The sequence below is a fragment of the Cheilinus undulatus genome, linkage group 10, assembly GCF_018320785.1.
Source record: "Cheilinus undulatus linkage group 10, ASM1832078v1, whole genome shotgun sequence".
NCBI lineage: Eukaryota > Metazoa > Chordata > Actinopteri > Labriformes > Labridae > Cheilinus > Cheilinus undulatus.
The window spans coordinates 17,714,710-17,786,798 of NC_054874.1; the positions used below are offsets into that span (position 1 = coordinate 17,714,710).

At 37.7% G+C, this 72,089-nt stretch overlaps 3 protein-coding genes across 5 annotated transcripts in view; 2 read left to right on the top strand and 1 right to left on the bottom strand.

The window, feature by feature from the left end:
* faf2 (Fas associated factor family member 2) overlaps positions 1–5,215 on the top strand; it is a 7,027-nt gene extending 1,812 nt beyond the window's left edge. Inside the window, exons 5-11 of the mRNA XM_041798061.1 lie at positions 1–66; positions 186–271; positions 470–561; positions 1,033–1,210; positions 1,774–1,945; positions 2,087–2,230; positions 4,798–5,215. The exon at positions 1–66 is cut by the window's left edge and continues 73 nt beyond it. Of these exons, the coding sequence (XP_041653995.1) occupies positions 1–66; positions 186–271; positions 470–561; positions 1,033–1,210; positions 1,774–1,945; positions 2,087–2,230; positions 4,798–4,980 (921 nt within the window). The 3' untranslated portion in view covers positions 4,981–5,215. The remainder of the gene's footprint in view (positions 67–185; positions 272–469; positions 562–1,032; positions 1,211–1,773; positions 1,946–2,086; positions 2,231–4,797) is intronic.
* Positions 5,216–9,535: 4,320 nt separating this feature from the next.
* On the bottom strand, positions 9,536–27,318 carry rnf44 (ring finger protein 44). 3 transcript variants are annotated; one of them, XM_041797535.1, is made up of 11 exons: positions 26,971–27,318; positions 22,722–22,914; positions 20,049–20,271; positions 19,797–19,964; positions 19,185–19,358; positions 18,896–19,057; positions 18,394–18,509; positions 16,991–17,078; positions 11,865–11,986; positions 11,680–11,779; positions 9,536–11,590 (listed from the first exon to the last, which is right to left on the bottom strand). In XM_041797535.1, exons 2-11 carry the CDS (start codon positions 22,826–22,828, stop codon positions 11,528–11,530), a joined length of 1,323 nt encoding a protein of 440 aa, XP_041653469.1. In that variant the 5' UTR covers positions 22,829–22,914; positions 26,971–27,318; the 3' UTR covers positions 9,536–11,527. The 3 variants fall into 3 exon arrangements, with proteins under 3 accessions (XP_041653469.1, XP_041653468.1, XP_041653470.1); XM_041797534.1 differs by lacking the exon at positions 26,971–27,318 and adding an exon at positions 24,038–24,700; XM_041797536.1 differs by lacking the exon at positions 26,971–27,318 and adding an exon at positions 24,038–24,694 and having other exon boundaries at positions 19,845–19,964.
* A 6,654-nt stretch (positions 27,319–33,972) lies between these two features.
* On the top strand, positions 33,973–54,636 carry cdhr2 (cadherin related family member 2). Its single transcript, XM_041796841.1, has 31 exons — positions 33,973–34,021; positions 37,710–37,775; positions 37,854–37,913; positions 38,010–38,149; positions 38,229–38,276; positions 38,356–38,445; positions 38,573–38,662; positions 38,772–38,894; positions 40,735–40,881; positions 42,381–42,456; positions 42,550–42,659; positions 42,912–43,118; positions 43,211–43,360; positions 43,475–43,636; positions 44,390–44,451; positions 44,554–44,797; positions 45,808–46,047; positions 46,133–46,202; positions 46,285–46,869; positions 48,598–48,669; positions 48,950–48,999; positions 49,105–49,256; positions 49,926–50,022; positions 50,107–50,195; positions 50,308–50,376; positions 50,871–51,006; positions 51,396–51,514; positions 51,609–51,722; positions 51,802–51,885; positions 53,568–53,631; positions 53,709–54,636. Exons 1-31 carry the CDS (start codon positions 34,012–34,014, stop codon positions 53,868–53,870), a joined length of 3,888 nt encoding a protein of 1,295 aa, XP_041652775.1. The 5' UTR covers positions 33,973–34,011; the 3' UTR covers positions 53,871–54,636.
* The last annotated feature ends 17,453 nt before the right edge of the window (positions 54,637–72,089 follow it).

Sequence of the window (72,089 nt, forward strand, 5' to 3'; positions counted from 1 at the left end):
ATTCATAATTTTGAGGAGAAATATGGTCGGTCACACCCAGTATTTTACCAGGGAACATACAGCCAGGTAAGTTTAGAAATATGAAGTCCTAAATACCAAAAGAAACTCACAATTGTATGCTCTAAGTCCATTCAGGTAAAGGTAAAAATGTATAATATTGTTTTTGTTGTCCCTGTAAAATGCAGGCACTGAATGATGCCAAACGGGAGCTCCGCTTCTTATTAGTGTACCTCCATGGGGATGATCATCAAGACACAGATGAGTTTTGCCGGTAATGTACTGTACCTAATTGCCTACTTTACTGGATCATCAGCAATTGTTCTAAGGCATACAGTTGCACAATTTTGTTTCATTTATTCTGTAAATATCTACCTATAACACACTGTTGTAAATTCATTTGCACCTGTAAAATGCGTTCCCTGCTAAGAGGTTTCTTTTGTGTTTCTGGTTCTGATTTTGTCACTTTTAGCTCCACGTTATGTACAGAAGAGGTCATAACCTTCCTCAATACACGAATGCTCTTCTGGGCATGCTCAACCAGCAAGCCTGAGGGATACAGAGGTATGGAAATGCCTTGTCATCTGGAGTTGAACCGAGAATTTGAATTTGATACGATACTGGTAAAAATCTAGCAATACTGATAGTTTTTTCCTTACCACAGAAACAAAAAAATGACTTCTTGGGTGCCACAAACTTATTATATTGGTAGTTTTTGATTTCCAGCCTGCTCATTACAAAGGGTCACTTAACATTTGCCAAATTAAACATATTATTAATAGTAATAAAAATGGAAACAAATAGGATTTTTATAAAAATGTAGACCCAATTTAATCTAAATTTTGATCGATTGCTAAGCCTTAGTTTAATTCAAAGATCAATAAAGGTGTTTGCATTTTGTAAAAACACAGATGGAAACTGTTAGGAATGCAACAAACAAACTTTCTTTTTCATGTCAACCTTGGATTAATGAAAAAGTGAAGAAGCCCCACTTTAGAAAGACTGAGCTTTGACTGGCTAATGATTGTGTTTCAGTGTCCCAAGCACTGCGGGAGAACACCTACCCATTCCTGGCCATGATAATGCTAAAAGATCGCAAGATGACAGTGGTGGGCCGGCTCGAGGGTCTCATTCAGCCGGAGGACCTCATCAATCAGCTCACCTTCATCATGGATGCCAACCAAACACATCTGATGTCAGAGCGCCTTGAACGGTAGAAACATCAGTCATTTCATTGGAGATTGCTTGACATGGTGCAACGTTGCCTTATCACTTTTATATCGGCACATGAGATCAGCAAAGAGTTGATGATTAAACAGCTGTTAAGCAGTGACTGACTGGATTAGCATTTTCCAGTTGGATAATAAATCTATAACAAGTGTTTCCATTTCTGTCCACCATTTTACAAGTAAAACACATTCAAAATCTTTAAATTTGATTGAAAATGCATCAGTTTATACTTTTAACATCTTCTGTTTGACTGTTTATAACACTATTAAAAAAGAAAGTGAAACAAGAGGAGGGACATCAAGGTTAATGATCTGTAATACATATATCTCCTTTAGTCTTGTAACAGAAGTAACACTGGCTCTTTGGTAAGCCTTTCTGTTTTTTTTATCAGCTCTGGATCACATCCTTGCTTTGATAATTTTTTGTTCTACATTATTTGTGTGTGTTTTTTTTAGAGATTTATGCCTAGTATGCATAAACACTTGTAAGTGTAGTTGGCTCAAGTTCATAACCATCAATTTTATTTTCAAACAAAATTGGTTTCAGTGAGGAGAGGAACCAGACCCAAGTGCTAAGGCAGCAACAGGACGAGGCGTATCTTGCCTCCCTCCGTGCCGACCAAGAGAAGGACCGAAAGAAGAGGGAGGAGCAGGAGCAGCGGAGGCAAGAGGAGGAGAAGGTCCGACAGAGTGCTCTTGCTGAGGAGAGGAGACGGCAGGTGAGACTTACTTTCCCTTGAATTTATGTCTCCAGAAAGAAATAAAAAAAACTGAGGCCTTATTTTATTTACTTTCTCTGAAATTCATGAAATCCTTTTTTTTTTTTAAAAGTCATGTATATTTTTGTTGTTTGACTCCAGACGCTGGAAGAGGAGAAGGAGAGGAAGTCAGAATGTCTTCCCCCAGAGCCGCCTGCAGATGATCCAGAAAGTGTCAAAATAGTGTTTAAGCTGCCTAATGATACACGAGTAGAGAGACGATTCCTCTTTGGGCAGTCTCTGACAGTGAGTACCACCTTTTTTTATCAACCTGTGAATTGATGAGTATCTTCAGCAGTGGTCTAGTGTGTGGTAGACAGTACAGTCTGTTTTTGACTAACTCACTAACGACTTGCATTGATTACAAGCGGCATCCCCTTGTGTTGAAAAATGAAACTATTGCAGAAGTGCGAAAAACAGCAGTTTCTCCAGTTTCCACTACAGTGTAGCTGTAGAGACACCCCTGTGTTAAAATAACAGACTTTAGAGCAGAAATAAACAAGTTTACAGCCTGGTTCAAACACAGTTTTGGTCAGAATAGTCCCTTTAGGCACACGTTGCAAGGAGGGTTTGGGTTGGGCAGTATCATATTTATAATGCTGTTAAACTCTCCCCAAATTTCCCTGCCATATATGATATCAACACTACATATTTAAAAAACTGCAGAATGATAATGATAATTTTATTCAGGAGGCACTTTACTCTGTAACTGTCTGGGGACAAACCACCCAATCAGCAATGAAACCAATGTGCAAGCAAACCCTAAAAGCACTGGATCAGAAGCTGATAAAATGTCACCAACGTAAAATACGACAAAAGTCTAATTTATTAAGCTTTGAAAACTAAATAAACTTCTCGTTTATTAAACTAACTTTTAAGTGTGTGAATGGTCATGCCCCATGGCTGGTTGGTCAGATGAATAAAAAGAACTACAGTAAAAGAGCTGCTACAAAAGGAACTGCAAAGTAACATTTGGCCAGTCCTCTTACTCAGTAAAAGGCCCACAAATGTGGAATATTCTAGCATCAAAAATAAAAACATTTACTGACTCCAGAGGGTTCAATAACAAGGTAATAAAATGGCTGAAACAAAGGCAAATCTGTGATCACTAAGCTTTGTTTTGTTTTATTTCGCTCACCATACTTACCTCCCTTTTTCTCTGTTTTTTCTTATCTTTTTCACTCACTGCTCTTTCTTGTAATTTTGTCATGTTCATTAGTCTGCATGTTTATGTCTGCTTTACAGTTGGCTTTTATGCATGTATGTTGTGTGTTTATGTCTGTCTTGCTGCTGCTGTTTTTCTGCATCTGTATGGCTGCTCATGTATGTCTGCTGTAATAGTCATTCTTTTATGTCTTTTATTTTGCCCAATCTTATCCTGAAAAGTCTAAATGGGACAAGGACAGTAGTTGCACTAGAATTGAACAATCCCTATGTATCTTCTCTGGCAAATAAACCTATAAATGAATAAAAAATAAATTGATAAATACATTTGCTACAATATTAAAGATATGAACAAATTTAAAGCATGTACAAAGTATGAGGAATTATCAAAACTAAAATCTTACAATTAAATCAGAAATGTCAGTTAATCACAAGCCAGACAGTCAGGTGACAAAAGGATTTCCAACCAAGCACCTTCTATTGTGCACACCGTAGCCCAGCAAGCAGAGCTCGCCTCCACTCGTATTTAATTCAGTCCTTTAACAAAAAATAATATAAATGAGGGCATTTATAACAGGGGGGCTCAAAGTGATTTATAGTTGCAGCGCTGTTCTCGCACTTGACTGGTAAATTGAGTTAGACTAGAACAGATGATAAAATGTAGTTTCATCTCTTTTCCCATTTGAACACACCGGTGCATGTGCTCTTCACTTCTCCCTTGCTCGTAATTAACAATGATCAGGCATAATCTATGAATGTGGAAAAAAATGTTCCATCTGCTCTTAAACAGATAAAGACAGGCCACAAATATTTATTTTTACAAGAACAACAGTGGTGAGCTCCATCCAGCAGCAAGTTCACAATGCAGGAAACTTATAAAAAGTTACAAACTACTTCAGTGCCCAAAATAACTAACAAGTACCAATTAACTTTATCTACATATCTTGTAAAATGGAGTTAACATTAGCTTAAACATTTATTAAAACACTCAATGGTTTTAATTGTGCCTAATGTTGCTGCTCTAGCACCCAGCACGTATGGTTTCTTATCACTTATTTACCTCCAGCAATAAGAATTTAAGGGTTACTAAACTCACAGTTCTGTGGATAAAAAAAACAGTAAAGCATATGTAATAGTTTGAGTTTGGAGAAGTCAAACTACGCTGAGGTGCCATCCTGTGAAGCATGAGTATAAGCTTGTCTGAAAAGTACAGATCCTCAAGGCATTTATTACATATATCAATCATGACACAGCAGCTTTTTCATGATGAAGCAACACTGTGGCTGTTTTTAAGTAGCCTGGCATACAGTTTTACCGTGTTACTGCCCAGCGTTATGGATGTTGAATGTTTTATAACTCATCCATTTTGGTTTAATAAGGATATTGAGCTGTGCATATTTAGGGGCGTGGCTGTGACTGCAAGACAGTATGATGTAGCTGTTAGTAAGGAGGCTTACATCCTGCCTCAGCTCAATCTCTTGGTCTGTGTTTTGATTAAATTAAGGTTAGTTTGAGATAACGTTTTCAATATGATGACTGCCTTGGGTTGGCTTCAGTAACCAAATGGGTGACATCATTCAGACATCATCCAACACTTTATACACTTTATGGTTAATTTGCCATTTCTGCTGTTTTCTTCTTATCCACAGGTAATATACGACTTCCTCTTCTCTTTGAAAGAATCTCCAGAGAAGTTTCAGATAGTCACAAACTTCCCTCGCCGAGTCCTGCCCTGCCTTCCGACTGAAGAGCAGCCTAACCCTCCCACGCTGAAAGAGGCGGGGCTCAGCCGCTCCGAGGTCCTTTTCGTTCAGGACCTTACGGACGATTAAAAGATGACATACCTCCTCTACATGGAAACACATTTTCCTCCAATGCCCACCCACTCCTCGTTTTCTTTTTCTCCTTCTGTTAAATGGCCATTATGCACAAAGGATCATTTGAGATGAAATCCTAACCTGGAAAAAATTAATCACCCTGCATCCAGTCCTTGTTTGGTTGTGTTTACAGGGTTCCCAATAACCTGGAAAGTCTTGAATTTTATCAAATAAATATTTCTTGAAGTCCTCCCTTGAACTCATCTTTGTTACCATGTGGACAAAGAAGTGTGCTCCATGATCTGTACCAGTTAAGTCTTGTCCTTCCTCAAGTGTTGCAGCGAACTATTAACCATCTACTGAAATGTACCTAAACAGTAGCATAGCTTTCTGCACAACCAGAACCATATCCCCAATCAGTTATTTTTGGTCATCTGAGGAAGGCAGGTAGTATTAATTCTTACTAATACACCAGTCTGGATTTCTTCAATGGTCTGAATGCCTTGGCTATATTTTTTCAGAGACTTGATGTTCCATCCATGTGTCTTAATTCAACATCCTTTCACAAAAACAGTTTTAACTGCTTCTCCCACAGTGACTGACGAGCACAGAACAGGTCAAAGTTGTTTGGTTCTGCTGTGATTGTTACTGACTGACTGACTGAAAAAGCAGATGTACTCATTAAGGGGAAACCTGTGTTTTAAGACCTTATTAGATTAACATTAGTGTCTTATGTATATGTGTTGTACAAACAAAGACACTCATTTTATTATTTTGAGAAAAAAAAATGATGGGGGCAGCCATTGTTGTGCAATGCACTCTGGGTAGTGATGTGAAATGGTTGCATTACTCTTCTTTCAGCATCGTTTATTATGGAGTGACATCCTTAAAGCCTTTTCAATTTTTAGCTGAGCACAATATTGGCAAAGAGGACCATAAGAAAAGTCATTTTTATGTAGACTGAGGTGAGTACAATCAGAAAAATGTGAGGACACTGCAACTATTTGACATCACTACCCAAAGTGCATTGCACAACAGCGGCTGCCTACTTAAGAATCTTTCAAAATTTCAAAATGTACAAATTGAGTGTTTATTTGCATATCACACATAGAAAACACTAATTTTGATCAAATAAATAAAGTCTTGATAGGCGGGTTCCCTTTAAAGGAGTTGGCTGGTTGATTCAGACATGCAAGGAATTATTGGAACCCTGTTTTATATGAGCCATGACCTGTACATAAGTTAGATATTTAAATACTTTTTACCCATCATACTTTTTTTGGCTCATCTGTGTCATACAATGACCAAATGCAGGTTGGTTACTATGTAAAGCAGACTGCCTAATGACGTTTAAAATGACAATATTTAACAGAGGCCACAGCTTTTACATGTGGCTTTATCTAGTATAGTACGAGTCTGCCCATAGTGTGCCTGTGGTTACTCATAGATGCCTGTTTTGCCTGTAACATCTAAATGGGCTCATGTAAAGATGTAATTTTCCAACTATAAATTAAAAAAGTTTTAAAAATATGGGTTTACTGAACATGTATGACACTTGGTGCTGTTACATCACATGATCTTGTTTTTACTCAGTGAGTGAACCATTTCTTCTTGGACAGTAATGAGGCCCTCAAAGTTGCAGCAACTCCTGTTGTTGAAAACTATTGTGGAAAAACTGCAGTTTCTCCAGTTTCCACTTCAGGCTAGCTGTAGAGGCAACCCCATGTTAAAATGCCAGATTTTAGAGCAGAAATAAACAAGTTTACAGCCTGGTTATAACATGATTGTGGTCAGAATAGTCCTTATAGGCACATTGCAAGGGGGGTTAGGGTTGGATTGGGCATTATCAAATTTTTAATACTCCAGTTTCCACTACAGGCTAGCTGATTATTCAATCGAGGAAATTTGTGAAGGGAATAAAATAACAACATTGTGTTTTTTTTTAAGATATATTTTTGGGCCTTTTATGCCTTCATTGATAGAGGATGGTGGATAGAGTTGATAACAGGAATGAGAGTGTGTGAGAGTCACATGGGAAAGGAGCCGCAGGCGCCACAACACATGTGGCACGACCTAACCACTGGGCTACCTGTACCCCAGCATGCCGTTGTTTGAATTTTTTTCAGTTTAAATGAAACCTAAAACCTAGTGACTTAGCAAACAAAAAACACACAAGTACAGTTTAAGTTGGCAAATGCATACGTAACGATCTTACCCTGATTAAAAAAATTTTTGCTTCAAATTTCTTCATAAGTCTCTTTGAGGGCACAATTTCCCTTTCTTAGAATCTCCACAGAAGATCTGTTTCCTGCATGTGTTTTTTGACCAATCATGACAGCGTATTAGGAGAGCTCCAGAAATATGTAGCTGAAATATTTCATTCATCCTCCTGTGGCTGACTGCAGTAAAGCTGATAGGGTCTGATCTCAAAAGGCTATAAGTTCCATTAATTTTTAAAGGAAATAATTTTTTACATGTTAGACCAAAATATCAATTTTATTGTAGTGTATTTTATTGTCAGGCCCCTTAAGTGATTTTTTAGATAAAGCTGGCCCTTGTGCAAATGGAGTTGATGACCCCTGTTTTAAGATGTCATTTTGAGTACTGGTTTATGGTATAGTAACGGTATATTAATCATAAAATACCTTGTTTTAGTCTTTCAAATGCTTAAAATGACACAATAGTGATATTGGTATACATCATACATTTATTAGTGAACAACCCTTTCAAATCAGCCACAACAATTAAAAAAAAATATGATTGCACTACTTGGTAAAGCATAACTAGCAACTTTCATTTAAAAAAAGTACAAATCTTAAAAATTTCAAACAGTATACAGATGTATATATCATACACTAACTAGTTATGTTAAATGCTACAAACAATATGATTCCAATGGAATGAAAAATTATAACATTAATAAGAACCGTTTCCTATATATAATATATATTAGTTGTTTTCTCCCCCCGCCCTCCAATACAAACATGGAAAAAATGAGGTAACTGTAAATGTGCAAGTACCAAAGCAAAATATCTGCCTAACACAGAACACATGCCCCTGGCTCTGTTGGCGGGTGGGTAGTCTGGTGTTCAGGCAAAGACCTCTAGAGGCCAGGGAGAGTAAGAACAGTAAACCACTATCCCACCACAGCAAAAAGTCATTGGTAAACAATAAATGGCGTCTACAGAGCAATCAATCACAAATCCTAAATAAATTTTAGCTGCTTATTGGAACACATTTTTGCACCACACAAGCTGTGAGATTATTCAATAACTCGTAACAGAAAGACTACAAGACTCTATTCTCAGTTGTCATTCAAAATTACCTCATTAGCTAGGCCTTAATGGGAGCTTCTCTTTTTATTTCATAGGGTAGCTGGATATTGTCAGTTAATAGTTACTCCAAAAATAACAGTGTTAACATTAACATGAATTAAGGTATCTATATGTGAACAATACATTTTAAGATACTGATACACTGAGAGCAAGAGTCTGATAGGCAGGTACAGTACTACACTGAAATAAGTATGACAACACTTTATTTTTTAATCCCTTAAACTATATTGATTTTCACTGACATTGTTTAGGGGTATTAGTATAACATGCTTAAGAATACATGGGATCCATGACAAACTATTGCATTCACGCAAGTGAGTTTTCATACCTAAAAGCAGAACATCTAGCACCTTTTCACTATGGCTTTTGATTAACTACAGTAGTCTCAGAGCATGTAATTTTCAGTCGTTAGGGCAATAACAGTAACACAATGTATGTAAGAAGATCTGGATTCAAGACCAGTTTTTTTCCTATAAAATGAAGTTAGCGCAATAAAATCTTGTAGTCATTCAGTTCTATTACAAATGTGTGCAGTACAATGCATGGCAGTTATCAGCTGAGCGTTAAGATCCAAACCCCCAGAACCCCAAGCCAACTAGAGCTAAAAATCAGTTGGGATCTGGTTGACAAGCATGCATATTGTGCACCGTTAAATAGGTCCCAACCAGATTTTGAGATATCCTCCACTATAACACACTTGTTTTACTTTTTTTTAAGTCATGCAAAAACCTCTGAAGTAGATTTGGGAGTGAATTAGGTAGGATAGAGTGTGCACCATGGCACGTTAAAAAATGGGATCACAACCGCTATGTTAAACATATGGTTTGAGTAAGAGAACAAAAGTAAAACAGTTTGAATAATACACTTGTTATGAGTTGCAGTGTACATTGCCTCTTTTCAGTGAATACTAATAACATATTTACTGATCTTTTTTTCTTGCATGCCTGTCTTTAAATGATGTAATATCTACTATTTCTGACATAACAGAATATTATAATTGATTACATTAAATTATTTATAGTCTGAGGAAAATGACCAAACTAAATTCAGATATACCCTTCCCATGGCAACCTTTCCATTTGAAATGAACTGTTCTCCTTATTTTCATATACCGAGAGGCCCTGAGTGATTTTTTTTTAACTTACAATATATGCCAGCAAATAGATATGTACACATAGGTTAATTCTCAAAGCTGTGGGTTTAACTCATTAAATGGCTTCTTTTTTTCTCTTGAAGGTGGCACACACATCAAAGACTCACATTCACTTAAGAAACAAAAGTAAAGAAAAAGGCAAGATCCCTTTACACATAAAAGCAAAGGTAACAACTGCCTGTTAGTGCTTACTGGGGCAGTTAAGAGACAAGAGTGACTCCAAAGCAAAAGTTCATTTGTTGCCCTCTTCCCTACCAGCCCAAATGTTTCCTGTTTTTTTTCCTTTTGTGAACACAAGCAGGGAACTAGAAGTCTAACAGTGTTTCTACACTACTGAACTTCCGCTGTCATTTGAACCCCATCCTGATCACTGTGGGACACTGACAGCTGGCTTAAAGTGGAGTGTCACCAGTGACTTCTACAAAGGTTTTCAACATTCTTCTGTCTTCAAACGTTTATCTAAAAGCATTCACACTGAAGCTATACATACAGTTGCTCTTTTACAACACCATTACCATGGCCTAAGACAATGACCCAGCCAAGTTACCAGGATATAACACATACCATACACAAACATAGTTAGTGCTCCAACTGTTTCCTTCAATGAATTTTCTCTAGAAGTTAAAACCAATAAATAAACCCCCTTTTTTTAAAAACAAAAACGGCATACTTTATAACAAGTGGAAATGACAAAGTGTTTTCAGGATTAGTAATAGGTTTGTGCTTGTCAAGGTCATAAGAAGGCAGATCTGAAATCTTGAACAGTATAGGCTATAGCTGTATATTGGATTTGGCTCACAAACAAAGAAATAAAAAGCCCCATCTTCCTAAAGGGGAAGAAAGTTCATTTGAAACTCGCCACTTAATGCACATATTGCTTTCTGCACAGGCCTCCAGAGCTCTATGGCGTCAGCACAGCCTTCGGACAAGGACTCCCGTCCTCAAACACAGTCGGGGTGGAACCACATGCAAATCTTTCCTCATGGCGCTTTCTGAATAAGCAAGCAGTTCTTTTAATATGTTTCTTTGACTCTTCTTTTTTCTGTAAATTTGATAAATTTGGTGGCAATGCTTGATTAAAATATTGCTAGTCTGAATCAACAGTTCATGCAAATCCTAGCATGCTGCCCTGTATCCAGTGGTTACACAATGCATTGGCTCTGTGAACAGGACAAACATACACACACACAATATGCACACGCACGTACACACTTGCCAGAGGAACAATGCTGACATGGAGGGTGGGTGTAGCACTTGTGCAGTTATGCCAAATGACCTCAAAATACGCAGTCCAATAATCCATGACTGCTTCTGAACAGATCTGTTTTCCAAAGAGGATAATTTGGGGCTGGAGTTACCCCACAGTTGCATGTCCCATCACTTGCAGTCCATAACCTCAGGCTTACAGAATCTGCATTTAACCACAGCAAGTCACGCTTTCACAATAGCATTGGCAAATCTAAAACAAATAAGGGGTAAAACTGTTGAAATGATCAATACATTATTGCAGAACATACATTATTAACAAGTCACTTTGCCCAACACCTACACAAACATGCATCTATGATGGTCAGGCGTCGCCTCCAAACACAGATACTCATGGTGAAGTAATCCTAGTATTTTTCTGCTAATTGCACAAGGTGTCCAGCCCATCATCCTCCAGACTCCCGACTCGCCTCCTCCAATGCAGGACTCCTGCTAGTCATGAACACCACAACCAAATCCACCAAATAAAAACGAAACCCTGTAAACAAAAGCAGCAAAAGATGCATCGTAGGGTAAATCTTTGGAATCTGCAACGAGGGGGCAGAGAAAGAAGTGGCTGGCAATCCCAGACCTCTGGCTTTAAGCTGCAATAGGCAGTGGGTTTCATGAGACTCGGACAGTGAAGCACAGCAGAGGTACAACAGCCTCCAGAGACGATCCTGGATTTGCTTATTATTTAGGAAGGGGCAGGAGGAGTGGGGTGGTAAGCTATATTTACTGGAGGACGCGGGTTAGGTGGCAGATGCCCCCAGTTTCTGGACAGACTCTGGAGTGTGCAGCGTTCAAGTTCAGCACTCAGAGACAGTTCTCACTCCACCTCCCGGTGAACGTCCGAGGCATCGGCTCGGCAGATTGGACAAGTGCGATTGGTCTGAAGGTCAAGCAAATGAAAACAGGAATTAATCTTCATGTATCAAGATACACATTAGAAACAATAAATTATGTATAAAAACAACTCACCTTTAACCATTTATCCACACACTTCGCATGGAATTCATGGTTACAAGGTAATACCCGAAGTAGCTGCCTACACTCAAAGTCACTAAAGCACACAACACACCTGAGGGGAGCAAAAAAGAAAACAGGGTGAGGATAATTTAAACAGAGTATGACTGGTTATACTGAAGGGGTGAAAAACAACTTACAGCGTTTGTTCAGATAGATGATTCTCTGAGTTGAACCTGTAGGACGGAAGTTGTTCTATGTCTGCTTTAGTGAGTCCGCGTGGTTTAGCCTCACCCAGCCTCTCTGCCAGATTCAGTAATGCCTACACAGAGAAAAAGAGAAAGCAACACAGGGGATTACAGGTCTATTATATTTATTTACATAGCAAGCACATTTAAACTGTGATGTGATCCATACAGACATAAATGAATCTATTTTATAACCAAGGACATAATGAGATGACAGCAGGAGAGAAATGTGTTTGTATATCTGAATTTCTGCAAATTCTTACACGAAATCTGAAGGGTTTCGATGGAAATATACCCAGTAATGTAGTACTGTTATAACTTTAAGGTATTCAAAATATTCTGATCCCAATTTACAGATTCTTAAAGAAAAATAAAATCTGTAGAAAGCACTCAAGATTTTCAGCATGTTAAGCGTTCTGGTTTCTGTTCTGCCTTCATAGTCTGAGCTTTACTGGCCAATCATCTGCAGACTTTGGTGCATACTGGTAAAAAGTTCCATGTTGACAATAATAGACAGAGAACTTAGTGAAGATTTTTCTTGTCTCTGCAAACAGATACAGTGGCTCTAAAAGTCTACACACCCCTGTTAAATGCCAGATTTTTGTCATGTCAAAAATTATGCCAAGACATATAATTTCAGAACTTTTTTCCACCTTTCATGCAATCTATAATCTGACCAGGATCATTTGGATAGAATATATTAAACATTAAGGTGAGATAAACCTGGTAACATGAATATAGACACCCCTACTGCAAAGTTTGTTAAAGCACCTCTCATTGCAACGTCTTTTTGGGTTTCAGCATAGTCCATGCTGGCTTTGCAAAATTTGCCACTTCTTGCAACAGCGCTCAAAATCTGTCAGACCTCAAGAGTTACCCCACTGTTTTTTTGTGTTGGGTTAAGGTCTGGGATTGCATCCTCTATCATCTATAGGTATGATGCTGCCACCACCATTCTACCCCCTCTGCTCTTTTTCCCCTTGTATTCTCATATTTTGGCCATGTGGTGGCAAGGTGGAAGTCTTTTTTTCTAAAAACGCATACAAGTTGGTTAAATTTAGCAAACATGTATGTCAGGTTTCACAGCAGCATATGTACCTCACCGTGCCCTTGTCTGATGAAACTCGTGATAAACTTCTTGACCATCATTCTGAAAGGTATGTTTGACACAACACTTCACATTAACAAAAAGAACACCAAACCCACAGTGAAGCACGGTTGGAAAGCATCTTGCTTTGGGGATTTTTTTGTTAAGCTGGACTGGGCTTTTAGTTCCCGTAGAAGGAATCGTGAACAGCTCCCAATGAAAGTCAGTTTCCGCACAAAAACCTTCGGGTATCTTCTAGAAAGCTGAATATAAAGATGAATTCCACCTCATAGCGTGATAATGTCTGAAAGCATTCATCAGTATCTACAAAAGAATGACCTCACCAGAGGAAGGCAAATGTTTTGGGATGGCCCCAGCCAGAGCCCAGAACTGAATCCTGCTAAAAAATCAGTGGGTTGACCTACAGACCTTGTTCTCAGTCATTACCTCCACCAAGGAGGTTTTGTGGGTTTGTTTGTTTGTTAGCAACATTACTCAAAAAGTTGTGGACGGATTTTGATGAAATTTTCAGTAAATGTCAGAAATGGCATAAGGAAGAACTGATTAGATTTTGGGAGTGATCCGGATCAACGTCTGGATCCAGAAATTTTTTTAAGGATTCTGTACAATTGGGATAGGGCTAATGGCGTAGGTCTGCACTCTCTGAGTGCTTTTCTAGTTTCTCATGCAATCTGACAAATTTTGCAAGGCCGAGATAGGTTACGCCGTTAGACTCCTACCTAAAAAGACTGACTGCTGCAATAAGAGAAAAAAGTGCATTTAACAGTTGTGCAATGAGTGTCTTTATTTATGCAACCAGGTCCTATCTTATTTTCTTATTAACTCCTCCTAAAAGATTCTGGTTGGTTTTCAGTTGAATTGTATGTTAAGGGCTACATAAAAGATGGAAAAAGTTCTGAAATTTAATATCCCGACCAAGACTTTTTTACATTACAGAAATGTGGCATTTTAATGGGGTTGTCTGGACTTTTTTCTTTTATAGAACAACTCTGCCTGCATAATAGTAGAGCCAACAATCCATGTATAATCCAACATTCAAATTTGAGCCACTTATTTACTTGACACTGTAAAAAGCTAATCAGCTGTTAGATTCCCTCAATGCCTGAAACATCAGAAAGGACTGAACCAAAATCCATTCAAAAAACAAATTGAGAAAAGTTGTTTTCCTTTACTCTTAGTGACAGACATGACAAGATCAGATTTTTAATGATCTGCAATGTGATCTAATTTTGGCCAGATTCATTTCCCTAAACTGCGAAGAAATCTCATTAAAATTTAGGAATGCCAGCTGTGGACCAGGCCCTTAATTCTACAATCAATGGGAGATGTATTCTTTTTCCAAATATAGACAATCTGTAATGTAAAAACAAAGAAACTATTTGGATCACATGTACATTAAATGGTAAATATATCTTAACAGTTAGAATTACATTTCTTTTTTTTTTACTTTTTAGGGAGTTGCAAATAGCCGTTACATGGCTGCAGTAAGCACTAAATCAGAATGTGACCTCTTTTAATAAAGGAGCTTATACTTTGAAAATATATTTTTTCTTCAACTTCAACAACAGCTTGTTCTTGAAATCATGCAAAAGTCAAATTCTTCTCATTTCAAGAAAACTAAACTAGCTGTAGTTCAGACCTTAAACTGTAGCCCTTACAACACACTCTAAAGTTTAATTATTGATAATGAATACAAAATTCCAACTGAGGTAGGTCCATTGCGTCATCTTATACTGCACAACTTATTTGTACATATGACCGATGAATTGGTTGGAAATATGGCCAGAAAGTTTCATATCTGCTCATAACAACATCACGCTGATAACCTTGTGGATCTCTATCAAAACTTAAAGCCATGGTATCTCTTGTACAGTCTACTGTTGAACAGATGAAGGATACTTCTCTAGGAGAAAGAGAAATGACAGACGTTGCATTAGACATGAATGTCACCAAAAAGGGAATGCACCTCTGATAGGTTCAGCAGAGATGGAAAGAGTACAAGAATACTGTGCTCTATTATAAGTTAAGTTACTTTGACAACTAGAAAAGCACTCAGAGAGCGCAGACCTCCGCCATTAGCCCTATCTCCCAATAGTGAAGAATCTTTAAGACACATTCCTGGATCCAGATCACTCCCAAAATCGAATTTGCCGATTACTCCCTCCCTGGTGGCGTGGAGACATGGTGAGGCAAAGCATTGGCTTCGCTACATGTGAACTTTCATGGCGGAAGCACCCATGGTCTCACCAGACGACTGAAAGTCATGGCAGAGGGTGAATATTCCTCTTTTCCTCCCAGCATTGTGAGTATTCTTGCTACAATTCACTGTCTTTCTCTCCAGCACCAAAAACATCCTGCTGGGAATGAAGTTACTCATGTCCGCCATCTCCTGGTGTAAAGTGGTAACAGCACAGACCTCCGCCGTTAGCCCTATCTCCCAGTAGTAAAGAATCCATTAAAAAATTCCTGGATCCAGACGGTGATCCGGATCACTCCCAAAATCTAATCAGTTCTTCCTTATGCCATTTCTGACATTTCCCTGAAAATTTCACGAAAATCTGTCCATGACTTTTTGAGTTATGTTGCTAACAAACTAACAGACAAAACCCACCCGATCACATAACCTCCTTGGCGGAGGTAACAATTTACACAAGTAGAAGTAAAATTACCCATCAAAAAATCTGTTCAGGTAAGAGTAAAAAGTAATTAATGTAATGTTCACTCCAAGCAGTGAGAAGTTATTTTTGATACCAGAGGGGGCTGAAAAGTAAAATATGTTTCTTTCTTCATGTGAAAAAACTACAGACATTTTAATAGCTTGCAGTGCAATTGCTAATTTGGAAGTGATGTAGAAACATTCTCTTAATATACACTTCTAAATGACTTTCAGTTTACATTAGACCATGGGTGTCAAACTCCAGGCCCGGGGGCCCATGATACAGTTGCACCAGGCCCACAAGATCATATTCTTATAACTGGCCCAGCAGTATGAGGTCTGCAGATTTACTCCAGTATGAAAATGTAAACTAAGCCTTGATTATTTAAAATATTATTAAGTCACAGATAAAAATAGTTTGACAAAAAGTCAGGGATATGGGAAAAGAAAATCATTTGTGTTTTCATTATTTACTTTCAATTTTGACATTTTATCTCATATTTTAACTTTTTGAATGAAATATTTGGGCCTTTATCTCATATTTGACCTTCTCAATTTATTATTTAGACTATTTATCTCAATTTCTTTTTGACATTTTCAATTGTATTATTTTGGCATTTTCTCTCATTTTTGAGCTGTTTAACCTGAACTTAAAATCATTTATCATCAGTGCTAAGCTATGATGTATTACTGGTTGACAGGTAATAATTAAATATTGGCCCTGTTAGGCCCTTGGGTTGGAGCTAAATTCAGAATCCGGCCCCTTCTGTGACAGAATCTGACACTCCTGCATTAACATTAAAGGTTTGGGCCTCTTCTTATTGCAATTTTTTTTCTTTTAATGCAGGGACATACAATGCCTTCCCCAAAATAAACTAGAGTAAAAGTACAATCACTGGTTTTAAACGCTTCTCAAAAAAGTACAACTCAAAAAAATCTACACATTTACAGTAGCTTGAGTAAATATAACTGGTCAATTTCCACCCTTGCATTTCTGGTTCTGCAAAGTAGATCAGACAAATTTATCATCCAACACTAAAGTACTTAAGACATCCCTGTAGACATTATGCAGAGACTGCCTGTCACCTGATGCTACCAAGGGGACCAATGAACACACAGTTGCATTTTCAATGAAGTGCACGTCTTCTGTCTAGGTTTAGAACTGTATAATAAATGAAAATAATAAAATAAACTTAATGGAGACTTTTCCAAATCTTTGGCATGGACTTTGTAGTCATCTTGTGGAAAAAAAGAAAAACAAAAAGAAAAGATTTTTCACTGCTTTTTCACTGTTTTTCAAAACTTAACACTCACCTCATAGTTCTCCATCTCCACATCGTCCACATCCAGGTCCAGACTGATGGCAGGTCCCACTGCTGTTGGTGGAACAGGAAGCATTGACCTGGGCAGATAGGGAGAAGAATCTTGTAAAGTCTTGCGTGGTAACAACAGTAAAGAATCATTTCAAACATTTGAAAAGAAGAAACATAAAATAAGGATGCACAATATTGAATTTTTTGCTGCTATCTGATATGCCGACATTTCAAAACTTATTTAGCCGATACGATCCATTCCCACCATTTTCAGTGGTAAGAAATGCCAAGTGTTTTCAGTGCAAAAAAAGGCTGAGTCAAGCAGCGCTAAGAAAGGAGAGGGGGAGTAGACCGTCTGTTATGTGCCAGGGGCCTTCATCACGTTGGGCTCCCTTGAGTGAGTGGAACTCCAGGCGACCACCTATGCCTGATAGTGCTTTTTAACATATTGCTGATATTTAAGGATAATATATAATTTATACTGCTGATATGAACAGCCAATATATCTGGCGTAAAAATAAAGAGAATTTTACAGGTATTCCGCTTTTTAAGCTAATCTTCTGATACCAATATTATACTGATAATATCAAAACCTGACACACCAGATAGACTGTTCCACAAATCCACTGAGTGGGATGCGTCTCACATCTATCTTGGCAACCGTCCATTGAAAGTGTTTGGGGAGGGCAAAACCTTTGCTAGTTATCTTAGAAGGGGATTGGACAAGTGTTCTGCCTGACTCCTTCATTATGGGCCAATCAGAATGAAGAAGAAATTTCATGTAATGGGCATGAGCAGCTCTGAAGTTAAGTCACCACGGTAACCACTATTGCTAATAGGTACAACTGGAGCTAGTACGTAAAATAAAATTAATGCTAAAGCCAGTAGGGAAAAAAGCAAAAAATCTTATCCAGTGAGAATATCTTTCAGTTGGATTCTATACTTTTAATTTAAAAAAAAGTTTTTACACTTCTAATAAAACTGCAAAGCTAATAGCTCCACCAGCAGTCATCAATACCAGCTTTTAGTACAAAACCCTGCCTTCAACTACCACAAACTCATGCTGAGCCAGTTAGCAGAAGAGCAAAACCATCTTCTCCACCAAGAAAAGCTTTCATTACAGTCTTTCTGTCTGTAATAAAGAAATGCGGTCCAGTGCTGATAAAATAAACTGCTGCTATACTATAGCTACTCTGCACAGTTGTTTCAGACTGGAGCTTTAAAAGATGGATTTGCCTGATGAAAGACATGAAATCTGGCCATTCCATCAGCAAGGTTAATAAATTGAAAGTGAAATGATTTTATCTACAGTCTATTTAAAGTGAGGTAAATAACTCTGTGAGAAGACACAGGATTAAGACGGCTATACATCACAAAGGGGTTAATTTCCTTGCAGATACTTACAAGAAGTAAGGGAGGAAGCCTGGGTAGTAAGATGGAGGGGGAGGAGGAGGGGGGAGGGGCTGCTGCAACCGGTATCTTTGTCCACTCACTCGTCGGGGCAGCATGTGTGGATATGGCTGTGGAAAAATGGAGTAATTAGTGGTATACTGTAGAACAAATGTATATAATTAAAGTGAAGCATTTTTATTAAACATCACCCTTATGTTGATATACGGATAAAAGAAACATGCATGACCAAGAAAAAGGACAAGTTGATCATTCTTGGTCAGGAAAAAGGCATGGAAATAAACGTACAACCAGGAAATGCACAAAAAAATTTAAATAATAATTTTAAAAGGAACAAAATTCCATTCTTCAGTTAAATTACATTCCCTTTGTACTGCACCAATTCTAACTGTGAATACATATAAATCTGGACAAGCATGGTGCAGTTCATGCACAACAAAGTCATAATGAGACTTCTACTTTATCTGTAAAATTAATGACTTGGGGGCTGTCTTACCACTCCAAAGGGAAGCTCCTGATGCAGAGGCTCTTGAGGAAGATACTGTAAGGGCAGAGACGGAGGCAGCGCTGGTGGGTGATGAGATGGAGGGTAAGAGAAGGTCCCTAATGGGTGCTGGTCCCCTCTTAGGTCAACTTCATTTTCCACCCTCTGTAGAGGCTGAGAAGACAGATGTACAAGAAAGGTTTCTGTTATCTCCAATAGGTGTATGCAAATTCAACCAAAGATAGCATATTTACTGTATAGTGTTTAATTAATTGAAACATGTTCAGTGTGGCATACTCACCATGCGTGGGTGCTGAGGCTGTAAAGGGACAAACTGGCTCAGAGGAGTAAGGTGCGGCGGCTGGTGGGGGGGCACAGATGGGGTTGGGTGCAATACAAAATGTTCGCTGGAGATCAGGGGTGGAAAGGCTTGATAAGACACTGGCATATGCTGCATGGTACATGCCTGTATGAGCTGGGGAGAGAAAAAAAGAGAGGAAAGGAAATATTTTTATAAATATGAATACATAAATGAAAATCATCTCTATCAAACTTAGATAAATCTTCACCTAACTAAAGCATATTTGCTTCTCATATTTGCTATTGTAATGAAAGCATGTTGTAAGCGTGTAGTGAACAGAAGCAATGCATTACATAACACCACAGCACTGCCACAACACCACACTTATTATTATTCTGAAGTCTGATTGCTTCCAAAAATAAACTAAATGAAGAATATGGTCATTTTTATGTTGCTAGACTGTTTGTGCTAACATAAAGACTAAAGCACAAACCCTAAACAGGAACAGCTGGAGCTTATCTGTTAGTCATGAACAGTGACACGTTGCATGGCTGGTATGGTGTGCTACATGGATGCCACTATGACATTTGGGCTCTTCCTTTTCAAACTCACAGGAGGAGGAAGGCAGCAGAGCAGAGAGAGCTGTCCGCTGAACATTACCGAGCATGCTGGGAGCTGCTGAGTGTTGCACCCTGGAAGGGGCTGCCCGGTGTGGATGGGAAATCCATGGGTTGTCACCGTCGTAACAGTGTATGATATTGGAACTGATCCCTGGTGCATCTTTTAGGAGAAAGAAGAGATTATTAAACCACACTGTTTTGATTGTTGAAACTTCAGCACCCATCAGACTGTTTCTGTTGTTACCTGGTCATGTAGATCCACCATGATGGGGCTCTGCTGGGGAAGATGAGCAGCAGGGTGAAGCATGCGTGGTGCTGTGCTGGTGTGGCTATATTGTCTGGACTCATCTAAAGGAACCTGTTGGTGGTGTTGGGAGAAAAGCAGATGATGGAAATTCTCATCCTGGACCAGGGAACTATGCAGAACAGGTCTGTCTCTTCTCCCCCACTGGCGTCTCACTGGTGGGCTGTAAGATCATAGAGAGAAAGAATTACTTGCTGCACATTAGCAGTGTAAGGAAATATCAATACACTGATATATCGCAATATTTTATGGCACAATACTGTATCAATATTTTAAAATGCAGTATTGATATTTTCTCAACGATTTACTTTGTTGGTGCAGTAGTTTGTGGTGTAATTACATCCCTGACCGCTAGTTGGCGGCAGGTACCGTCAGCTGGCAGCAGGCAGTTGACTGTTCCCTCTGCTCCTCTGCTTAGACCACAAGATCACTAGAGACTTCCAGTCTGAGCGAGCTGGTTGCTCGTGCCTACACAGCAGTGCAGCTTCTGCTGCATTCGTAGCGGATATATGAACTTGTTTTGGCTTCCAAAACATTTAAGACAGTACAAACTCAGACAGGAGTCCAGTCCTATGTAAGATATGCCACGCCAGAGTGAAACACTCAGACGACATGACGGACCTGACATCATAGCAATGGCTTCGCTGTTAACGTGAAAGAAGCCTGCTGATGCTACTGCTGGATTTTATTCATGCAACCATAAATACAGTCAATACTTTGTTTTGTTTGTAAAGACCTGCGCCGTGTAGTGAGTGTTAGCAATGACGGCTTCCATAATACGATTAAAACACTGGCCCATCATGTCCTCCTAACGACACGGTCCAACAGTCCTTAAAGTTGGACGTGAGGATCAGCCTGTGTCCCACAGTCTCCCTCCACTAGCACCTTGTCAAAATGTAAAGACATACAAGCTTATGGTCTTTCTGGAGACTTTCTCAGACTCTGATCTAGAAGCATTCATCTCTGCCTGAAGATCAGCAGTGGTCTTCCTTCTGTCTCTAGTACTTCAAATCTTGAGGTGTCTGACATCTGCTTCGGTTAACTTTCGTTTCCTGCCTCTTACTTGGCGCATTTTGTAAGTACCAGTCTCGGCAATTGACTCCAAAGCATACTTGACCACACTGTGAAAACACTTTATGTCTTCCCCTGTTTGTCTCAGAGACCATCCAGCATCATGAAGTGCTTTAACGCGGACTCCCTCATTTTCAGTGAGCTCTCCGCGTTTTCCCATTTTGAACAGGAATGAGGAATTTCAAACTGAATTCTCCTTTTTATACCCAAATTTGAGCCGGCTCACTGGGCTTCTCTGAGAGGTCAGAAATTAATCAAGCATAACATTCAACCACTAAAACTCATTTTTCTGTTCAGGAATGCAAGTAAATAATTATAATTTCACATATTAATCAAGAAATAATAATGTGCTTTACTATTTTTCAGTTTTTTTTGTAAATCAGTAAATTTGAAAATTCATGGATAACAATAATAATTATATTTTAGCATTAACAATATTCTTTTGGTTAAAGAGCTTCTACATATTGGTGTATTAACCATTGCAGAAACATAAAAAATGATTTTGGTAATTACTTATGCTGTTTATTTAGGGCAGCTGTGGCATAAACCTTCCTGTGGGTGGTGGTCTAATAAATTTATTAAGCACTGTATATGTGTATAAAGCAGACAGTCTGAAATGTATATATATATGTATATATTAACCCACACATATACATACAAATATATGTAAATATCGCAATATATTGCCCTGCTTACAGTATCGTAATATATCGATATCAGCACCCCTGTATCGGGATACATATAGTACTGCCAGATTCTTGCCAATACACACCCCTACTGCACATAGTTTGAAACTCTACCCCTGTAAATGCAACATATATCAGATGTATTAAAGGCATTACAGGCTTTAAAAAGAGCTTATAATTTTATTAGACTATATGAGCAACTAAATATCTACAGCCTATTTAAAGATGTTTAAATATTTAAAGCTAACATTTTTTAAAGACGTTATCATACAAGATTAATTTATAGAGCTGACACAACCAACTTGCCAGTCTCAATACCCATTTCTGCATTGCACTGTCTACCCAAACAAAATGCATTAATAACCATCTTCATTAATTGCTTTAAATTACAGCTGTACCACTGTAAGGTCTGGGCAGTTCTTGTTTAGTGAATACATTACCGTATTCATAATGTTTTACTGTTAAAAATTGTCTTTAGTACATTGAGTCAGAGTTTAGCTTTGCTGGATAGAGGCTGAGGCCTGATATGTGCAGCAATACATTTCTTTTAGGGGAGGAAAAACTATCAGAAAGTCAGACATACTAATAGTACACTTAGTGGCTAGTTTAAAATTAACATGTGTTGTTGTACTGTCTGCAATCAATTTCAAAATATGTATTATTATTTTAGACATTCATTCAGGAAAAAGAAGATTGCATTTTTCATTTTTCCCTGCAGGTAAGACCTTACAAGTCATACACTTTACTTTTATCTGACTGATGCTAAAAGCTCCCTGAGCTTAACATGATCACCCTAAAGAACAAGTTGAACTTCAAAAGAAGAAAATTCTTAAACAAGATATAGCAGAGTTTTTACCTTCTCCTGAGATGCACTGGGGCGTTGCAGGGCTCTCCAAGGAACCTCCTCGGGTTTAAGGGGGCTGTTGGTGGCAGCCTATTTACTGCTATTTCCCATGGTCGCATTGGTGACGTCGTGCAGACGAGTCACACTCTGGGAAAGGAAACGGTACAGTGGAGGCACTTGTATGTGGCCTCTGATTGTCTTAACCCTGCAAAAACACATCAATTGACAAAGTTACCCACAACCTTGCTTCATAATCTGCAAAGCTAACTATATCCTGCGTGGACCAGTGAGCATAGAGTAGGTTAATTACTGAAAGTAATGCATCAAGTATGGATACTTCTGACAGTTTTTCTACTCTTTAACAGGAAGATATAAAAAGAATGAATTATGAACACGTTGCACCAAAAAAATCACTCCTTTATGACGTTTGGAGATGGAATATGCAGTGCCCACTGCTGAAAAGTAACATCTGGCTGCTCTAAGATCTCAGCAGGACTTTAAATCTCTGTTGCATTAACGATAAAAATATATGTTTAATTCAGGATTTATGTTTGAAAAACATGACTCAATGTTATCACCGATCAGAGGGCAAGCCATTATATGTGGCCTGATGCAATTTTTAACACGTTTTAAATTAAAATAAAGACTTTCCTACTTCGTAAAGTCCCACGTTTATCGTGTCAGCCGCGCCCAGTCCTCTTCATTTCAAATTTCAATGTATTACACTGATTTATTCTAATATGTGCTAAATAACTAAACCATTAAAATCAACTGGGAATTTCTGAGTGCTTACTTAGTGGTGTAATTAATGCGGTACCAGCGGGGACACAATAAACAGGGGTCGCTGTAGCCTGCATGAACAAAACATGGAAAGCCATGTGCTCAAAAGACAAAGCAACAACAAAAGATGGGCTAGACAAGCGGGAGCGTCCGCTATCTGACAATTTAAGAGGCCATTGTAACGTTATAACATTATCTAAAATAATACAATTTAAAACCCCGCACACACCACTTTAAAAAGACAATATATTAGCGTTGGGTGTGCGTGGTTTCTTATTTTCAGGGCCAATTCGAAGTCCCTTGTCTAGCGAGAGCAGCCTACTTTAGCCAAGCTAGGCTAACGCTTTGTCCAAGTATAGCAGTGCTCACTCGCTGCAGATAACTGCTTGTAGGAGGCTATCAAGCCAGCATGCTAATACATGGTTAGAACATCTGCTCATTCATCACTGCATACATTTTCTACTCATGTAATATGTTCTCTAAATCAGACGGAGGCCAGCTTTCTTTGAACGCTGGGCGAGTTACTCAAAACACAAATCACATCTTACTTTTTTAGCTAGTTTGCTTGCTCGGTGGGAGGGAGAGATGGCAGGTGTTTCAGCCTCCGAAATGTCGCGTCCCATCAAGTTATCCTCATATGTAACCGTTTCTAACCGGCGACCACCAGCTGGTGAAAGCTCGAATATCCAGACTACTGAGAGCCTGCCGTTTCCTCCGACAGGTTTTTGACAATGTCGGACGGAGCTGCTATTCTCCTGCTAAAGCTAGCCAGCTAGCACACGCTTCCAACTGCTGCAAGGGGTACCCCTTATTCCAGGCACCGTAAAACGGCCTGTCGGTTAACGGCAGCGTCTAGCTGAGCAGGAAATACCGCTAGACGTGAGTTAAGAAAACGTTAGTAACCCAGCAGAAGAAAACATTCCTTGGCGCGTGTATGTTCCTTGAAATGCATTGTTATGCCGAAGCCCCGCCCCTTTGTCAGAGTCACCAATCAGCGTACAGCAAACACAGACATAGACGTCCAGTCTTTGATACAATGTATGAAAACAAGCAGATCCTGTTGTTGTTGTTGTTTTAAGATTGCAAATACAAAGCTCCGTATGACGTAGAATCCTATATCTAATATTTCCAACTTTTGTTTAAACACTTGCTGCATAATAAAGAGGTCATTTGTTCTGCCCTTTCCGATATAAAGTCAAAATATTAGTCAAACAGTAAGCATTTTATTTTTCAAATATTAACTGATGTACATAAACTTAACTAAAGTTTATTAATTTAATGCCTCTTTATACTTCAACTTCGTTACACAACTGAACACTTGAATTTTTAAAATAATATCCACTGTTATATTAAATTATACGAAAATAATCTAGTTGTAATCCTACCTTAGTTTATAGATTAAAAGACTGTTAACCTGTTATATATTGGGTAAAATGATTACAGTAGACACCAACACTGATGCAGACCAGAAGAATTTCTTTTAACTCTGCAAAAGGCTTTAATGAGATTATCCAGTCTGGTTAGGAGATTCTAAAGAGATGGCCTAGTAGTGATTAATGCTTTTGTTTTGAAAAGCATTATTACTTGAGAGATGTAAAAAAAAAAAAAAGTTACTTTGGATAGTTCAAGGCATTTATTTTGAAAATCCAGTCTACTAGTTGATTTAAAGAATTACTATGAAATTGACAGAGGCTTTTTTGAACCCAGTCTATGTGAGATTAAAGTGATTTCCCCTGAAACGACTAAGACTTTTAATTTGAAAATCCAGGTTACTTAAGAGATTGCAAGGAACTTCTACAGAAAACATCAAGTCTATTTAAGAGACTAAAGAAAAACAGTGAAATGCTTGAGGCTTTTATTTTGAAATCCCTCTCTACTTATATGGTAAAGCAATAACACTGAAATGACTATGCTTTCATTTAGAAAATCCAGTCTACTAAAATCTAAGGAAACGACTGAATTATCAAGGCTTCAATTTTGAAAACACAGTAAATGTCCAATTTTTCAATCTAGCACTCAAACCATTCTTTAAAAACTACATTAAAATAATTGAGGCTCTTATTTTGATAATCAATTTTATTTAAGATGCTCTCAATAAATTATTGTGAATGATTTAGGACTTCATCTTGAAATTCCAGTCTACTTAAGTGGTTGTAAGGAAACAACACTGAAATAACAAGGGCTTTAATTTAGAAAATCAAGTCTACTAAACTGATTCCAAAGAAATGACTTTGAATGATCAAGGCTTTTATTTTGATAATCCAGTAAGTGTAAATTAAAAAAAAAAAAAAAAAAAAGGCACAAAATCATTTATTTTAAAACTTTTCTGAAATGATTGAGGCTCTTTGAAAGTCAATATCACTTGAGATGCTTTCAATACACAACTGTGAATCATTATTTTATTTTGAAAATCAATAGATAGCCTTAAGAAATTGCTGTCAATGACTGTGCCTTTATTTTGAAAATCAAAATACCTAGAAGTTGTTAAAAACTGACAAGACTGAGGCTCTTTGAAAATTTAGCTTACTTAAGAGATTCTAGAGGAATAACTGGGAAATTAATGTGATTTCTATTTTCAAATCCAGTCTACTAAAGATGTCAGGAAATTCCTTTGAAATGATTAGGACTCAAAATTTTGAAAATACAGTGTGCCTGAGAGATTGAAAGGAACTCAGCAAAGATTGATGCTTTTACTTTGAAAGTCCCTGCTACTTGAAGGATTCAAAAGAATTTTAATAGAAGATCTTATGTTGTGATGTAGTGTTTTTAAAGGTGTTACTTAAGCTTAGTAAATAACTTTTTACTTATTTCCCTACTGAAAAGTCTCCATGACTGCAAACTATACATAAATCTATCTGCTTCTATTTAAGTTTGTTTTTTTTTAATCATCTTTGACCCAGCTCCGAGGCTCTACGTTGGCCCACAGTCTGTTTCTCCCCTCACTGGAGGCCACAGTGTCCTCCTGTACAGTAGACTACCCAGCCGGTTATGTAATGTTGCACTTGCATGACAAAGTGAGGAGCAGCCTTCATCAGCTCTAACACGGAATCTCACAGCTGTAGCTTTAAAGTTTTGCCAATGCAGCTCCAAACGCTTTGGTGTGCTCTGCACAGAAGGACTATCAAGCTCCAATGGGCCTAATAAGCTAGATATAAGGCCCAATTTGTTCAGTGAGAGTAAATAAATAATGTCTGTGTCTGTTTTTGAATGCTGCAAAGCTTCCGAGCAAATCTAGTCTTCTGCATGCATTCAAATCTACGCACTTACTGAAAAGCAGAACAAGGTGAGCAGCAGTGGTTTGCAACATAGAATAAATGTAAACATTACAACATCGCTCTCGGTAGCAGCAAAACAAGGAGGGGCTGGAGGTTGAGCAGGATGACAACCCTAATAACCCGTCAACCATCTCCCGTTAACACGCACCACAAATCTTCAAAATGCAACCGAGATAAAGCAAAAAGAAGAGGAGGAGTGCAGTTACCTGATTGTTAATATGCAAACATCTGATCACTGATATTTTCCTTGTAATGTTCACATCTCGTTAGGCTAAGTGCGGCATCCAATGGTCAGCTGTTCCAGTGTGGAACATTCCGTGGATTTCACCACTGCTGTGAAAAAGGTGCTAAACATTACACTCTCGTTTTATCAGCACATACTGGCCGTCAATTGCGCGGCTTTATGGTTTAGCAGTCCCCGAGGTTATTTCCACAATCGCCATTTTTTGTTTCTTGAAAAGGTAATCCAGCTTCACTGTTGTTTTGGGTTTCTGCAGTTCCCTGTTACACCCCCATTTCTGCGTATTTGCAGAGTGGAGAGCACACGCCGTGCAGCCATTTTTACCGTAATGGACAGAAAAGATGCGACATTTACACTCGAAAGTTCAGGGTAGACTGGGTAATTCAGGAGAGAGAAGAAAAGTGGAACAGTGACTTAAATGTAAATGTTAAAAAGAAAAAAAACATTTTAAACGTAGGACATGTTACCGACACTGGGTGATCTACTGCTTTTATTTACTTGTTTCGCTTTTTAGCTTTATGTGATGAAAGTAAAGTATGACCTTGCTGCGAGACTGAACTACTACGGAAGAGGATTAGGGCCACTGAAAAAAAATATTTCAGACGCATTTTTTTTTACACGTGAGAAAAAAGTCAAAATTCTGAGATTAAAGTCGAAATTCTGAGATTAAAGTGAGAACTTTGAGAGACAAAAGTCAGCACTCAGAGATTAAAGTCAGAGTTCATAGAAAAAAGTTGGAATTCTGAGATTAAAGTCAGAATTCTAAGACAAAAAAATTCAGACTTTAAAATCAGAAGACTGTAATCGTAGAATTCTGAGGTTTTTTTTTAGAATTCTGACTTTAATCTCTGAAGCTTGACTTTAATCTCAGAATCTCGACTTTTTTCACAAAATTCTGACTCTAATCTCAGAATCTCGACTTTTTTCACAGAATTCTGACTTTAATCTCTGAAGCTTGACTTTAATCTCAGAATTTTGACTTTAATCTCAGAATTTTGACTTTAATCTCAGAATTAGAAAATAACCTTGTGCATCTCAAATAAATAAATAAATAAATAAAAATCAGTGGCCCTAATCCTCTTCCATAAACTACTTTTCTCTTTTATCATAAAACTAAGTTTTAAAACAGTTAATTTCCGTTTTTCCTAAGACCTATTCTGTTATTCCAGAGGTGGATAAAGTACCAGACTATTGTATTCAAGGAAAAGTACAGTTACTCTGGTTAAAAATGCACTTGAGTAGAAGTAAAAGTACTCAAGTAAAAGTAAAAAGTAAGTCATTTAAAATGCACTCAAAGTACTGAGTTGTGAGTAGCTACTTTTGATACCTAAGGGGCTTTCAAACTGAAATATGACCTGGCCTTAATGTGCAATAAAAACAAGAAAATATGGACCTCCAACCAGATTATTTATTATAAGGGCTGACCTAACCTAAAGTATGATGCAAAAGCTGTTCAAGGAAGAAATATGGAATATTCTCTTGCTATGTGCCTGTACTGACCGTCATGTGTTGTGAAAGCCTAACAGCTGGTCGTTTTCATGTAGCTGGCAGAAAGCTTGGACCTCATGGTTGTGGCATTAGTGTTTATATTTTTACTCAGTACTTGATGCCTTTGAAAATGTGATTAAGTACAGTACTTAACGCAAAATATACTTAAGTAAAAGTAGTGATTTCAAAAATAACTAAAAAAGTAAAAGTACACCATTTTATTCTAAATATTAAATAGAAGAATACATAAAGAACCCATACCTAATGAATAAACAATGTATACAGGTTTTTAAAAAATGTTTTCATCAGTCTTCATCACACTAGAAACCGAGTGAAGAATAATTAAAGTTAGACCTAACGCACATGAAAAATCAATCTACTATAAAATGTAGTAGATTGTGATACATGCTGGTGAGTCCTGCTACAGTGCATTCAGAAAGTATCATATGATAGTGAAATGTCGCTTGAAGACTCCATGCAGTATTAATATAAATATGACCTTTTCAAAATGGACCCAAAAGCTATTTATTAAACAGCAAGAATTCTATATTAAGATATAAAAAATATGCCTTTTTATTGGTGCAACCCTGTAAATGTACACCCGATATTTCAAATAATAGCTAAAAAAATGTAATATTTTGGAACTGAGATTTTTATTTAACCTTAACCAAAATCCCCCCAAAAAGCCACAACATTTCACATCTCTGTCTTTCTTTTTTCACCTCTTTTTTGCTTTTTTTTAAATATCAGATTTGACACATGGGGCTTATTTTTTTTAGCAACTAATAATGTACTGGAGGGTATCTGAATCATTTATCAGGTTGTATACAAAAGGTTTTTAAGGAAATTATTGACCATGTTGATAAGACAGAGGTCTCACAAAACTGTATCAAAAGGCTTTAAAGGGTTAACTTAATTTATTCTGTGATATCATAGAAATATAGCTTTACATAAATACATTTAGTTTTTAAGTTATTTTTTTTATTTGATAAAACACAAGACATTGGACTAAATAAGCCAGTCTTTCGAAGTTTATCCACAGAGCAGAACCTGATCTTCTTATCTTCAATCTGTATTTCAAAACTCAAAGTACTACATTACCCATGAACCATCTATGCCTCCTGTGGTGCATTGTGGGTATTTCCAAATAAGCAATAAAGAGCTATTGAAACAGTCAGACACAGCTGAGCTGTTGACTGAGGACATGGCAGGGCTGGAGGGTTTCAAAACTGGGGTTATGTAGGCAGTTTTCCCATGATGCCAATGGGCAGATTGCTTATATGTGTTTTAGATGTGTTTAGGTGAGTTTAGATGTTACCTGTTGCACATTGATCACTGCTGGGATTCATTTTTTCATGTTTCAGATGGATCATTGGTGTTATTGATATTTAACACTTTTGTACCATGGGTGAGAGAGCACCCATGGTGCCCTGTTTGATGTCATTAATTACATCTTTTAAAGATGACACTTTTAAACAAAAAGTACTTTCATTTTAACTTATTAATGAATACAAGTTGGGCTTGATTGAAATGCCATTTATTACAAAGGAAAAGATAAGCGATTCAAAGTTTTGTTGAATCTAATTTAAAAATGCAGTTTATGTGGATTCTTTTGTTCATGTATGAAAAAAATGTGTGATTTATACAAGAATCAATCTGGCTTGATCTACTAAAATAGTTGTCTAAGTGTTTTAAGTAGATCTGGCTGGATATTTTAATCTGTGTACATGAATTATCTTATTTTTTAAGCCTCAAAAGAAAAAAGTATGAAAGATGAATTTGCCGTCCATACTTACACGGTGCATATTTCTCTTCATTTGACTGTGTGGAGGCTGAATTTAGTAATAATATCTTAACAATAAATCAGGTAGGGTTACCTAATTGATCTGACCCATGTTAAATCAGCCCTCTGATTTCTTTACATTCTTGTGATCAGCAGAGGTGGTAAAAGTACACAAATATTGTACTCAAGTAAAAGCACAGTTACTCTGATTAAAATTGACTTAACTACCCAAAACAACTACTCAGTTACTGTAATCTGAGTAAAGCAGAGTTACTTTCCACATTTGGTGACCTGTTACTAATTTTTATTTAAAAAAATACTCAGATATAAAACACTTTCATTTATACACAGTTACTACAACATGATGTGTGTATAATAGTTTATTGAATTATTAGACAGCTAACTTATCAGGACTTATTTTGCCAGCGTGCCTATGTGGAAGGACATCACCCTGAGATAAACCCTGGAAACTCTGAGTCAAGATTCTTTTTTCTAACTTATGTTTCTGTTTCCTGGCATTGCTTTTGCAGCAGTCATTTATTACATTCCCGCCCATTTATACTTCTTTATTGCTGGGTGAGGAGTGACAGTGTTGTGTTCAGCACTGTAAGCCATAAACCAAAGTCTAATTGGATAAGATATCAGGAAAATATCTCTGGGATGTCTGTCATCAATCTTGAACAGATTTAATCAAGAAGTACGAGTAATTATAGTTGTATAAGCAAGGATTTATTTATCCCCATATAAAACAATTCTATTTTCATTTTTCCAACTGTATTGATGCATAAATGTTGAATCCTTGTACATAACAAAGATGGTAGTGACTATAAAAACAGTAATATTTTTTTTATAAGATTATAGGACACACACAAACAAATGAAACAAGATCAAATTGGGTCATCCATAGTCAAATTCTTGTGTTGCTTAAAGCATGAGACCTTAACCTGAGGCCTGCCTCAGCTCCAACCTGAGTATTAGATTGACGACATTTCATTCAGTATGTTGACCACCACAGCCTTGCTTCTAAAGACAGCCTCAGATGGCTGACATCACTCAGACTGTGTACACTCTATGATACACATTTATATGAGACGATGAGTAAACACCATACCAACTAATCACTGTCTTGTGAGCATTATCATTTTTAAAATACCTGCTCATGTTAGCATTTAGCTTAAAGCCCTGCTGTCCTGAAAACCGGCCTCTTGAAGTTGCTAGCATGTAGTTGCTACATGCTATGACAAGTGTGTCCCTATTAAAACCACATTAACTACCTTCAGCCTAGTGAGCCAAACTCTCACAGGAGAGGTAAGTGCATCTCAGCACATTTTAATTCACTTTAAGGCAAAACAGCTTTTGTGAAATCAACTACGATTTTAGATTTAATGTTAAGGATATTAAAAGTACTGTTGGAACATGTAAAAGTACACTCTGTACAATTTTAACATTTTTATGTGTTTTTACTCTGATTATTTCTTTTCATAATGCCATAAGTTTAACATCCTGAGACTTGAGCTTTTGTCTGGAATGCATTTGTAGTTGCTCACACTTTTCTGGGGATCAGTAGGACCTGATACGTTTAAAAGCCCAGCCTTGTCTTTGAACAGAAAGTAGTTTTTCTTTTTTTGTTTGTTTGTTTTATCACATGGTGTCCACAAATTTACTGCAGGTAGAGAAAACAGAGCACTGGAGCAGTATCAGAGCATCTGTTGGCAAGAAGATGGAGGGCTTCAGTCGGTCAGAATGGTCTCAGTCATTCAGAGAAGTATGGTTTAGTCATTTTCTTCTTATTTGATGATGGACCACAAGGACTTGCTAAGGCCAAGCATCAACAAAATTTCCATTAAATGTTTTTCTTTCCAAAATCCACACAAATTCCCTGAAATTTCAAAGAAATTCCCTAAATATTCTGTGAAAATTCTTAAACATATGATCTAAGTATCCCATAAAAATACTCAAAAATTTCTTCAAATATTCCCAAAATGTTTTAAGGGACTTTATCGTAAAACCTAAACATTCCAATGAAAATTCTTCCCAAATTTCCATGAAAATGCAGAAAATCTTTAAAGCAAAATTTCAAAACAATTTCCCCCAAAATTGCAAATTCCCATAACAAATCTCACAAATTCTTCAAGCAAATTTCCTTTAAAATTTCTTGTAAAATTCCCCAAAATGACAAATACCTTTTACAAAATTCCATGAAACCGACAGAAATTACCCCAAACATCCAAACAAATTCCCTCAAATTTCTATGAAAATTCTTGCAAATTTCCAGAAACCACCCATCAAATTCCCCCAAAATAACAAATACATTTCCATGACGATACCAGAACGTTTTAAAAGAAAATCCCCCAAATTTAAAATTAAAATTAAAAAATGCATTTACCAAATTTGCAAATTCTAGAAAATTTCTCACCACATTCTCCCCTGAAATCTCAAAACAAATTGCCAAAAAACTACATGTACTTTAAAACTACATACACTTTTCTTAGAATTCCACAGAATGACAGAAATTCCCCCAAACATCTAAACAAATTCCCTAAAATTTCCCATTAAAATTCTTGAAAATACAAATATATCCCTGAAAGTTTAATGCAAAGACTAACAAAAATTCAAAGAAAATTCTCCCCAACAAATACTTTCCTCAAAATTCCTTGAAAATACTACAGCATTTTTTAAGCAAATTCCCACAAATTTCCATGAAAATATTTGGAAAAATTTCAAGAATCCCTCCACCCAAAAATCCCCAATTGAAATGCCAAATTTCAATGACAGTCTTTTGAAATTTTAAATTAAAAATGCGATTACCAAATTTCCACAAATTCCCATTGAGTCTCTTTAAAATATTCAGATCCCCCAAGTTTCCATGCAAATACTGGAAAATGGCAAATCCTCCCAACATTACAGGCTAATTAAACTTTTATGGGCCTTCAGGACAAAAATCTTAACAACTATAAAAGCCGAAATTATAACTCTGTTGTGGGAAAGCCAAATGTAATGTCCTCATGTACATGCAGGGTCTTAGGAGGTTAAACATCAGAAGTATAACAAATACTCTTAGAGGTGTGCAGTGCTGAAGCAAATGTTAATGAATGAAGCCACTGAGTAGAGGAAAAGATAATCTTTTGTGTGATGGTGGTTCATTAGGAAGGCGGCCTAAAGAGGAGGGGTGGGGTTTGGTTGGGGGCTCATTAGGAAGGTACATGGATGTGTGGTTTCTGAAAAAAATGAGGCATTCAGTGATTGTGTCTGATGAGACATACTTTATAAAAAGGCTACTGGCCACATCCAGTTTACTCAATAGAAGCAGAAATTCTCTACCACTTCAAACTTAAAACAAAAGAGCGGTTCAGACGCCCCTGGGCTCTGCTCTGGACTTTCGTGAGCCAGTGTGGCACCATGCCATGTTTTCCTGTTGACGGGACCGGCCAGCCAATGATGGGATGAGGCGTTTTTCTGTGTGTCATTTCTAATCAGGCATAAACAGAATGTGACCATGTATGAGAGCAAACAAGTGGACATTTTGGGCCCAGCTATCTTGTACTGTTTCAGTTCAGGATGCTGCTTTTAGGGATTTCTGTCACCGGGAAAGAGGAAGAGATCTTGTGCAGTTGGATGGGATGTGCGTGTCTCCATGTTAATCATTCATTTTTACAGCCTTCAGTTGATAATCATAAGAGGGAACAAGAGTCAAAGGTCTCATCAGACATCAGTAAGGGAGAAACTCTCAGGTGCATGTCGGCTGGTAAGTAAGATGGAAACTTTTGAAGTTACATTTTTAATGTTGGTAGATTGCTGTTTTCAGTCACCACACATGAATGTGACTGCCTTTTAAAAGAAAAGTTCTTTTTCTTGTTTTGCTTTATTATATGACATTGATTAGAAGCAACAAGTGTGTTCTCTGCAGTCTCCCATGATCAGCTTTAAATACAGGATCATTTTGAAGCATTTATTTGTGTTTTGATGAAAAAATATGACGCTAAAAAATAATTTGTCATCTGAAGTCACAGTATCATCAACTTACTCACATTTTAATCATTTTCATCACACCCAAAACCTATTAAAAAGTGGATATTTATTTATTTTCATCAAGAAAAACTCTTGAAATGATGACAAAGCTCTCAGAAAGATGAGATTATTCTTTAAACTTAGACACATCACCATTAACACTGTATTCCTTTACTCCTGAAAGGGAATACATCGAATATCATCATCAAAATCATGAAAATAAGTCAGATTTCCTGATTTAATTCTAGTGTCTTGATGTCAACACCTAAGCTGATGATATTCAAATGTTCTGTGGCTTTAAAAATACAAGGAAACTGCCTCCATCTTACATGTTTATCGCATATTGATCCTACTTTATGGCAGTGTAATCACTGCTTTAAAAGTTTGTGCTTACCTTTGGAAAGACATGTAGAATGTATCATTGTGTCACATAAAGGAGGTGTCAGTCTAATAGCTCTGCCTCACCTATAACTTTGTCAAAACTATAAAATAAAACCTACAAGGACGAAAGCAAGGTGCTGTTTTGCTGTTATGTTGCCTTCCTGGGTGTGTCCATGCAAGACATGCTGGTAAATTACAAGCCATAGACCTAAATCAGGTCATTTCCAGTTTTCTGTTGATTCCCTTCATGCATCTTTAATATGTCTAACTGCAACAGTTCTATATTTTTATCACATATTTTCTAATAATGTAATTACAATTATTACAGAGTGTCTGAATAATATTAAAAGAAAGAAACCATAAAAAGATCTGTACAGCTGCTTGTTTGGCGTTTACATAATGGACCATATTCCCCTGGCGGCCGTGTTCATGCGATATCAGGGTGACAAGCTCAAATGATGTAATCATGTCACACAGGTGTAGCCATATGAAGGTCTAGATTCTGACTCCTGTATATATTTGATCACCTCCTAATGAAAAAGCGACTACAAAAGCCAGAGTTACTAAAAACCCTAAGAGGAATCGAACCACATATTCTGTTAGAAGAACATGTGAACTACAGTATTAGCTACAGTTAGACTGAAACTCACATTAGCATTGAGTCACTTCCTGGTTGCATCTAATAATCAAAGACATGATAGAAAAGGCTTGATCTACATCGGATATTAATGTTCAATTTAAATATTTATTTAAATGTATGAGAAGTTTTGCTCTGAAATGTCTCAGAAGTGACTACTCATATATCTCCTGTCTACCTCCTGTCTTCAAAATCACCTTCTCATTGTTTCTGAGATGTTTCCTTACCTTGATTTGAGTCCACCTGTGGTAAATCAAAATTATTGGGCATGATTTGGAAAGATACACACCTCTCCTAAGAAGGCCTCACAGCTGCCAATGCATATCAGAGCAAAAACCAAGCCATGAGGTCAAAGGAACTGCCTGCAGAGCTCAGAGACAGGATTGTTGAGAGGCACAGATCTGAGGAAGGCTAAAAAAAGTTCTGTTGAAGTGAAGGTTCCCAAGAGCACATTGGCCTCTGTAATTCTCAAATAGAATAAGTTTGACACGATGAGTACTCCTCTAAGAGCTGGTTGCCTGGCCAAACTGAGCAACTGTGGGAGAAAGGCCTTAATAAGAGAGGTGACCAAGAACCCAGTTGTCACTCAGTGCAGCAGAACTTTCTGGGCCACTCCAGAACATTGCTGAGTAACTTCGGCTGTATGCCCTAGGCCATTGTCTTGCTGGAAAATAAATCTTCTCCCAAATTGTAGTTCTCTTCCAGATTGAATAAGATTACCCTCCAGGATTTTCCTATATTTTTCTGTATTCATTTTACCCACTGTCTTTACAAGCCTTCCAGGTCTGTCTGCTGTGAAGCATCCCAACAGCATGATGCTGCCACCGCTGTGCTTCACAGTGGGGATGATGTGTTTTTGGTTTGGTGTCCACCGAACATAACACTAGCCTAATGGCCAAAAAGCTCTACTTTGGTCTCATTAGACAAAATAACTTTCTTCCACTTGGCCATGGAGTCTTGCACATGCCTTTTGTTGGACTTTAGTGGAGATTTGATGAGCTTTCTTCAACAGTGTCTCTCTCTTTGCCACTCTCCCATAAAGGTTTAGATGTTGAAGAACCGGGGCGGCAGTTGTATGCAGACTCTCTCCTATCTCAGCAGTTGAAGCTTGTTACTCCTTTAGAGTGGTCATAGGTGTCTTTGTGGCCTCTCTCACAAGTCTCCTTATTGAACAGTCAGTTTGTGAGGAAGGTCATATCTAGGCAGATTTACATGTGTGCCATATTCCCTCCATTTCTTGATTATGGGTTAAACTGAACTGTGGGTGATGTTCAGTGCCTTGGACATTTTTTTGTATCCATCCCCTGACTTATAATTTTCAATAACCTTTTCTCTGAGTTGTTTGCAGTGTTCTTTTGTCTTCATGGTGCAATGGTAGCAAGGAATACTGATTAACCAGTGACTGGACCTTCCAGACACAGGTGTCTTTATACTACAGTTACTTAACACACATTTACTGCACTTAGGTGATCATCATTTCACTGATTGGGGGACTAACCAGTTGGCTGGACCTCTGTAGAATTGAAGACCCTGTAAAGTGAAATCCAAAGTTTTTGTCTTAACACACTAGAAATGTTGGAATATGGTTGCTGTAAACATGTGAAAACTCTGAGATCTACTAATTGGATTTTACAGTGTACTTGTAGTAAACATGGGCAATTGAAAGAATCTCTAGATGGGGCCTATATGGGTCTCATATGGGCTGATCCACACTTGCAGTTCACATGGCCAGTCACAGGTGGGGCCCACACAGAACCCATGGACAAACCCACATGGGACCCACATGGGAGCCCACATATAACCCATATGGGGCCCACATTGGAAATGCTGGCTGAGAGGCACTGTACATGCACTTGTATGATAGAATTTGAAACCAGTGTTAGAGAATAACAACGGTCTATCATGAGTTAGCAGCACAAGACATGAATGATCAGTGACAGAGGGTCAGCCAACAATACCATTTCCCACTGTATTATGCAATACAGGCTAAATGTCCAATATTTTCATGGCAACAGTAAGCGTTTCTGTCATGGTGTTTTTGTGTGTCATGGCATTTACTGCAAGAAAACACATCATGATACACATCTAAAAATTCAGATTTTTGTGACTTTGAAAACTTTTGGAAACAACTAATTTATATATATACATACATATATATATGACATAAGAGTAATATATTTTTTAAAATAATAGACCAATTTTTAGTGCAAAATTCTAGATGTTGTTGCTTTGAAAGGCAGCAAATGATATAACCCATAATATGCTCATGTGTTCTATGTTTTAATGTTACGTTTTAAATGCATGACAATGAACTGTACATTACAATTTGAAAGCTTTTTGTTGACTGCTTAAAAAGCAGAACATGTTCAAAGTCATATAAAAGATGTTTCTTTCTTTTCATTTGCAGACATGGAGGGGTTCTCCAGACGTTTGCTGTTGTGCTTGTTGTTGTGTTTGATCAACACAGCTTATGGTGAGTTTTTAGCTGATTTTAATGTGATTTCTTCATGATGTATTTACAATTCTATTGACATTTTTCCTTTCTCTCCAGCAAATACCACTCCTTCAATCGATGTCACCACTTATACTATATGTGTAGACATCCCACCTGGTAGGTTATTAATGAAACCCAGTTTTATTCCACTAATGATATGACACCTGAAAACTGCTCATGTTAACATGTGTCACTCTGATTTTATTGTCATAGGTGAATATGCGTTCACCATCACTGCATCAGATTTAGAAAATGAGCAGCTGACTTACACAATCACTGGGATCAATGCTGGATACTTCACAGTTGAGGCAAACACAGGGGTAGTAAGAGTGAGAAGACCACTAAATAGACAGGTATGATCTGTGGGAGAGACTTTTATCTGGAGTAATTCTGTTTGAGTTCATTCAGTAAATCCAATTTTTTTTTTTCTAGGAGTATACGATGGATCTCATAGCTGTTGTCTCTGATGGCACCACTTCTGTAAGAGACATCTCAGTTAATTTTTTATCTTTTATTTCCTCTCATGTTGTACATCATATAACCATGCAGTGTTTTTCAGGATTCAGCGGACCTACTTATAATATTAACGCCCACCAACAGCTATGTACCTCTTTTTGAAGAGGCTTCATATGATTATGACTGTCCAGAAGTAAGTTAAACCGATCATCTTTTTTATTTTTCATATTACAGCGTGTTGTGTTATGAGCATTTGTGATGTACAAAATTCAGCAAGGTGACTCAATAAAACTTTGTTTTTCTCTCCACAAATTCACCAGAATACTGCTGTAGGTTCCTCTCTGTTCAAGGTGAAGGCCACTGATGACGACACAGGGTTTGCTGGCACTATTAAATACAGTATCGATGAAGTAAGAAAACTCCCTATGTAGCTGATGTAATTTCAGAGACCTGAAATCAAATATCTTCTGTTGACATTTCAGGAACTTTTCTGAAGGAATATTTACACTTTTTTTCCAGGTTGTCCCAAGTTCTGGTTCAGGTCTGTTTACCATCGATGCGTCAAGTGGTGAAGTCAGATTAGCTGGAGGTCTGAATTACACACATCTTGATACTTTCTACAGGTTGAAGATAAATGCAACTGTAAGTTTTTCTGTTTGGCATCTTTGCTTCATTGGCTGTACCGCTCATTTAGTCAGAAGGATTTATTCATCTATTTGTTTATACATTTAGTTTTAGACGGACACCAAGCACTCTGTCACTCAGTGTTGTAAGGTAGTAGACAGGCTCAGCCCCATCACAGCAGAGTCATCAGAGTTAATTCAGCACCTAAAAAGTTAAATTTAACACTTTCTCTGAGTTTATATATGTCTCACAGCTTCCAAGTTAAATTTGCACTTTAGTACATGTTAATATTTTAATTCTTTTGTTATGTTGATTTTAACACATAGTATTGTTTTTCCACATCAAAGTGTACTTTTAACACAACATTGGGCTATTTCCTTTCACTTTTGATGCCACCATCAAGAGGTGACAAACTTGGTGGACAACTTCACTCATGGTGCAGAAATATCTAACTTAAAAAACAACAACAATAAGCATAACACGAGCAAAGGAATCCCAGCACTGATCACTCTAAAATTGATTGATCTCCGTATTGTGTTTTTGCCAATATCTAATATGCCAATATTTACGAAATCATTTTAGCTGATACCAGTATCAATACCAATATGTAAATGTAGTTCAGACCTAAAATGTCCTTAAAACTCACAATTTACAGTCTGAGGATGAACAGATTAACACGTTTCAGTCCTTAAAACACAATTAAAAGCAGTGATTCCCAGCTGGTTGGAAATAGGGACTCACCACCAGCTCCTTATGAGAAATTGTTAACCCACGTCTTCTTTAAGTTTTTAACTGCTCAAATTTATTTCATGAAAAATGTTCCATCGTGGACCTTAGTTGGAACAAACATAGCTAAACAAAGAGACGGGACAAAACAAACGTTTTAAAAGCACATAGTTACAAAGAACTTTCAGGAATTTAATTTTTGTACTCCCTTTACCTGAGACAGCATGGACTTTTTGGTAATTTCTTGAGGAAGTGCCTTTTTTTCCTTGGAAAATCAACTTTGTCATCCTATAAAATTGACATAAATAAGCGGAAATCTTGATAAATAAGACGATGAATAGAGAAAAAGACTTAAGCTGAAGTAGGTCTGTTGGTCCATCATAAAACTCCACTGACTTATTTACAGCTGATATAGGCAGATTTTTGCAGCCAAAATATTGTTTGTAAATATAGGCAGAAATTTTAATTTGCTGATACTGATAATTCGCTTTTAAAGCTAATATTTGTTACAGAAATAATGACAATAATATTGTGCATCCTTATGTAAACACCCATAAATACATCTAAACTCATATCTCAAACAAATCTCAACACTTTCCTTTATGGGCATAATGGGGAAAGTCAAAACCCCATATTTAAAATGGCAGTAGGCAGAGCTGAGATCACTGGAATCTAGAGAGTTGGACTAACACTGAATGGGGAAACACTTAAAATCAACTCTGAAATGTTTAACACTGAGATATTAACACTCTAGTTTTTGTTACGTGGACTCCTGGGTACACATAACAACAACAACAACAAAAAAAGTGGCAATCTGGGGCGCACACACAGCCTAGCGGTCTGGGGCGCTACCCATGTATGCAGGTGGCCTGGATTCTAATCCAGCCAGTGGCCCTTCATGTCTCTCCCCACCTCCCTCCAATTTTTGACTCTATCCGCTGTCCTCCTCTATGGAAAAAAGGCATGAAAAGCCCCAAAATAAATCTTAGATAAAGTTGCAATTTTAGGCCCAAATTCCCCCTCTGACCAAAGTTAGCAAAGGCCCGATAATCTGATGGTTCTAAAGATTATTGACAGATTGTCCTGTGGTGTGAGGTAATCATAACTTGTTAAATATCTGTTTTCGTAACAGGATGGTGGAGGGAAGTGTCATTTTCCTGACACCACATACTTATCAAGTGCTACCTTTGCTGTCATTACGGTTGAAGACGTCCCAGACATCGACCCAGTGTTCATCAACGTTCCCTACATAGGGAGTGTTAAAGAGCACTCTCCCCCAGTGAGTATACAGGGATTTTATTATCCTGCAAAAGAAAAGAGGTTAAAGCCTTTTTACACTCAACAATCTGATATACAGATGAGGACAAAATTTTTAGCTCCCCCAATGAAAATTTCAGCTTTCCCACATATTTCCAAAGTGTCCAGGGACAAATCTTTTTAGCCCCCTTTTGTATTGACATTCTTGTTGAGCCAGAGCACACACCACTGCTGTGCAATGATGTACTTTAACTTTGTAATGCTCAAATCTTGTAAAATCAAGATAAAACTGAGGGTTATCTTCCAATTTACATACAGTATAAACATTTTCGTAAGGGTTTGAGTGGTCTCTGGAGAAAGCATCATGGCAAAAACAAAAGAAATCAGTTTAGACTTGAGAAAAAACAAGTTGACAGCATTTCCAAGTGTCAAGAACTGGAGTGAGATGAATCATCAAGAAATTCAAAGAGAGCCACACTGAACAACAGAGCAAGCCTGGCTGAGGTAGGGAGAGAAAGATTTCAAAGATCGTAGAAAGAAAACTAGTGAGAGATGTGTCTATAGACCCCAGAACAACTGCCAGGACACTAGTGAATGACTGAGCCAAGTCAGGAATTGTAGTTTTAAAGAAGAGTGAGTGCACAGCAATGAACTCAGAGGTTGCAGAGCAGGAAAAACTCCACTTCTGCAGAAGAAACACCTTCAAGCCTGACTGAAGTACCTGGGGAAAGATTCTGCATACTGGAAGTATGTCCTCTGGTCAGATTAAACCAAACTAGAGCTCTTTGGCCTGAGAGATATTGCTCATCTTGGAGAAAGACCCCCAAAAATAGTGTCCCCACAGTGAAAAACAGCAGTGGGAATATTATGCTGAGGGGATGCTTCAGTGCTGGAACTGAGAATTTCATAAAGGTGGAGGAATCATGAAGTAAAAAGGACATGTGAAACCTTTAACAGTCAACAACAAAACTGTATCGTCGCTGTGTCCTTGAACAGGACAACGACCCAAAACATATGTGGTCACTGTTGAAGAACTACCTCCAGAAGACTAAAATCAACATCATTGGTAGGCCTGCACAGAGCCCTGACTCAAGGGGGGAATTGAAGACCAAGATCCATGACAGAAGACCATCAAATCTGGAGGAGCTGGAGAGACTGGCCAAAGAAGAATGGGCTGGGTTGAGTCTGAGACTTGTTGAAAACTGCAACAGACGACTGCAGGCTGTTACTTCAGAAAAAAGGAGACACAACTGACTAAGCATCAGATATTTTAGACCCAGGAACATTTTGGTTTTGGTAAATAATTTAGTTTCCATGTGCAAGGTAAAATAACATAAGCATCTAAAATAAAAATAGGATGTTTGGAAAAGCTGTGTTAAAAAGTTCCAGCTCTGTTTATCAGCACTGAGGAAATACTTAGAGAACTGAAATGTTCATAGGGAGCTTATAATTTTGTCCTTATCTATATGTCTATATTGGGACATCTCTTCCATTTCTTGATCATATGTTTTGTCCTTGCAGGAACAGCCTGTGCTTGAAGTGACCGCCATAGATCCGGACACAGGAGTCAATGCTGACATCATCTATAGCATCGAAGGTAAGTCATTAAACTCAAACAAAACCTTAGAGAGTATCTCCTTTTTGAATGACTGATTAGTTATGTGTTTGTTTTTTCCATGTTGTTTGGCAGATTCCACAATTGATGGCCTTTTTGAGATCTCACCCGCTGGTCTTATATCTGTGCTATCAGATATTGACAGAGAGGATTTAGACACAGACACTGTTACCCTGACTGTGAAGGTACTGTTTGTCTTTTAACCTACATCAGCTTACTCTTCTATTATTATCTGACTTTGTGACTGAGTTTTCTCTGTGTAATGAGGGGCATGCTCTTTATAGCTACAAAAAATTTCTAATCAAGCTTTACAGCTGCAGTTTATCATGGAAAAAATATATAAAAATAATTAAAAAACTCAAAAAAGTTGTCTTAGGCTGGCCCTGTCCACGGCAATAGAGAGAAAATAAACAGAAGGTATATTTTTGCTTTTCTAGGGCACTGAGTCTGTCCAAAACACTGACGGTGTCTTTGCCAGCACCACAACGAGCGTAGAGATCAACATCATCGACATCAACGACAAGCCTCCAAAGTTTTACGTGTGTGGATCCACCTGTGAAGAGGAAAGCCACTATACTGTAGAGGTCTTAGAGAACTCTCAGGGGTCTATTCCTATCAACATGACAGTCAAAGATCTGGATCAGGTACGAGAGGAAAACCTCCAAAAGAGAGCATTATTCAACAATTATTTCCATAGAAATCAGCATTACTGACAAACTCTCTTAACTCTGACCAGTTTCCAAGCACTAAACTGACCCTGGGAGGAGCTGACAAGGATGTGTTTGGGGTGGAGCCTCAGGTTACCACGTCAGAACGGGCCGTTCAGCTCGTGGTCATGCAATCCCAAAAACTGGACTATGAGAAAACACAGTTAATGATCGTAGAGGTAAGTAAAACATCAGTGATGAACAAAGCTTTTCCAAGCATGGGCTCTATCTGTCAGTGTGTTTCAGTCTAAGGTTTCAGGCTAAGATATTCCCTGTGATGTGTCATGATTCAGGTGATTGCCACAGATCAAGATGATGAAAGCTTCCGGTCCACGGCTACAGTAACTATCCACATCAAGGACACCAACGACAACAACCCCAAGTTTCCAGAGCAATCGTACAGCTTGAATGTGAGCGAGCACTCCCCGATTGGGACAGTAGTGGCCCAGATTACGGTGAGTCCTTCACTATTTGAATATGACATTATCAAACTGTCTTTATGACATCCACAAAAGGTCATATTTACATTTTACATTAGAGGTATGTTTTGGGCATTCAGGTACTAGTTGACTGCACTTCAGTGCTTCATCTGTCCATACTATGCATTAACAATGTGTCTTTAGTGATGACTTGATATCAGAAATCGCTAACCTGCCTGTTATGCAAACAAAAGACCATACATCATCTCTGCGACTCTCTTAGTGTGGCTTGTTGGCTTGGTATGCCTACATCCCCTGTCTACTTCTACAACACTGTAAGCAGGCTTGGTACAAGTGGCTGTCCTCTATTTTTATGTCAGAACTGCTTCACCTGATGAAAATCTCTTCAAAGATTCTAGTTTGACTACTTGACACCTCTTTGAATCAGCTCAGAGTAATATCGTGTTAAGGTGGGTTAACAACATTGTCTCTGACTGTAAACACAGTTTAAAGACTGGACACCAAAAAAATGACTCTGAAACTGGAGCAACAGGGTGCAATATCTCTATAAAGACTGAAGTATCAGTTTATGCCCATGGTGTTGATTTCTATATTCCACAGTCGCTTATGAGGCCTTGTGAGGCATTTTGGGCCTCTTTTTGCCCTATATGCCCTTCGATCCTCCACCTCCTGAAGCTTTTGAAGTGAATCAGAACCAGGTCTTAGGCTACATTCAAACCAACCTTTATTTTAATCACTGGGAGAAACTGGTATTATTTTTACCCACAGGCAGAGGATCCTGACACCATGGATCAAGGCAATATCACCTACCATCTTCTTCCAGAGAGCATGTAGGTCTGCACTTTCACAAAATGCGTAAATGAATGAAGTGTGAAGTGTTTTTGCAAACTAAATGAGAAAACCCCACTGAATTGACTTTATCTACAATACAGACGGGCGTATTTTGATGTGGAGGAAGATACAGGCATAGTTTATGTGAAAAGCGAAGAACTTCTGGACAGAGAGCTCAGATCTCTGTATTCTGCAACTCTGGAAGCAAGGGACTCTGACGGCAAGCCAGGCACCACGGTACTGGAGATCACTTTGTTAGACATCAACGACCAGCCTCCAGTCATCAACAGAGAATCTTACCAGGAGTTTATCAAGGAGGGTGGACAGCTTGAAGTAAAGATACAGGTAACTGTTAGAGAAAAATAAGAGTGATAAATGTTACCTGCTTGTTTTACCTGCTTGTGGCATTTACTATTTTGACTGTTCAAATCTATTAAGTCACTTGCACAGGTGTTAGGTAAGTTTATTTTTTAGTTTTTTTTTTTATCCAACATTTATTTTAGCTGGGAGACAGAGACTGACAACACATACAGATCAACCAGAAGTTTACACACACTGTATAAGAAGACACTTTTCTTTTTTTTTCACTCAGACTAAACTTTTCCTGTTTTAGTTTAGTTACAGTTGGTTTGCATACACTAAGATTTCTATGCCTTCAAACAATTTGGGAAAGCCCAGATGATGATGTCATTGCTTTGGAAGCATCTGATAGGTTATTTGACAACATCTGAGTTAAGTAGAGGTGCACCAGGAAGAAGCCATTACTCCAAAATCAACATAAAAATTCAGATTACAGTTTGTAAATTCACACATAGGCAAAGACTTTAATTTTTGGAGACATGTCCTGTGGTCTGATGAAACTAAAATTGAGTTTTTTGGCCATAATGATCAAAGTTACATTGGGAGGAAACAGGGGAAAGCTTGCAAGCCTGAGAACACCATCCCAACTGTGAAGTACTGGGGTGGCAGTCCCATGTAGTGAGGCTGTTGCTGCAGGAAGGACTGGTACACTTTATAAAATAGATGGCATCACAAGGAAAGACTATTATGTAGAAATATTGAAGCTCCATCTAAAGACATCAGCCAGAAAATTAAGGAACCCTGCATGATCAGTCAATTTCATCTTGTTGGATAGATATTTGTATCTCTCAGATTGAATGGAAAAAAACTCACTATACAATCTAGTAATCTTGTTGTAAACTCACCAGGAAGCTGCCATGTTTTGGTCCGCACTGGCACTGTGATGTCACTGCTATGGCTGCAGAGACGCTGCATGTCTCTGATGTACCTCTGTGTTTATTACCATAGAGGGTGAATCTCAACCTATTCTTCTCATGTGTTTCTCATTTGGACAGGCTACTGATGCAGATAAGCCAGACACAAAAAACAGTCAGATTGTGTATGGAATAGAAACCAGCAGGTACAGCGATCTCTTCACCATTGATCCAGACACTGGTGTGCTGACAAACAGCGGTGAGCTTGACCGTGAGGCTCTGGATAAGGCACTGGATGGAAGAATTGAGCTTAATGTTACTGCCACTGACAAGGGTGTTCCTCCGCTATCCACCACTGTCACAATTATCATCAATGTAGATGTGAGTAATTCAAGGAAAGACAAATATTTACAGACTAATGCTTCTGCTAGAGGTGATGATGACTGTCTGTTTTGATGCTTCTTAGGATGTCAATGACAACAAACCACAATTTGGCAAACCCTCTTATGAGTTCTCTGTTAAGGAAGGAGAAAAAGGTTTGTATTTGTTTCTGAAAAGTCCGTTCAAGTCATCATGAATGTGTGGCTTTATTTTCATGATCCTTTTTTGTCCAACCAGGTGCATTTGTGGGCTCTGTTACCGCTGAGGATTTGGACCAAACAACAGACTTTAACCGCATTTCTTTCAGCATCATTGATGGAAGCTTTGGCAGCTTCATCATACGCTCTTACCCAATGGAGCAAGGCTACATTGGGAACATCACCGTAAACCCCGACATTGAGCTGGATTATGAGAGTGCACGCCAGAAATTCACATTACGGGTGGAGGCAGCAGATCTTGAGCAGGAGAGCGCTGAAGTGACGGTGGTTGTGAATGTGGTTGATGTGAACGATGAGCGGCCTGAGTTCAGCCCAATAGATCCTGTGTCGGTGAAGGAGAACACCTCCATCGCTGAGGCTGTTGGGAGATTTTTGGCCCGTGATAAAGACACAATCCACCATCTGGTGTATGAGCTAGAATCCATGACATGCCGATGTGGCGAATCTATGACACCCTGTAGTTACTTCATCCTGCTCCCAACAGGGGAAGTTACACTAAACCATGAGCTCAAGGTGGATTATGAAGAATGTGACCAGGTTCTGATAGAGGCACAGGTGGTGGACGAGCTCACAGAGAAAGGAGAGAACAACAGTGCCACAACAGGTCAGCACCTGGCCCTTAAAGCACATTAGTATTTTTAAAATTCGGTTGTATGAGACACTTAAACAAGTGGGAAAGCTTTCTCTGGTTCATTCCTATGGAGGGGCCCCAAAACGTAGTCCATCCTACTTTTTGTCCATAACAACCAAATTTTGTCAAACCTAAATACCTACCATTATTAGAGCTGCAACATTGCAAATTCTCTCATCGTTGCTTTAGTAAGAATGTATAGCCTTATACAGAACAAATATTTCAGTTATTGTGGGGGCAGTGTTAAGCAATGTAGCCAACAAATCAAGCCAGAGCAGCAAAACACAATCAGGAAGAATCACTGAAAAAATGAATGTTCCATAAATCTACTTAAGTAAAAGTATTCAATTTAAAGTTTACTTTAAGTACTGAGTAGCTATTGAGGAGTTGTTCACGGAAATCCCCTCACTGGAAAGAGCAACAAGTGTAAAGATGGAGCTCCAGCCAGGTTGTTCAGGTATAGTCACACCTCTATAATAAAGTATAATTTACAGGAAAATTGAAAGTGTACACTGAATTCAAGTAGAGATAAATCTAACGCTTTTAAAGTGTATATTGTTCCACACTAAATATAGTTAATTTACACTTGTGAAAGTATTAAATATTTTACAGCAGTAACTCTTCAAAATATCTGGCATGGCTGGTCTCTTGCAAGAAGGCAGAGTCAAACTCATAACAAGCCAACACATCCTGATTAATATGTACTACACACCCTTAGGAACCCCAGGCGACAACTTTAACCCAGTGAATAACTTCACTCATGGTGCAAATGTGTCTCACATAAAAAAATCCACCAGAAACATGAGCAGAAGAACCCCAGCAGGGATCAATGTACAACAGGCAACATCCAAACACAACGAAACACACCTAAACTTTCTGCCCAGGTGCATGATGGGGAACTCTGCCAGCACATATCCCCAGATTTGAAATGGCAGTAGGCAGAGCTTAGATTAGTTGACTCTTTACAGAGTTGAACTCTGGAAGTACACTGTGAGAAAATCAACTCAGAAATGTTTAACCCTGAGATTTCAACACTCAAGTTTTTGCTGTTTTGGCATGTGATGTGATGTGGACTCATTGTTATGTGCTACTGTATAGTAAACAGAGGTGAAAAAATTACAAGAGTACTGTACAGTAGAAAACGTTCAGTTGCTCTGGTTAAAACCCAAAAAGTAGAAGTAAAAGTAGTGATTTTAAAAAGTACCCCAAAAAGTACAAATACCCTCTAAAAAAAACATTTAAGTACAATAATATGAGTAAATCTTATTACTTACTCTCCACCCCTGTCATTAATTCATATTTTGTCATGGAAACATTCACTGAGCCTTTCAGTGACCCAGCCTATTTTTGGGGCGGGCCTGTTGGTCAGCAGTAAGGATGATTAATGCAGTCCAAGTGGAGGAACACCAAAGATTTTATTTCTTAAAATTAGCTAAATTACATGGAGCAAACATCTGCTTGGTTGTATGGCTTTGCTTCCTTGTCTTCCTCTCCTCAAAGAGGCCACGCTGACAGCATCCGCTTGGGCCAGTGTTTGTAGCTGTTGACAAGTGCCTCATACAACCTCCTCAAAAATGTCAAATGATAAAAATAAAGTATAAAATAGTGTTAAACATGACACAGAAGCAGTGAAAGCATATGTAAACAAGGTCCTACATACGCACATATTACATAACTCATTTTTTCTTTGAATTTCTTCAGGATTAATGGTGATCAACATTGAAGACATTAACGACAACGCCCCAGAATTCATTTACTCTGATGCTGTTTATGGTGAGTATAAATTATGGAGATCAACATCATATATTTGTTGGAAAAGTGTGTCTATAGCAGTGTTTACTCAGACCTTTAACCCTCCTGTCTTCTCCTTACTCATTGTCACTGACTGCACATGTACAGTATAATCCATCCAACTAAAGAGTGGGTTTTAAACTTCATTTTTTTACTGCTTTACTAAATTCTTACTAAGCAGATAAACAATATGGAACAAGTTCTTTAAAATTAAAGTGGGAATCTAAATCTGACATCCACATTTTCTGTGGTTTGATTTTAGTTGTGGTGTCAGAGAGTGCAAGTAAGGGATTGTCGGTTGCAGGAGTCACTGTGAGTATAAATAAAGATGAACAAATGTCTTGATTATTATTTTGTTTATAAGATTTTTGACATGAAGTCTTCACACATTGTTTCCTTGTCTTTTGTTGCTGTCAGGCCACAGACCGGGACTCTGAAATAAATCAGCAGGTCGAGTTTGAAGTCACTAAAGTTGAATTTGAAGACAGCAGCAATAAAATAAAGGACATGGAAATACTGTTCCAGGCGATCACCACTAAGCAAAATGAAATTTTCATAGGAAGAATTGAGTGAGTATAAAATTTTCATCCCCATTGCTCACATGGGTTTTCACTGCTGCAACCCCTGTATTCTTTTAAGAACAAATCCACCAAAGAAAAGGTCAGAGGCCGAAAGGATCCAGGGGGTCCTGGACTAGAGCCTGTTTTTTTGGTAACTGGTAAAAAATAAGATGTGCCTAAATGAACAAAAAGAGATTAAAAGATAATAGAGAGAGACATAAAAATGATCCGCTAAGATGCAAAATTATTAACAAAATTACTACAGAGAAACAAAACTAGCACAGTCTTGGTGTAAAGTGTCTTAAGGCTGCTTTTTACTTCTGGTGCTTGTTTGTCCTTTTCTGTTAGATGTCATCTTTAACCTGTCTGCACCTACAGCCTGTTTTTATTACCTTCACCAAGGAGGTTATGTGATCGGCAGGGTTTGTTAGTTTGTTACCAACATAACTCAAAAAGTTCTGGACGGATTTTGATAAAATTTTCAGGAGATGTCAAAAATGAAGAACTGATTAGATTTTGGGAGTGATCCAGATCACCGTGTGGATTCAGGAATTTTTTTAAAGGATTCTGTACTATTGGGAGATAGGGCTAATGGCTGAGGTCTGTACTGTCCGAGTGCTTTTCTAGTTTTTATTTGATTTGATGTTGGCTACCTCATGGCTTCACTGCTTTCCACAGAACCGTCCAGGGGCTTGATGAGACACTGAAGGGGAAGTATTTGGTGACAGTCTCTGCAACTGATGCTGGCGGCCTCTCCAGGAGCACCGTACTAGAGGTAATAAAGTCATCAAGCAATACTTTTATTTGATATATACACTGGTGTAATCCAGTAGGATGTGAAGACTTTCTTATTTTGCAGATTTTCACTATTGATGAGACGTACCAAGTCGAACTTGAATTTTCGTCCAGTAAGCAAGACGTTGAAGCTAAAATCGAAGATATTAGGAGGTACACTTCTATGTGCTTTTGCAAAATTTGAATCTAATGTGAGGGATTTTTCTCCATCATTTAATTTAATTAACACTTACACTCTGTTTTTCTTGAACCCTCTACACCTCAGGGCACTGATTGCTGCCACCAAAGCTTCTGTTGAAATTGTTTCAGTCAACGATCTCACAGAAACATCAAGGTAAGTTCCTTTACCCGCACAGTGCAGTGACTGTCTCAAGTGATTGTAGTATAAAGACACCTGTGTCTGGAAGGTCCAAGGTCCACTGGTGAATCAATGTTCCTGACTACCATTACACCATAAAGACAAAAGAACACTCCAAGCAAGTCAGAGAAAAAGTTGTTGAAAAGCACAAGTCAGGTGGATACAAAAAAAATTTAGTTAAAGTTTAGTTAAATTCTGGTTATCAGACAAGATGCTACATTTGTATCATGTTAATCCTTTTCAGTTTTTTGTTTAATCCAGAGCTCTGGCTAAATTAATTATGGGTAGAAAAAACAGTAGATGACAACTATCTGGATAAAACCTTTTTACCAACCAGGCATATCCTCCTCTTGCAGTTAGGCTATTGTCCACTGGGTGGTGCTGGTGACCCTGTAGATACTGAAGCGTTAATGTTGGTTTCTGAGGAGGTTGTTTCCATTCTGTAAACATATTAACATTTTATCTCTCAGGGAAACAAGTAAATCTGTTGTTGTGGCATACTTTGTGTATACAAACGGCACGGCGCTCACCTCTGACGCTGTTGAGAAGATGATCTCTGCACCTGAACATGTCCATATTCTGGAAGACCTTGGACTCACAAATATTGTAAGAACACCACATTTTAAGGTTTAATTTTCTGTTCATGTTGTTCTTGAGGTTACGTGATCAGACTCATTGAAGAAGAAAATCATGTCAATATAAATATTTTTGGACAATTATTCTACTGTTGGTAAAACTGTATTCCCTACTGTGCACCAGTTCCCTTTAAAATAATTACGTTTAAATGAAAATCATAGCATCATAAAAAGTAACAATTGCTTATTATTACTTATTGCCTATTAATTACTTACTTATTATATTGTTTCACTTCTATTTAAGTGCATTTTTTAATGATTCTTGCAAATTGTTTCATTAAATAGTAGTCATTAAATAACACAATAAAATCCATTAAAAGACACCACCTACTGAAGACAGATTTCCTTCTTCTGTTTCAGGGGACCGCTCCTGTGCCTGAAGCACCAGATATTTTGAAGTTTGCCTTGTTCGGCGTGCTGGCAGGCCTCATTGTTGTGCTGGCTATTCTCACCACTTCCTTAATGTGCACTCGCAGAAAGTAAGGCAACATGTGGCATCACTTTTGATATTTGGAGTATTCCTTTTTTCATACATGTTACATGTTTTTAAAACATGCTCACTTCACTCTGCAGCTTCAAGAGGAAGCTAAAGGCAGCCAAAGCCATGAACTCCGCCTCCATGGTGACCTCTGACAACCAGAAAAGTGGTCCTGTGGTGCCTGGAACAAATAAATACACCATGGATGGGTGAGAACAACAACAACAAAAACAAAAATGAATGACCAATAATGTAGCACTACTCAGACTTTCATTTTTTCCACAACAGGGCAAATCCTGTTCTCAACCTGAACATTGACACCACCCTGGTCCTGGACTTGGACGAAGAGAGCTCTGATGTGGACAAAGTCAGGTAAAAAAAAGCTCCCTGTAACTCTTAAGTGTCTGCTGTGTGATGAGTTTCCATATTTTCAGCATGTTTACTCACATGAAACACATATTAAAGCTAAAATTATACAAATATTTTTGTCAATCAAGTGTCTGAATTTACTTTAAAATGACATCTTCTACGTTATGTGTTACTTAGATAATGTATCTACATAGCTGACATAGCTGCTTTGCAAGTTTAGCTTTAGCTACAGTGCTTAAAACATTTATTAGCCCACCTGTCATATTTGTCTCAGAGACCATCCAGCATCATGAAGTGCTTTAATGTGGACTCTTTCATTTTCAGTGAGCGCTCCACGTTTTACCATTTTGAACAGGAATGAGGAATTTCAAACTGAATTCACCCAAATTTGAGCTGGCTCACTGGGCTTCTCTGAGAAGTCAGAAATGAATCAAGCATAACATTCAACCACTAAAACTAATTTTTCTGTTCAGGAGTGCAAGTAAAAAACTATAATTTTACTTAATAATCAAGAAATATTAATATTAAGTACTATTTTTTCATTTTTTTTGTAGATCAGTAAATTTGAAAATTCATTGATAACAATAATAATGATATTTTAGCATTAAAAATATCATTTGGCTTGAAGAGCTTCTACATATTGGTGTATTAACCATTGCAGGAACATAAAAAAAAAAAGCTGTAGCATAAACCTTACTTTGGGTGGTGGTCTAATAAATTTGTTAAGCACTGTACGTTAGCTCTGAAGCTCCATAATAAACAACCTTTAGCAATTTGAGCTGTAGCTAAAGCTTACTTAGCGATGTAGATACGTAGCTTCTGTCGTTGGTTTTTGAGTTTGGCTTTAGCTACATTAGCAAGGTTATAAACTAGCTTTAGCAACGTGAGCTTTTGCAACCGTAGCTGAAACTAATGCAGCTACCTAGATAATGTATCTACATAGCTTACATAGCTGCTTTGTGAGTTTAGCTTTAGCTATGTTAGCTCTGAAGTTCCACCATAAGCTAGCATCAGCAATTTGAGCTTTTGTGAACATAGCTAAAGCTTACTTAACTACATAGATACATAGCTTCTGTAGCTGGTTCTTGAGCTTGGCTTTAGCCACATTAGCTACATTATAGGCTAGCTTTAGCAACATGAGCTTTAGTAAACATAGCTAAAGCTTACTTAACTACATAAATATGTAGTATCTGTAGCAGCTTTTCAGCTTTGCTTTAGCTACATTTTCTACATAGCACCAACGTGAGCTTTAGCAAACGTAGCTGGAGCTAACGTAGCTTATTGTTTACTTTGAGTTTTAAGCTTTAGCTATGTTAGCGCTGAAGTTCCATCATAAGCTGGCATCAGCAATTTGAGCTTTTGCGAACGTGGCTAAAGCTTACTTAACTACATAAACACGTAGCTTCCAAGCTGCTATTTGAGTTATGCTTTAGCTATGGTACAACAAGACAGATGTGAACAAGAATTAAGAAAATTAAAGTTTACCCTGGAATAGAATTTGTGGCTTTCTTCTATCAGTATCTGCTTTTGTCCTAATAAAAAAACAAACAAAAAAAAACAACAACAACAACAAAAACAACAAAAAACATCTCTTTTAGGCATCATTAATTGTCCATATGGAGATTTATTCATTTGTTTATCTTTTTTTTTTTTTTTAATCTTTTTTCTTTTTTTTTTTACCAAAGCCTCAACTCCCTCGACTACAGTGATGACATGATCCTTCCTGAAAAGGATACAAAACCATTCATGGTGAGTTTGCATTTCAAATCCCATCTTCAGTCATGCTTCCAGGAACATGTACTGATCTAGTTTCTGCTCTTTATTAGAACATGATCCAGGAGGAGGATGAAGAAGAAGAGGGCACCGCTGGACCTCCAGAGTACATAGAGCCTCTGGGTGCAGTGCTTGCCCAGCGGGGCCCAAAGAAAGACTCAGTGAATTCTCGTCAGGGTTATGGTAACCCTACGTTCAGCACCACAGACTTGTGATGGAGAAAACGACAACTGGGAGCCTGCAGTAGGCCTCTATAGGCACACGCTGCTCCTCTGTACAATCAGGCTGACCAAATTATGAGTAGAAAACAATGGACTCTTCCTCTCAAATAACCTTTTGTTCTGGCCCATGGTAATATTACATGGTATGTATGCACATGATTTACAGCCTTGAGAGTGATGTGTTTCATAAATTATGTTAAGGAAAATGTAAACCAAAAATATGGGAGGTAACAATGAGTTGACTGTTCCCAATATTTGGGACAAAGATATGGGATCTAACTCTGAACAGGAAGGTAAAAAAAGCACACATTTCTCTTTTCATCTGATGAATAAATCATTTGACTGAAGCATGGAAAGTAATAAAACAATTGCTTGTTGTTGCACATGTAAATTTTGTTATTTTTTGTAAATATACAAAGTGAGATTTTAAAAAAGTTTGATTTACATTGTAATGGGCTTTGCTAAATGTTATATCAACACTCAATGTTAATTTTGTTGCAGCTGATGCTATGAAAAATAAAGTCCAAAAAGAGGAAGCAAAATACACTGCAGACTGTTTCTTATATATGACTGCATGTCTGCTAAAACAAAGAGACTTTTACATGTTTGCTTTATGGTGTTTGCGATTAATGATGCTGAAATAAAATCTCCTTCAGTGACTTTGTGACTCTCTCTAAAGCAGTTGTTTCTTGAAATGTTTACTGACATCTAAATGAATGTATCACAAGGGCAATCTGTGAATAAAACCTGTTTAAATGTTGTTTTGTGAATAAATGTAAGACCACCAATGTCACCAGTACAATAATAACATCTGATTGAAAGCATATTTGAAACAAATTTATTACACAAATTAAGCACTTATCATGGCAATAGAATACGAAATAGATAAATTAATAGAAAAACTTTAAATAATAAGATATTACTTTCACAAATGAACATTTCTACCACATTTTTTGCAATAACAACAATATTAAACAATGAATCATTGCTAAATAAAGTGTGCATTTTTAATGTTTATTTTTTCCATTATACAAGTGCATCTATAAAGTCACAATACCATAACAAATTTCATTTTTTAATTCAAAAGGTTAAGCTAACATACCTTCTAGATCAGTGATTTTGCAGCCTTTTTCCTTAGGGCCCTCCCTTCTCGTATCAAAAAGCCTACCTGAAAATACTTCAACATCCAAATTAATCATTGCCATTTATAAAATCCCAACAGAAAAACTCCCTAATAGGTTGTTTCCACTGAGCGGTCCGGCTTAGTTCGATGCGGTACGGCACACTTTTTTTGGCGTTTCCATAGATAAAGGGTCCCAAAAACCGACCCGTACCGTCCCACTTTTAGGCACCCTTCCGTAGGGGTGCCAATCTTACCTAACCGTACCAAAAAGGTGGAGCTACACACACAACAATAGGGGCAGCACTGACGTCACATCAGCGTGCAACTCAGCTGCTCGCCTCCGGGCCTCAAACACGGAAGTCTGCGCTGTGAGAAACAGGTGAAAACAGGAGAAAAATGGACCAATATCTGCCTGGACCCCAGGTTGGGAACCAATGTTCTGGATGCATCAGATACAAACTGAAGTATTTCTAAGCTCTTTCTGTGGTGATCTGGATGGATTATAAAAATCCACTATCTCAAAACATAACAATAGCCCCCCCCCCCCCCCACACACACACACACACACACAAAAGATGTATAGTACAAAAATTTCAGCCCTCTGGAAAATAATTTTCATTTATTCACACAGCACTTGGTCGGGGCTCCTTTTGCAGGAATCACTGCATCAATGCAATGTAGCATGGAGCCATCAGTCTTTGGCACTGCTGGGGTTTTATGAAGCCCAGGTTGCTTTGACAGACACCTTCAGCTTGCCTGTATTGTTGAGTCTGGTGTCCCTCATCTTCCTCTTGACATTTCCCCAGAGATTCTTTTTGGGGTGCAGGTCAGACCAGTTGGCTGGCCATTCAAACACAGTTCCACCATGGTTAGCAAACCATTTTCTGTTAGTTTTGGCTTCACTGTGAGCAGGTGCCAAATGCTACTGGAAAAGGAAATCAGTATCTCCATAAAGCTTCTCAGCAGATGGAAGCATGAAGTGCTCTAAAATATAGATGACTTGACCAACTTGGTAAAGCACAGTGGACCAACAGCAGCTGATGACATGGCACCATTAACCATCACTGACAGTGATAACTGTAAAAATGATCACTGTAAAATGTGTGTATTTGCAGTGTTGCAAGCTAGGAGAGAGGATTGTTTTCCCCCATGGGACGTCCCACCCCAAACTAGACACAATGCTGACTCTATTTATTGGTCTTTTAAGTAGAGGACACCCACATTTCTTTACAACACGTGCTCTGCCCCCCAACAGCTCTCACTTAAATTCAAGTGAGGAGCAGAGGGAGCCTCAATGCATTAATCAATTTAATAAGCAAGAGAGCTGGGGAGAAAATTACAACTTTGAATTAAAGTGTAAGTGAACCCCCGGCTCAGAGCTATCTCCGACCCTTGTCAAAGAGAGACACAGACAGAGTCCCACAGCACTGCTGCCTCATAGTGATCTTTTAAAGTGGAGGAGTTTTCCCCTCTAGAGTCCCCCTGACGCAGGCTATAGTGTCGTGGTGGACCGTGGTGGTTCTGGGCACTACCTGTTCAGTCCTTTGGCTCCCGCAGTGGGGTTACTATCGCCAAAGCTCTTGAAGCCGAGACAGTGCAGGTGCAGGCAGGAGAGGATGGGAGTGGTCTCTGAATGGTAAAGTCAGTTAGAGGCGGTAACGCTCTACCTTTTATATAGAGTTTGTGACATAGGCAGTCAGTTTCTACGTCAAAGAAGCCCCACCTTTTCAGAAAAGATTTTTCAAGGCAGATGTCCGTTTGAGCTAATTAAAAGTTGTAAAATCCCGATTTTTATCAGTTTGGTGCAAATTTCAGCTACAACACCAACACTGATGTGTTTTATTATATTTCAGTCATATACCTCAGTGTACAGTTAAAAAAAAATGTTAAAGTGTTCACTACCTCTTTAATCTCAAGAACTCATTGTGGATGTACCCTTCAGTGACATTAACAGTAGAGATGGGCAATACCAGTGTTTTTTAATTTGATGCGATACTGATACTTTTTTATGTAATTTTATCGATACTGATACCGATACCGATACTTTTGAAGAAAGAATAAATATTGGACTTGCAAACTTCAAAAGTTACACTTTTCAGGCAGTTAAAAGGTGTATGCAGGTCATTCAGAAATTCATTTGGGGGGAAATTCAATTATATGAAATGCTGTAGCAGGTAAAAAATAAAATAGAATAAAATAAAATAACAATAAATAAAAAAGTAAATAATAAAAAAAATAATAAAATATTAATAAAAATTAAAAAACCATCATATCATATCATAGCACAACCTTGTATATAGAATTAAAATAGCCACAACATAACCAATTTCTTTTTTTTTTTTTTAAATTTAGATAGAAGGGCTATATTAGCCATCTATACCAACTAATTTGAAACAAAAATTCAAGAAACACAAGTCAGTATTTTTTTTTTTGTTTTGTTTTCTTACAATTTTAAGATTTACTAAGGGACCACAATGAGTGAGAAAGACAGCCAGGTTCACATCGCAAACTATAAAATGACTTCATATGCGAGCGAGTGGAGTTGCTTGAAACTGTTACTCATTAATGATTGGTCCTCAAAGTCACATACTACGGCAGGCTCTACATGTCATGTCTGATTGGTCCTTAAAGCCATGTGACACGGACGAGCAGGCAAGACATGTTTGTTTGGTCTCCAAATTCACGTGACACGGACTGGCAGTAAAGCCAAAACAGTCTGGAAGAGAGAGAGGCAGGGAGGCGCTTGGCGGAGAAGCGGTTGTGAGATGTATTTTATAGTACTCATTTGGTACCGATACTTTGCTAAAGGGATTGATACCAAAAGAGTACTTTGTAAATATCGATATATCGATACTTTAGTATCGATACTCCCACCACTAATTAACAGTATGGTTAAAAAAAAAAAAAAAAATCCCTACCCGAAAATATACTTTATTGTATCACAGAGGATTGCATTTAGAAACAATTAAATTCATGAGTGCAGAAGACTCTGACCACTGAACATGCTAATGGTTTTGTTGAGTGTAAGTGTATGTAGTAAGGAGTTCCAGCTTGAGCAGACTAGCCAACATAAACCTGACCTGTCAATTATTTCATTTTTTTTACTTTGTAATTTTCTCTCTAATAGTGCAAAACCCCCTTAAAACACACTACTGGCTGTGTAGTCATGTCATAGTTAGCCAGGTGTCACAAGGCATGTAGCCTGCCAGAAACCCAACAGGGGAAGTAGTAGTCACATGAAATTGCCCCATCCAAGTCCACTGAAACTCACACACTGAGCCAACAGTGCAACGTGAACAGCAAACCTATTTTCTATTTTTCATACAGTAGTATAAAGACAGTTTATTTTGTTAGCAAGAAACATTTTCTACGTTTCTAAGAAAATGTGACTTTAAAAAATATTTTTAGAATAAATTCATGATATGAAGAAATTTACACAGGCTTTATGGCTTCAATGAGATATAAGCACCCAATAATAAAGGCTAAATGGTTTACTCCTTTTCTGACACCAAGCGTTGTATGTATGTTTTCATGTTTTGCTTTTGTCGTTATGGAAAAAACCCCCAAATATATTTAAAGTTAAAAAAACAAATCACTTCAGCTGATGTGTGTTTTGATTTCAGTAAATAACCATAAATTGTGCATGTTCCTTTCAGTTAGTTGTCCTAGAAATTTACACATATTTACAGCATAAACAGAGTCAAGGATGGGGGTGGGATAATAGAACATTAATCATAATCGAGGTCAAAAGTTCTATTAATTGTAATTTTGAATTTCTGCCCTAATACCCCAGCCCTACCATGTAATTATACTGAAATGTTACACAACTGCTTAAGAGGCTGTAACTTGGATATTTAAGTTTGGAGACGTGAAAAAACATAAAAAAACACAGAAATGTCTTCATAGCTGGTGTTGTGGGAATACATGTACAAGAGAATCTGACCTGTTTTCAGGAAATTTTCATGTAACAGCAGAAATTATAATGACATAAAATATGAAAAAGTATTTCAGGAAACCATCAAGAACTAGGAATTTTCTTCAGAGATGTTTTGGTCCCATAAAATTTGCATTTTAAAGATGTTAAATTAAAAATCATATTTTATGAAAACATCCTTGTCTGATTGCTTAGTTAACTCCTTCAGACTCTTTTACTTGGCCAAGGAGGTCGTGAATGTTGAAATTTACATTTTCAAGACTGAAGCTAAAATGTCATTAAATAGGAAATAATATTTAATGAAATCAGACTCTAATGATCACAACCTGTATCAGAAACTTTAACAAAGTTGTTGAAATTCATAGAGATGAGAAAACACCAAAACTAAGAAAGCTGTGCTGTCCCCATAAATAAATGAAAAATTACATTTCAAAACATAAAATAAAATAACAGGATATAAAAAGAAGTATTCCATGTTCGCAACTCCTCAGTAAGAAAAGTAGCTATTGGCTGTTCCAAAGGTCACTAAAGAACATAATTTCCTAATTTGCATAATTGTTCGTGTGCATGTAATTATAATAGATGCTGTTGGAAAGATAACATTGTCGGGGAGAGAAAAAGGAAAAAGTGAGAAACAACACCTTTTATATGTTTAGCAACAAATTAACTTTCTTCTGTCCATTCTTGTTTTGTGTTTTTTTAAAGTCACAGTTCCAACCCTCCTCCTTGATCCGGGCTTGGGACCGGCAAAAGTGATCCAAAAAGGACACCCTGGCGGAGTTACTTTTTTTTTTTTTTTTTGTTTTCATTTTATTTTCACAACAAGCCAGTAAAACAAAAACATTTTCAACCATAACTTTTTAAACATTTTGTTTTTGTTTACAAACTGCACTAGCAAAACAAACAAACAAAAAGAGTAGAAAAACTGTCAATGGAAATCAAGTTTGCTTTTTGTCACATCCATCTGGCTGAATACTCTCTCTCTTAGCACCTGAGTGTGGCAGGGATAACACAGACACAGCAGCCATGGCAAGATCTGGAAATGGGTTGGTATCAGCTGCATCACTGAACTTCCAAACGTCACTCCAGAATCCCAGTGTGTTTTTGGTCTCATTGTCCAATGTTTGAGGTTCTTGTCGATCTCCACAGGGGAGTAGTCAAGAAGCTCAGCTGTTTTTCCATTTCTCCAGGGCTCTTATTGTGGTTTAGAGATTCCTCCAAGCTGAAAACGGACATGGACTGCAATTCTTCGATGTTGTCCTGCAGTCTCACCCTCAGCACAAGTGATGAAGACAGTGAAGGCAAAACACTGCTGGCGGATATTGTTAATAGCTTCAGGCACAAGATGACATTAGAAAAAAATGACATGATATAGGAAAAAATATTTCATGGAACAATCAAAAAAATAAGAAATTCTTTCAGTGATGCTTGGTAACATGAAATTTACAATTGACGATATGACATGTTGTAAGAAAGTGCCTCATGAAAATTGCCTCAAGTAATCGCAAAACTGCATCAGAAAATCGTAAAAATATGCTAAAGTTTGAAAATGATTTGGAAAGATGCGTTCAGGAAAATCTGTCCAGGTCTTGAGAAGTTTACATTTTCAAGATGTCGAGATGACACGTCCTGTCAGAAAATGCCTCATGAAAATCACCTCAAATGATCGCAAAACTGCATCAGAAAATTGTCAAAATGTGCTGAAGTTTGAAAATGATCTGGAAAGATGCGTTCAAGAAAATCTGCCCAGGTCCCGACAAATTCACACCATCGATATGTCCAGGTGACACGACTTGTTTTAGGAAAATGCCTCATGAAATTCATCTCAATTGATCACAAAACTGCATCAGAAAACTGTCAAAATGCGCTGAAGTTAGACAATGATCTGGAAAAATCCATTTAGGAAAATCTGTCTAGGTCTTGAGAAATTTGCATCATCAAGATCTCCAAATGACACACCATATTGGAAAGTGCCTTATGAAATTGCCACAAATGGTCGCAAAACTGCATCAAAAAATTTGTAAAAATGCTCTGTAGTTCAAAAATGATCTGGAAAGATGCGTTCAGGAAAATCCGTCCAGGTACCAAGAAATATACATCATCAAGATGTCCAGATGATATGACATGTTGTAATTAAGTGCCTCATGAAAATCGCCTCAAGTGATCCAACTGCATCAGAATATTCGAAAAATGTGCTGAAGTTCGAAAATGATGTCGAAAAATGTGTTTAGGAAAATCTGTCCAGGTCTTGAGAAATTTAAATCATCAAGATGTCCAGATACAACGACATGTAGAAAACTGCCTCATGGAAATCTCCACAAATGGTCGCAAAACTGCATCAGGAAATTGTAAAAATCCACTGAAGTTCGAAAATGACGTGGAAAGTTGCATTCAGGAAAAAATGTCCAGGTCTCTAGAAATTTAAATCATCAAGATGTCCAGATACCAGAACATGTACGAAAATGCCTCATTAAAATTGCCTCAAATGATCGCAAAACTGCATCAGAAAATTGTCAAAATGTGCTGAAGTTCGAAAATGACGTGGAAAGATGCGTTCAGGAAAATCTGTCCATGTCTCGAGAAATTTACATCATCAAGATGTCCAGATGACACAACATGTATGAAAGTGCCTTATGAAAATCACCACAGATGGTCACAAAACTGCATCATAAAATTGCTAAAATGCGCTGAAGCTCAAAAATGATGTGGAAAGTTGCATTCAGGAAAATCTGTCCAGTTCTCAAATTTACATCATCAAGCTGTCCAGATGAAACGACATGTAGGAAAGTGCCTCATGAAAATCGCCTCAAATGATCGCAAAACTTCATCAGAAAATTGTAAAAACGCTCTGAAGTTTGAAAAAAGATGTGGAAAGGAGCGTCCAGGAAAATCTCTCCAGGTCTCGAGAAATTTACATCATCAAGATGTCCAGATGACACGAAATGTAGGAAAATGCTTTAAGGACATCATCTCAAATGGTCGCAAAACTGCCTCAAATGCTTTACCTTGGACCTTAATGATCGTAGATGTTGTGAAAGACATGAAAAGTCACAAATGGATCATCACCGTGCTGTCCAATGAAACACACATTTTTAAGACATTACATAAATTGACATGAAATAGAAAATGATTTCATGAAACCATCAACAACCAGGACCTTTGTCGTGATGTTTTGGTGCCATGAAATGTACATTTTAAAGACATTAAACAAAATGACATGATATAGAAAGAAGTACCAAAAGGAGCCATCAAATACCAGGACCTTTTTTTGAGTTACCTGGGTTCATGAAATTTACATTTTCATCACAGAAATATAAAAAGACATGAAATAGGAAGAAGCACTTCATGAACACAGCCTAAATGTTTGCAAAAATGCATCAGAAACTTGTAAAAATGGGTTCAGGTTTGAAGATTGTTGTGGATAGATGTCTTCAGGTGAATCTGTCCAGGTCCTCACATTTTTACAGCTATTTTGCCCATTTATTCACTTTTAACTAATTTTTGCTGCATTTTTGCTGCATTTTGACCAACTGTAACTCAAGTTTTTGTGATTTTTGCACCCATTTTTGTTACTTTTCACCTAGTTTTGATTATTATATGCCTATTTTGCCCCTTTTCACCTATTTTTTGTCCTTTTTGCCACCTTTACTTAATTTCATTGCCAGTTTAAGCCATTTTTGCCTCTTTTCAACATTCAGATTGTGGGTCTTTGCAAAGGCATTTTTCAGCAGTTTGGCTCTTTGGTTGAACAACACTGATCTGCTCCCTTTGTAAGGTTATAAAAAAGGTCATTTACCTGTCTGAGCAAAAAATAACTGTCACCCAAATGCTCTCTGCATGTCGATCCCTACCTTGTAGTTTTTATATTCAGAAATCAAAAAACTGCATCAGAAAATTGCACAAAAAAAACATGCAGCTTTTAGCCCTTTTAACCACTTCTTTTAGCCACTTTTAGCCCATTTTGCCACTCTTATACCGTTTTTGCAATTTTTCATCAGTTTTAGCCTCTTTCATCCTGCTTTTTTGCAATTTTTTTCCCCTTTGTTGCCACTTTTATCCCATCTAAGCTGCCTTTGAGCAAAAATGCCACTTTTCAAAGACGCTTTGCAAACTTTAAAGGCTGAAACTGACAGTTAAACTATGAAAACGATTTTATTTTGAAAAACTAAAGCATTTAAACTATAAAGCCAATGTTTCAGTCAGCTTGAGGCATTACAATGAATTTTCACATCTTCATAGGCCAGCACAGATCTCATATTACCTGGGCTTTCTGCCTCTCTACCCCATAGTGCAGCTGGTTAACTAGTTAGCACAGTATCACAAAGCAAGAGCAAACTTGTTCATATTCTAATTTGCACATTATAATTCTAGTTTTGTATACATTTAAATATTCTTTCCGGTGCTGACTTAATATCTTTATAATCTTTGTCAGCTTTGTGATGATTTAAAATTATTAAATGCACACTTATTTTAATGCCTGCCCCATATCAAAGACTGGAGTTAATAAAGGCCCAGGCTGTTTATTTTCTTCTGTGTCCTAGATCTTTAGTGTATGTCTTTTTTTTGGGCCTCTCAGAGGATCTGCCTGTCTCTCCCTGCTTCTGTGGTTTTAATGATATTATTTATTCCTGATCGATAAATAATCTTACTTTACTTTTTAAGCATGCATGGTGGAGTTTGAGGATAACTTGCTGTCACAACGAGTTAAGAAAGAGAAATAAAGAGAGTTGGGCATAGATTCCTACTTTTTTATTCCTATCAATGTTGCACTAAATTCCAAGCCCTTGCTGACTATTGGTACTGACTCCCCAACACAATCCTTCTTTTAGTCACTTTTTTTGCCCATTTTTGTCACTCTCATCCCATTTTTACCCTTTAAATTCAGTTTGTCACTTTCATCAAATCAAATTAACTTTTGTTATATCACACTTTACACACAACACAGTTGATCTGAAGTGCTTTACAGAAAACAACATTAGAAGAATGAAAAGAAGCAGAAAAAATGAGTCAAAATTAAAAGCGATAGTAATTATTATGACAAACAACAATTATGATCACAATACAAAACATTTTTTGGAGAAAAGCCAGGGAGTGGTTCAGTTACGGACAGTTAAAAGCCAATGAGTAAAAATGAGTTATAAGATGGCTCTTGAAAATTTAATATTTGCAGAGAATCGGATGTAGGGGGGAGAGAGTTCCAAAGTTTTGGGGCACAGATAGAAAAGGCCCTGTCTCTATAACTTTTTATATTAGTTCTCTGGACAGACAGGAGTTGTTTGTTCGATGACCTTAGTTCTCTGATGGTGTGGTTTGGGGCAGGAGCTCAGTGATAAAGGTGGGGGCCAAACCATTTAATGCTTTAAAAACAAACAGGAGGGTTTTTAAATTGATTCTGTAGGTGACAGGTAGCCAGTGAAGGGAAGAGAGAATGGGTGTAATGTGGCTTTTTTGACCTTGTGAGGATTCTTGCTGCTGCGTTTTGGATGAGTTGAAGCTGGGATAGGCAGGAGTGCATGATGCCAAAATATAGGGAATTACAGTGATCAAGACGGAATGAAATGAGTGTGTGGATTATTTTTTCTAAATCGGAGGTGCAGAGAATCGGTTTGAGTTTGGAGATAATATGGAGCTGCATGAAACTAACCTTGACTACATGGTTGATTTGTTTGTCGAATTCTAACCCTGAATCGAATATGACACCAAGAGTTTTTGCATGTGGTTTAACAGAGAGAGATAGAGGACCAAGATGAGATGAGATACTGTCAGTGAGATGCTGTGGACCAGATAGTTGAAGGAAGTTAGTTGCCATCCAGGTTTTTACATCATGGAGACAGTTATTGAGGTCGTGTAATTGTTGTGGTCGTTGGGTTCAAGCAGAAAGTAGATCTGGGTATCATCTGTGTAAAGGTGAAAAAAGACACTATGTTTTTGGATAATCTGACCTAATGGGAGCATGTAGATGGAGAAGAGAATTGGGCCAAGTATGAAACCTTGGGGGACACCACAGGATAAGGGGACAGAGGAGGAGTTATTTATTGAAAAGATCTGTAGGATAGATATGATAAAAACCAGTTTAAAGCAGACCCCTACACATCAGTGTAACCTGTTTAAGAGGGGAGAATGATCAACTGTGTCAAAAGCTGCAGTTAGATCAAGGAGCAGAAGGATGGAGCAGTTTCCTGAGTCTGAAGCTAGAAGGAGGTCATTTGTTATTTTCAATAAAGCGGTTTCAGTACTATGGAGGGCTCTGAAACTGGACTGGAATTTTTCAGAAATACAGGTTTGAGTGAGGTGGGACAGCAATTGGTTTAAGACTGCTTTTTCAAGGATTTTAGAGATTAAGGAGAGTTTGAATATGGGTCTGTAATTACTGACTATTGAAGGGTCAAGGTTCTGTGTTTTTTAGAAGTGGATGGACAGCTGCATGTTTGAAGGACTGGGGAACATGGCTGGTTTCTAATGAGCTGTTGATAATAGAGAGAATGCTGGAGCCAAGACAGTCTGTGACTTCTTTCAAAAGTTTAGTAGGATGATGTCAAGTGAACAGGTTGAGGACTTCATGGAGGAGATTATATGATTCAGTTGTAGAAATGTTATAGGACTGAACTGATTGAGAACTGCAGTGTTTTCTGGGGAGATGGATAGGGTATCTGCAGAGGGACTAATACTAGATTTTATGTTCAGAACTTTATCCCTAAAAAATGTAAGAAAATCCTCACATTGGGAAACAGATGCATCTACAACGGGGGTTTGAGTGGATGATATGACAGAGTTTAGGACACTAAAAAGCACTCTTGGATTATGACAGATTTCATGGATAAGATTTGAAAAATACTTTGTTCTTGCATTTTTGGCAGTAAGCTGGTGTGAGGATAATAAGTTTATAAGCAAGAAGGCACCCCCCTTTACACATTATTGTTATTACTGTTAAACAGTGCGGTTTATTCTGTCAAAGATGTCTAATCCATTTTATGTGCTCTTTAGAGATTGCTCTGCATTTTTTTTTTAATGTGTAGTTTTTTGTGCTCCAAAGAGGAAACCACAGGCAGAAAGCACTATTAAAAGTGGATTAGGTGTAGTTACCCACTTTCGCCACAAGGAGTATGCTATTGTAACATTTATTTGGTATTGGTAGATTTATTTGAGACATTGAAACAGTATCAGCACACTGTTGCTCTGGGCTGTAGTAGGAAGCTGTGCAAAAGCTTGGTCACAACAATGTGCTTTTCTGTTTGTGTATATTTTCAGCTCATGAACCCTTCATTAAATTGCTAAAAGTCACAGAGAGTCCTTCTTTAAGTGTGCAACACTGGTATTCGCTTAAAAGATCCTTTAGGATTTAAAAAGATGTATGGGATTTATCATGTTTCCATCTCTGCTCTGCCCTTATGCAAGCTCTCCTTATTTCTATAACATTACGGTTTTTAGCCATGGTGAGGTTTGAAATTTATGTTTTCTTGTTTTAAATGGTGCAACAGTGTAAAGGGTGGCTGAAACAGCAGAGCTGAATGATGAGACAAGTTCCTCTGTAGTGATATGGGATATTGCAGGCTCAATGCTGGGGCTAATGGGTGCCTCTCTGAAGATTTCTGAGAACCTAGCAGCAGTGGAGGGGTTTAAGATTCTGGAGCAGGGCAGACAGGAGGAAGATATGGTATCTCTAGGTCATATATGATTGCCTTGTGATCAGGAAGGAGAAAGTTAACATGACATATGTTCATGATAAATTTCCCCTCAGGGACAATAAAGTTTATCCTTATCCTTAAAGTCCTCAATCACAGGGTTGAGGTAGGGACACCTAGTGAGAGGACTAAATCTACTACAGAAGACTACTACCAGTAGTAGTCAGACTTGCAGTGTGACACGCCTGGATTTTCAGTAAGAATGCATGTTGACAAGTCAGGGCTTTCAGACAGCCTGCATATGCGCCACGTCTTGCGTGCCTGACACAGGCGGCTCAGGGCACAGAGAGTTTACGTCCTTTTCAGACTGAGAGCGTGTTATGCTGCTCGTGTGTGCCGCTCGTGTCTGCTCTGGCTTCTGCCGGTGCAGCTTTCACACGGTGCGAGTTTGCTGCTTTCCAGGTGAATCCCCCTGCTCTCAAAGCCCTGTCCTTCTTCACAAGTTTTACCTGAATAATCCCCCTAAAAGCGACTTGATTCAGTGTAAGTGTGTCGGGAACTATTCAAAACAAAAGCATTCTGTAGGAGTGAAAGGAGTTTCTCTACAGAAATGCAAAACCAGGCTTTGAATTTGAAAAGCACAAACCAGAAAAGCACTTACTGTGTTTGACTTTCCTGTGACATATTCTACCAGTGTGGAGACAGAAAGTCTCACTTATAGTAGATCTTTAAAGAACAACTTTATCAAACAGGTGCATTTACGCTTGTGGCCTTCCTCAGGGTTATCAAGAAACACATTGTGAACATATTCTATGTGCATATGTGCTACAACAATGTACATATGGCTCTCCATTTATCACATTCCTGTCTAATACGGTCCATAGCTGCACGCAGTGTGCGGAAAAAAATAGGCGAGGTATGGCGGGAGATGCGGCTGACAGGCAGCAAACTTGTGTCCTGTGTGATAATTAGATAATTGATAATTTCCACATTGTAAGTTTAGTAAACATTTATATTTGCTTTCTGGTGCAGATTTACTCCCTTATTCATTAATGTTTACAGCCTCATGATGAGTCAAAAGGACAATTAAAGATTAAAGTCTCATAAAAACATTGATGAAGGTGAGACTCTCACCTGAGTGTTGGCTGTAAAGTAACACCACCACTGTTTAAAGTGTGGCTTAATAAAGAAGAGCTGTAACCAGACGCTTAAATAATGAGCACGGGACTTCAGAATTAAGGCCTTTGAGACAGCAGGTTTCACGGTAAGGAACTTCTGTGTGATTCATGTTCAGATGTAGGCTATTGTTGATTTGTTAACCTGTCAAGTACTGCTGCTGTATTTGCTACATTGACACAAATTTACATAGGCCTACACTTTGATTTGTTACATCCAGCTTCAAAGCTGATTGTGGATTTGGTTTTTCTATGATAAAGGAGATTCAGAATAATGTAAGGAATAATTATAAATGAGATCAGAAGGGTTGCCATGATACATGATGTTTACACTGTAGATCCTAAATTGAGCAATTATCTGTAAAGTTCATGTTTAAAAAATGTAGTAAATAAAAAGTCATAATCTATCAAAATGGTTTTAAAAAATTACATTCTTTGGATTTACCAAACAGAAAAGTCCAAAGAATATATTATACAGCTTAAAATATCATGAAACAATGACCAGGGGAATTTGTCCATTCATGACATGCATTAAAATAAAGAAAGCAAAAGCAAAATACTTTATAATTGCAATAACCCATAGTGATAACCAGTGTGCAAAATACCCGGCCATAATCTGGGGGTCCACCCTAACTAGTGCTCCAGTTTCAGGCTGAAGCACACAGCATGCAGTATACAGGACCACAAGTAATGCATACACACACATTAAACACACATCACCCAATCTAGCATCATCATCAACAAAGCTGCACACAGCTGCAGGACCACAGAGCAACTCTGCTCTGTGACCACAAAGGACCCTCACCCGTCCCTCTCGTGCGGGCGCGCGCTCACACATACACACGCATACGTGCACATATGAACCTAGCCAACCAATGTATCGCGAAATATATATTTCAATATGAAGCACAGCAGGTCTATCACAATCAGTTAATTCAGTCTGGGTTTAACAGATTTTTTTGGAGACCCCAACTCACCGGTAGATGTGCCTCGCCAGAATTAGCTAGGGATGTCTCTGCTCCATCTTCATCACTGTTTCAGTTTAGTCTTTTAAATGAGAATCCAAAGTTTTCAAGCAAAGAACTTTGCTTTCTCTTTGACATATTTTGCTGAATTTAAGCACACTGAGTCCACAGTTTCAGGAGAGTAACCAAAGCAGTAAGAAATAAACAAGCTGTATGGCAGGGTTACGTGAGGTCATTGTTGCGGAGCATTTGAAACAGCACCCCCCACGTTTGGAAGCTTTATCAGAGACATTATTCTTCCGTATTCTTATATGAGAATAAATTCTTTACAATGAACTGAATTAAAACAAACATGACGTGCTTTCAAGAGCAAGTGAAAAAATGACGTTATACATACTTCTCAGGAGACCCCCCAAAATTTTGCAGTTGAGGGTGTCAAGGGGTCTCTTGTGTCAATTAAGGGGTCTCAGACCCCCAGTATTTCGATAACCCTAAAATTAAATGGAAAACAGTCAACTACCTAAAATCTGTTGACAAGTAATGGCTCAGGTTTTCAAATATCATTGTATTGCAGGTGGAAATACTTTTGTGGCCCAAAATACATCTGCAGGCGTAACTAAAATGCCTCAAGATGACCATCTTACAAAGGATGGCAGTGCCCTGCTTTCCTTCAGAGAAATTATAGAGAAGACATCCTGAACTCCCAACTCACCATTAATTGTAAAACCTGTAACGTGTGTTTTTAAAGTATTTCTTTGAGCTGGGATTACTCCCACCGTTTGGAAACCTGCACATGTTTTATTATTTTTTATGATTTTAACAACTACAGACCAATCTCCAAGCTTTCATGTTTGGCAAAGGTTTTTGAATCTCCAGTAAATCAGGACTTGTGCAATTTTTTATTTATCTGTGTATAATATCCTTATTTCTTATCAGTCAGTATTCAGGCCAGGTCATAGTACAATTTCTGCTGCAATGTGTAATAAATGAGACCATAAACCAGAGGCCATCAACTACATTTGTACAAAGGCCAGCTTATGTCTATGCAGATACTGCAGGGGCTGGACTGTTAAATGACCAAAATAAAAGAAATAATTCTTTCCAAATAATTTTATTGTCTGTCAAATGTACCTTATTTTTAGCCTTTAGCACTGAACTCAGTCCCTATTATCTATATTGATGCTGGGAACTTCAGAATAAAGGCCTTTGAGACAGCAGGTTTCACAGTAAAGAACCTCTGTTTTCATGTTCAGGTGTATTACTGAATTGTTAACCTGTCAAGTGCTGCTGCTGTATTTGCTACAAAGAGAAAAAAACACGTTGATATGTAACGTCCAGCATAGAAGAGCTGGAACCAGACGCTTAAATAATGAGGATAGGACTTCAGAATAAAGGCCTTTGAGACAGCAGGTTTCACGGTAAAGAACTTCTGTATTATTCATGTTCAGATGTATTGTTGAATTGTTAACCTGTCAAGTGCTGCTGCTGTATTCGCTACAAAGAAAAAAATTCATAGGCCTACACTTTGATGTTATATCCAGCTTCAAAACTGATTGTGAATTTGGTTTTCTACTAAACAGGAGCCTCAGAATAATGTCAGAAAAAAAATTAAAAATGATATCAAGATGGCTGCCATGATGCAAGATGTTTACACTGTATATCTTAACAATTATGGTTAAAACTCCTGTTTGGACAAAAATTAGTTAATAAAAAGTCATACTCTGTTAAAATGGTTATAAAACATTACATTCTTTGGATTTACCAGAGAAGTCCAAAATCAAAATTACACGGCTTAGAATATCATGAAATGATGACCAGAGAAATGTGTCCATTCATTACAGAATAAAACAGAGAATTCAGCAGATTTTGAAACATTTCTGAATTTCAGAGAAAATATACATTCATAAAGGTGACTGCTCTGTGCTTTGATATGATTTTATTGTCTAATGAAAGCAAAACTTTTATCAACAGTAATTTCAAGAAATTCCAGCAAAAACAAATATAAAAGAAAACAAACAAACAAACAAACAAACAAAAACAAAAAAAAAAAAACAGAGCATTGTTAATGTTTGAGCACTTACGTATTTTATTTCATGTCACCCTGAAGAGACTCAGGGTAAAAACAGATCAAATCTCTGGTTCTTACATGAATTATCAAATGAGTTATACAACAGTAACAGCTCAGATTATCAACCATCATTGTATTGCAGCTGGAAATATTTTTGTGGCCCAAAATACAGCTACAGGTGTAACTAAAAGGCCTCAAGACGACCATCTTACAAAGGATGGCAGTGCCCTGTTTTCCTTCAGAAAAATTATAGAGGAAGAAGTTCTGAACTTCTAACTCACTGATGATTGTGAGAACTATGACTTTTGTTTTTTAAAGTATTTCTTTGAGCTGGGATTACTCCCACTGTTTGGACGCCTGCACATGTTTATCACTGTTCACAGGGGGAGACCAGAGTGATTTTAACAGTTACAGACCAATCTCCAAGCTTTCCTGTTTGGCAAAGGTTTTGAATTTCTCATAAATCAGCACTTACGTAACTTTTTTATCTGTAAATAATATCCTTATTTCTCGTCAATCAAGATTCAGACAGGTCATAGAACAATGTCTGCAGCAATATGTGTAATAAATGACTCCATAAACCAAAGGTCATCAACCAGTTATGTCTATGCAGATACTGCAGAGACCAGACCATTACATGACCAAAACATAAGAAACAATTCTGTCTAGATATTTTTATTATCTTTCAAATGAACTTTATATTTAGCTTTTAGCACTGAACTCAGTCCCTATTACCTAGATTGAAGCCAGGGACTAAAGAATGAAGGACAGCAGGTTTCATGGTAAAGGACTTCTGTATCGATCATGTTCAGGTGTGTTGTTGAACTGTTAACCTGCTGTATTAGCTATGAAGAGGGAAAAAAACACTACGCTTCCAGCATAGAAACTGATTTTGAATTTGGTTTTCCACTTCACAAGTCATGAGAATAACATAAGGAAAAATGATAAATGAGATCAGGATGGCTGTTATGATGTGAGATGTTTACACTGAATAGAATCTAGTAACTATTGATAAAACTCAATTAGTTCATCTAAAGTCAGAAACTATCAAAATGTTTATAAAGCATTACATTTTTGGGTTGACCAAACAGAAAAGTCCAAACCCAAAATTATACAGCTCAAAATATCATGAAATGACGAGCTACGAAATTTACCCCATCTTGAAGGAAAAACAGAATGAATTCCACAGACATTGTACTGTATCTGAATTTTACTGACATATACATTCAAAATGTGTGAATAAAATCAAATAAAACAAATGTGACTGCTCTGCATTTTGATATGATTTCATTGTCCAATGAGGGCATTTTATATCTAGAGCTAATT

Excerpts from the sequence above, each read along its gene's own strand:
- rnf44 (XM_041797535.1), bottom strand. The coding sequence starts at position 22,828 with ATGCGACCATGGGAAATAGCAGTAAATAGGCTGCCACCAACAGCCCCC. Across the intron at positions 19,965-20,048 it reads TGGTGGATCTACATGACCAG|ATGCACCAGGGATCAGTTCC; the intron begins GTAACAACAGAA and ends TTCTCCTAAAAG. Across the intron at positions 11,780-11,864 it reads CATCTATCTGAACAAACGCT|GTGTGTTGTGTGCTTTAGTG; the intron begins GTAAGTTGTTTT and ends TGCTCCCCTCAG.
- cdhr2 (XM_041796841.1), top strand. Across the intron at positions 38,150-38,228 it reads GAAGACCACTAAATAGACAG|GAGTATACGATGGATCTCAT; the intron begins GTATGATCTGTG and ends TTTTTTTTCTAG. Across the intron at positions 46,203-46,284 it reads TGTTAAGGAAGGAGAAAAAG|GTGCATTTGTGGGCTCTGTT; the intron begins GTTTGTATTTGT and ends TTGTCCAACCAG.